General features: G+C 32.0%; 4 protein-coding genes across 6 annotated transcripts; 3 read left to right on the top strand and 1 right to left on the bottom strand.

Moving 5' to 3' along the window:
* The first annotated feature begins 1,449 nt into the window (after positions 1–1,449).
* Positions 1,450–3,043, top strand: LOC109813085 (protein LATERAL BRANCHING OXIDOREDUCTASE 1). The gene is made up of 3 exons (XM_020377205.3): positions 1,450–2,028; positions 2,185–2,515; positions 2,606–3,043. The coding sequence occupies exons 1-3, from the start codon at positions 1,559–1,561 to the stop codon at positions 2,861–2,863; spliced, it is 1,059 nt and encodes a 352-aa protein (XP_020232794.1). The 5' UTR covers positions 1,450–1,558; the 3' UTR covers positions 2,864–3,043.
* A 15,031-nt stretch (positions 3,044–18,074) lies between these two features.
* On the top strand, positions 18,075–19,733 carry LOC109813071 (protein LATERAL BRANCHING OXIDOREDUCTASE 1). Its single transcript, XM_020377189.3, has 3 exons — positions 18,075–18,661; positions 18,781–19,111; positions 19,302–19,733. The coding sequence occupies exons 1-3, from the start codon at positions 18,192–18,194 to the stop codon at positions 19,557–19,559; spliced, it is 1,059 nt and encodes a 352-aa protein (XP_020232778.1). The 5' UTR covers positions 18,075–18,191; the 3' UTR covers positions 19,560–19,733.
* A 1,527-nt stretch (positions 19,734–21,260) lies between these two features.
* On the top strand, positions 21,261–30,827 carry LOC114914878 (protein LATERAL BRANCHING OXIDOREDUCTASE 1). 3 transcript variants are annotated; one of them, XM_083071139.1, is made up of 3 exons: positions 21,261–21,910; positions 22,430–22,757; positions 30,200–30,396. In XM_083071139.1, the coding sequence occupies exons 1-3, from the start codon at positions 21,429–21,431 to the stop codon at positions 30,251–30,253; spliced, it is 864 nt and encodes a 287-aa protein (XP_082927265.1). In that variant the 5' UTR covers positions 21,261–21,428; the 3' UTR covers positions 30,254–30,396. The 3 variants fall into 3 exon arrangements, with proteins under 3 accessions (XP_082927265.1, XP_082927264.1, XP_020232776.1); XM_083071138.1 differs by lacking the exon at positions 30,200–30,396 and adding an exon at positions 26,275–26,933; XM_020377187.3 differs by having other exon boundaries at positions 21,264–21,910; positions 30,223–30,827.
* A 1,362-nt stretch (positions 30,828–32,189) lies between these two features.
* LOC145956425 (uncharacterized) lies at positions 32,190–32,905 on the bottom strand. Its single transcript, XM_083072023.1, has 2 exons — positions 32,720–32,905; positions 32,190–32,579 (listed from the first exon to the last, which is right to left on the bottom strand). The coding sequence occupies exons 1-2, from the start codon at positions 32,903–32,905 to the stop codon at positions 32,190–32,192; spliced, it is 576 nt and encodes a 191-aa protein (XP_082928149.1).
* Positions 32,906–69,025: the final 36,120 nt, after the last annotated feature.

The following is a 69,025-nucleotide window of genomic DNA, read 5'->3' as shown; positions in this document are numbered from 1 at the left end:
GACAAAATTTGATCACCTAACAATTTAGATATGTTTTGAGTTAAAAACAATATCTAAAGCAAGAAAAATTGATATAAGTACTTCAAATTAGAGCATAAACTTAATGAAATTATAGCATTTATCAAAGAGCATATGAAAGTTGATAGTTTTCCTGATTAAACAATAGCAAGCGTCCAAATTAGTTTACAAAGATTTTATTGAAAGGCTCTATGTGGGGATGCTGAGTATGAAACCGATAAATTTGTATTGGCTGCTTTCATCTTTTTGCCAATTTTATATCCCTTTCTAAGCAATTTTCTTTTAAGAAAATAATTAAAGCAAAACAATCAGTTTCTCTCTAACGAAACAATCCTTTTATCACTAATAAAATTTCGTGCTTTTAATTACTTCTTTGAAGTGATGATACTTAATTACACACTAGTTTCCTTTTTGAGGCTATGTTTCAAAATGAATTGAAATATAATAAAATAATATGGATATAATTCTTAATTAAAATTTATTTTATTGTGTGAATATTTTATAGTGAGATGAAATAAATTTTATTCCATTATTTAATAGAATATTTTATAATTCTTAATTCTCATGTTATATTTATTTTAAATATACCTTTATGAGAGATTAATAATTAGGAGAATTGATTTGTAAATATGTTGTATATATTTTCCCTTTTATCAGTGAGAATAAACATATATAATTGTATGTATTATTTTTTTTTTATTATCATATCAAAGTAGGTTACGATATTTAGAGTAGACTCGATATATCGCTAAACATAAAGTAAATCTTATTTGTGAAGAATAGTGACATATATGTTTGATACTTAATCCTCCTATGATGACACTCAATCAAGATAAAAAAGAGCCTCGGGCCCTTTATAAACCTTAACAACAACCTACATCAAATAGAAAAATATGATAATTCCTATTCCTGATATAAAAAAAAAAAAAAAAAATCACATTGCATTGTTACATGAAATGATGACATGAATTTCAGAAGCAAGCAGAGATATCTAGCTTCATTTTAATTTCTTTCAATCAATAACACATACTCCCGAAATATCATATTATAGTAATTTCAATTCCTAAAATTTCATATTCATCGTATGAAAGCTTTTTCTACTTAAAGACTACTTTCGCAATATTTCAAAAATTTTAGAAATTATGACAGTACTATCATTAATTATATAGAAACAATGCCCCTAAACTTAGAAGGCGTGATTGAAAATCCCTTACATGTGTTTGGATGCAAAGTCTCACATAATTAGAATACGAGGAAAAATATAAATTTATAAACATAGACATACTTCGTTAACTTATTGATATGGAATCTTCCTTATATTCTATTGGATGAGAATGACGGTTTAACAGCAATTTATTGGTAATATATTTGTGGTAGAACAATAATATTGTTAAGTTCTGTGTATAGATTTACAAAGAATCATAATTTTTTGGAAAAATAATGGTATTAGGTAGTGAAATTGAAACAAGTGAACCACTCCATATATAATAGTAGACTATGCCCCTCACAAAGTCCTCAATCATCAGCGGTAGCAACAGCCATGGGAGAGGTTGACCCAGCTTTCATCCAAGACCCACAACACAGGCCAAAGCTCTCCATCATCCAAGCCGAAGGAATACCCATAATTGATCTCTCTCCAATAACCAACCACACAGTTTCAGATCCATCTTCCGTTGAAGGGTTGGTTAAGGAGATAGGAAGTGCATGCAAGGAGTGGGGCTTCTTCCAAGTAACCAATCATGGGGTGCCCCTCTCTCTAAGGCAAAGGATTGAGCAAGCTTCAAGGTTGTTCTTTGCACAAAGTCTGGAGGAGAAGAAAAAGCATAGCAGAGATGAGAGCTCTACAACTGGTTACTATGACACAGAACACACCAAGAACGTTAGAGACTGGAAAGAAGTCTTTGATTTTCTAGCGAAAGACCCTACTTTCATCCCTGTCACTTCTGATGAACATGATGATCGAGTCACTAGCTGGACCAATCCATCTCCTCAATACCCTCCAAACTTTAGGTAATTCATCTTCACTTTGTAATAGTTATGAACTTTCAAATTCTGGTTAAAACAAGTGTTATTTCCTCCTTTTTTTTTTCTATCTCTCTTGTGATTTAACTATATAGATGGACAATTATTTAATGGGTTGTGTTTAAACGACGTGAATATGATCAGTGATATAATCCAAGAGTATATTGAAGAGGTGGAAAAGCTGTCCTTTAAGTTGTTGGAGCTTATAGCTCTGAGCTTAGGCCTTGAGCCAAAGAGGTTTGAAGAGTTTTTCATGAAAGATCAAACTAGCTTTATTCGGCTGAACCACTATCCTCCATGTCCTTATCCTCACCTAGCTCTTGGTGTTGGTCGACACAAGGATGGTGGAGCCTTAACCGTTCTTGCCCAAGATGAAGTTGGAGGACTTGAGGTCAAACGCAAAGCAGATCAAGAGTGGGTTCGAGTGAAACCTACACCAGATGCTTATATAATCAATGTTGGGGATATTATTCAGGTACCAGTAACTAATATAAAAAGACTAAAGATGTTAAAATTATACTGACTTTAAAATATTGGGTGATACTTGTTGGTGTTGTTTATGCAGGTTTGGAGCAATGACGCCTATGAGAGTGTGGAACACAGAGTGATGGTTAACTCTGAGACAGAAAGGTTTTCCATTCCGTTTTTCTTCAACCCTGCACACGACGCCGAAGTCAAGCCTTTGGAGGAATTGACAAATGAGCAAAACCCTATGAAATATAGGCCATACAAATGGGGCAAGTTTCTTGTTCACAGAAAGGAAAGCAATTTCAAGAAACAAAATGTGGAGAACATTCAGGCTTATCATTATAAGATAGCTTAAAGGATAATCAATTAACAGGGCCATTTAGCTTATGCATGTAAAGCAGACTGATGGATGAATGTTTCTGATTTGTGGGACTGTGATGTAATTTGATGCAAAAAAATCACTAGTGTGCGCATTATTGAAAGGCTCTTCGTGGGGTTGATGAGTATGAAACTAATAAACTATGTATTGGCTGCATTCATCTTTTTGTCAGCAATGATTTTTTCCAGGAACACTTATTACCATTGGATTGAATGTAAATGAGAAAAGCCTATATCACTAAGGAAACTTAAGTAGATGTGTAACTCATGCAATTCCCGGCCTATCAGTCTACAAATTATTTAACGGAACTAAAGTACTTGTGGTTATTACATCTTTTTTATTGGTTGGATATTTTCTTTTTAATTTTAAGAAATGGTTTATATGTTCTAAGTTCTTTAGCCAGATCAGATTTCAAAGGATATGGAGGATAGAGACCTCCCTGTTTCAATTGATTAAGAAAATTCAAATATAATTAATACTCCATTTAAAAGTCGCTCTTGTCTTGAGGCCTCTGCTGAAGAATTGTTGGTTGTGGTAGAAATTTGCTAACACAAGATAAAGGGTGAAATGAGAATGAAATCAATGACGCCCTTAAACGAGATGTTTCTGGATTCCAAGAAAATCAAGACGCAACGTTATCACATTGCTTGTTTCCGTGAAATTAATCCAAGTGGTCACCATTGCTAGAAGGAAAGTCAAAATCTACTCCCTCTCACCCCTCTACGATATTGATTTCATTTTTAACATTTGAAAATCCTTAACCACAATTAAAAGTAATAAATTTATTGAAAGATTGAACAATTTTAGTAAAATTATATAAAAAAAAAGTCAAATCACAACAGCAAATAATAATAATAATAATAATAATAATAATTTACAATAAATTGGATTCAAGGTAATTGTAATGAATAAGTAATTTAATTTATAAATTATTTAGTTTGTCATGAAGAACCATGTACCAAAAAAGATTATGCATTAAATTAGTAAATACAAATATATACATGTTAATTAGTAATTTAACATGCAAAATTTTTTATTGAAACTTAAAATAAAAATTTCAAGTAGATTATGCTTAAAAATCATTTTATTATTTTATATTAAATAATGTTTTTTCTAATATCATTCATTTAGAAATAATTTGAATTAATTAATTAATTAATAGTCTAAAAATTTTATTTATAATATAAAAGGTAACTTACTTTGTATTACGTTGACACATCAGCTTAAAATATCTATAACATGTTGTCATGTCAATAAAATTGTTTATATGTCATTCTGAATTACCTCTGTATAATAACTACAAATCACTCTCCTTTTACCCAATATGTCATTAATTTTAATAAATAATAATTGAATATTATTTATTATTTTTTACAACTGACATTTTAACAATCAACATTCAATTTCGGTTAATCTACATAATAACATTCAATTTGCTTTTAAATTTTGCAAAGTTAAACATTGTTTCCCCTCAGACAGAAAAAATAATAGTGTACATTTATCTCAATTTAAATTTCAATTGATTATAACATCTATTCTCACATTATTAATATTTTATATAGAATGCTATTTTCATCAATTGAAGTATTGGAATGCAATTATATTTTAATAAAATTGAGCAATAATAAACTAATAATTAGACTATTCTTATTTTCATAAATTTTAATTATATATATATATATATCATTTTAATTTAGAATAAAATGGATTTAAGGTAATGAGAACTAATAAGTAATTTGATTTCTAAATTATTTTTTTTTCTAAATTATTTGATTTCTAAATTATTTAGTTTGTTACGAAGAATCATGTACCAAAAAAAGATGATGCATTAAATTAGTAAATACAAATATATATACATGTTAATTAGTAATTTAACATGCACAATTTTTAATTGAAATTGAAAACAAAAATTTCAAGTAGATTATGCTTAAAAATCATTTTATTATTTTATATTAAATAATTTATTATTTATTAATATCATCCATTTAAAAATAATTTTATTTAATTAATTAATTATAGTCTTAAAAATTAAAATATAGAGGTTGGTTTTGTACTGTAATATTATTCTCCATTATTTGATCTCCTAATATTTATTTTGTTAAATATATGAATATGTCAAGTCCATTTCTTTTAATACTAAAATTTTAAAAAAAAATCTTATATCCTTTAAAATTTATTTTAAAGAATCTCAATATTATTATTCACTAATTATTTTTTTAAAATTCAAACAATGAGCCTAAATCACCACAACCAAATTCTTTCTTGGATAAAGAATCCATTATAAGTACAAACAAACAACTATCCAAGAAGTTAAAAGATGAATCATCATCAAATAAAAAGGCTCATTCAAGGAAAAAGACATGTATACAAATTGTTGACAATTTCCCAGAAGAGTCAATTCGAATTCAAAGTTTAAAGAAAAATAAACCAAAGAAAAAACAATTCAACAACCTCACACCAAAAAAGAAAATCACTAAATATCTATTTGAATAGTGACCTATATTCATTTTAATATCATTTTTGTTTCATTGGTGGTTTGTTATTTTGTAATCAATTTTTTACTTCAATAATAAATTTTTATCTTTGTCTGCATTCACCTCAATTTCACTCTTACAAAACTAATTTTACATAATATTTATTTCTGTACATAATATCAATACTTATTTTTAATGTAGAAGTGTTAACTCAAATTTATAATATAATAAAAAAAATAATATATGATAATTGTCATATATTAATTTATTTCATATCTTTATATTGCAAAATAATAGTTATAATATTACAAAATTTTAATTTACATATATTAAAATATTATATAAAAAAAATAGGAAATTTCAATAAACTGTGTAACGCGCCAATTCATGTCTAGTTTATATATAAAAGCTCAGCTACACTCTATTACATTGACACGTCTTTATAAAATTAATTTTACATATTGTCATGTCAGTATATTTGCCTATGTGGCAAATTCTCTAAACTTCTATCTTCTATTATATTTTTCTTTTACTTTCTATATATTATATCTCTTCCCATTCTATTTAATTTAACTATCATTTGTCTATTGACTAATTTTTATTTCATCATCAAAAAGGTACTACTATTTTATATCTTCCTTTTTTTTCTCCTCCCACTTTACTGTCTAATTTTTATTTCATCATGGTACTACTTTTTTCTCTCTTCCTTTTTTTTTTCTCATATTTTCCCTTTACTTTCTATATATTACATTTCTTCGCATTCTATTTAATTTAACTCTCATTTCTTTATTGTCTAATTTTTATTTCATCATTAAAAAGGTACTATTGTTTTATATCTTCCTTTTTTTTCTCCTATCATTTCTATATTGTCTAATTTTTATTTCATCATGATACTATTTTTTCTCTCTTCCTTTTTATTCCCTATATCCTTTATATTCTATATTTATTTTCTATCTAATATATCTTTTATCCTCTTTGTTTAATTTTCATCTCATATGACAATCTTTGTCAAAAAAATGAAATATACTAGTTTTCTTCTCTCTTTTTTCTCTACCTTTTATATTACATATTTATGTTCTTTTATACTAGTTTTGTTCTTCTTCTTTTTTCCTACCTTATATATCGTACTAATTTTTTCTTCCTTTTTTTTTCTTCTCTCATTTTTGTTAACTTTTCGGTTACAAACAAATTAGTTTTAATTATAAATAAAAATGAATTAATATCAATTAATATTAATTATATATTAAAATAATTCATCATTAATTGAAACGTACTAATTTTATCTTCTTTTTTTTCTTCTGTCATTTTTGTTAAATTTTCAGTTACTAACACATTAATTTTAATTATAAATAAAAATGAAGTAATATTAATTAATATTAATTATAGATTAAAATATTTCATCATTAATTTACTACTTAAGAAATTTAATTTGATTAAACTCTCCATTTCAAAAATTAATAATAAATATTATAGTAATTAATATTGATATTAATATTAATAATAAACCATTATTAAAAAAATTGTTTTTGCGAAAACCTAATAATTATTATTAATTGACATTTATACTCATTAATAAGAAAAATAATAAAATTTTTATTAATATTAATTTTAAATAATAATAATAATAATAATTTTTTGGAAAATCTCCCGACAATTAGATTGTATAAGAGTTACATATTTAAAATAATGAATATATGTATATTCTTTATTATCAATTTATTAATTTGATAAAATATTGAAATGGACTATTTTATAATTTAGTTATAAAAAATATTTATATGGATATATTACCTTTAATTATGAATTTTTTAAAAGATTATTTACTTGAATAGTATATTTTTGAATTTAAATCTAACAAAAAAAAATAAAAGGATAAAATATTATATAAATATAAATATCAAAGATATTTATAATAATATTTTTTTTCTTTACAAACAATAATAAATTTATTTGTTATAAAAAAAATCAATAACAAACTTATATTACATTATTAAAAAATTATATACATAATTTATATATTAACTAATAAAATAATATTTTTTTTAATTTAAATAATTTATTTTTATTCGCGCATCGCGTGGGTTTATGCCTAGTTTAATAAGAATTGAGAGGTAATTATTTAAGAAAAAAATATTTTTTGAGTAACCCTCTTAAAAATTAAAAATATCACAATCCTACATTCATAAGCAAAATCTATATCTAGATTAGGTCCTATTATTTTTCCTTATTTACGTTTGAAAAAAAAGATTTTCACATACAAGTTGATGGAAGCCCTCCTAAGCATTGATGGAAGAAGGAGTATCAATGGGAGGCCTCATGGACTCCTCGGATCACAATTCTTCAAAGGCTTAGTCGTGGATGATGGTTGTGACCGAAAATGGAAGAAGGAGACAAGGTGTTTGATGGATAGTATAAGAGGCACTCTAGGGTTTGGCTCACTTCAAATTGGATGAAGGTCATTCCTAGGATTTATGCACCTAAGAGGAGATAGGTAGGATTCTTAGTCAAAAATGATTAAGAGAGACTAAGGAAATATAAAGGCACAAAAGACTCATTTTATATTAATTTTCAAAGTAATTACATGAAGCAATACCTAGGGTATATATAGATTAGGATGAGGTAAGGAGTACTCATTGAGGGTGACGACTAGGTCATAAAAGTGCGCACATTTCCATGCTAAATGTGATGGAAATGTGACACAAATTCATGCCACATGTAACCCTAAATGTGATGCCTACTTGGTGGCCAATGATGGAATATTTGGCTTGGTTAAGCTACAACTAGGTGCATGATAAGACCGTGCAATTTAGGTGTCATCCTCTTGGGCCTAAGCCTTGCCAAGTCCAAACATAAATCCAATGCTCACCAAAAATACGTCTAGGCTTAGTCTCCAACCCTAATAAAATATCCTAGTTACAAAATAAAATCTTATAATCTAAGACACCTCAAAATACAAGGATAAAATGAAAAATTAAAAATAAAGACAAAATAGGAATAAAAAAATAAATCATATACTAACAAGGTTTAGGAGAGTGATTAATACTTTATAACCATGAAGAGCATATTTCTAGGAGCGTTAACTTCCCTTTCTTCTTCTAATCTCCTAGTCATAGACCTAATAATGAGTCTCACATGTATCTTCAAGGATGGTTATTCCAAATGCTTATATTATCAACATTGGTGATATTGTTCAGGTTCTAGTGGAGTACCACTATAAAGATTGAAAATTTGAAATTTATACCGACTTTCCAACCAGTTTATGAATTATTTTATTATCCCTTTGTGGAGAGAAATTTTCAATTAAGGATTGGGTCTGTTGTGCAGGTTTGGAGCAGTGATGCATATGAGAGTGTGGAACACAGAGTGGTGGTCAACTCTGAGAAAGAAAGGTTTTCCATTCCATTCTTCTTCCCTGCACACGAAACTGAGGTCAACCCTCTGGAGGAGTTGATAAATGAGCAGAACCCTTCAAAATATAGGCCATACAAATGGGACAAGTTTCTCATCCATAGAAAGAATACCGATTTCAAGAAACAAAATGTGGAGAATCTTCAAATTTATCATTATAAGCTTGCTTAAAAATAGTATAATGGAAGTATAATTTAGTTTATGTATATATTGGGTATAATGTGTTGAAGCAGAATGATACAGGACAGTGCTTGTGATATGAGACACCAATTGAATTTGCTGCTAAAAGTTAATGGCGTGTATTATCTATAGAAGTATCACCGAATAAAAGAAAATTAAATACCACTTATCAAGTTCATCACAAAATTTGAAATTACGTTAGTCTTTAAATTTTCCTGTTAGTTTTCTCTTTCCTTGTGAACTGTAAAGTGTAAATTATTTCTTCATTATAAAGTAGTTATCCTTCTTCGTCATCATTTGTTTAAATTAACTTGCATAAATTACATTGAAGAAAGGTTCAAACAAGTTTTACACCACTGTTTATGAGGTTGATGTACTTCGAATCATAGTTTATATTATTACATAATTAAACAATAGCAAGCGTCCAAAAATAGTTTGTGGAACTTTCATTCAGTGGCATTTTGCTTGGATGCTGAGTCTGAAGCCAATAAATTATGTATTGGTTGCAAGAATTTGGATGCATTTATCTATAAGCCAAATTTCAATCACTTTCAGAGCTTTCTTTTTTTAAAATTAAATAATTAAAGCAAACAAATCCATTTTTCTCCTATAATCTTTTTATTACTTCAAAAAATGATGGTACTTCCATAATACTTTTTTGTTTACAGATTTTGACCATCAATTTTCTTTTCTTTTCTTTTTGGAGAGCACATATTATCGTTTATTTTACTGAGAAAAGCCCTTCACTAAAGTGAGAAAAGAAACAAAGATATAGAAAAAGTGATGAACAACTCCCGGCAAATCGATATACAAATTGAGAAAACCAAAGTAACTAGAGTTAATATATACCTTTCTTCATAGTTAGACTATATTTTCTTTTTTAATTATTTGGAGTAGTCATTTACATTTTCTCTCCCTGTCTTTTTTGATTTCAAGACTACTTAGTTGAAGGCAACCTAGCCTATCTGCACATGAATCAGCTAATTGCTAACATCTTTAGAGTTCAACCATTTACTTATAACTTTCTGTGAATGTCAATTTATATGTGATGTCATGAATTCTTATTCTAAAATTTTGAATCAGCATTTCTTACAAACACAGGACACGTGGTAGCATAACAGAAACCGGTCCAGGTTCAATGCACATAGTCTCTGTTATACGTGTACGGTGTACTCAATGTTCATCTTCAAAATTGTATTTGCACCACATATAACAATAGAAGTTTAAGTTTAAGTTAGTTGGGTCACCAGGACTCACCATGTTGTAGTAGTCCTCATGGCTCACTTAATGCTTATAGGTAATTACATATTATCTAGCAAAAAGAGGTTCTCCCACTAGGAGCTAGATTCAAATTTACATCCTTATTATTTGCAGTGAAATTCGTTTGAGTCCTTTTTTTTCAAACTAGCAAAGTTTCCGTTTAAGATACGTGACAACTAGAATTTTATGTGAACCTTAAACGAATAAAAGATCAATGAAACAAATCTATAAAATTAGTAGAGATCCCATTCCATATACTTAGCATGCACAAATTTCCAAATATTTGTCAACAGTTATTGTAAAGTGGGTTTCATGCATGCACACATTTAGATAAATTGAAGGACAACATATATATTGATGATAGAAATCATGACTAGTTTACTTCCAATAATTGTTGGATTACAAACATAATGATCCTGAGAAGCAGTTATGAAAAACAAATGAACTACGAAACTACACTATATTAAACTAAGATAAAACTATTCTAAGAAAAGGTTAGAAAAAGGGTAACCAAGAAATCATACTTAGCAATCTCGTACACGAGAGCCATATGAGGGGACAGTGAGTGTTTATGAGAGTTCTTAAGCATGATTTTCCAACCTCTTAAAATGAGATTGCCTCACCTATTTATAGAATTTTCGTGAGAGTGATTAATCTTGTATGAGTTTGACGTGATATGTGTAACCGTTCCCCACTACGTGACATGAATAACCTCTCTTAACCGCTTTTAACTTCTGGAAACTACCTACTATGTTTCTTGATTCTCGAATGTTTTCTTCGAGAAACAATTAATACGTATTAACTTCCTCGATGTATAATTACCCCGATTTTCACGTATTTGTAACTTCCTTGAACCGTTCCTGACTACTTGTAATCACCTTTCTTCGATTTGTCAAAAAAATCTTCAAAAATCTTTTAATTATTTCGAGACCTTCTAATTTTACACCAACACTTATGTAATATGAATCTTATCCTTATTGGACCAACCTAAATCGACACATAAAACTTTCTGTATCTAACATCTATTGAACAAAAAAATAAAAAGATAACCACCACCACAATGCGAGAGGAAGACCCTGCTTTTCTCCAGGCACCAGAACGAAGGCTATTACAGAGATACAATTAGAGAGAAAGGAACTAGATTGAGCAATTCAACTTTATTGAATGAATTGAAAAATAAATGATACAAGGGTTTTATGGTGAAGTTTTAGAAACTATTGTCGAGCTACTTCTAACTGTATTAACAACCTAAATTATTATCCATAACGCGTAACTGAGGAGGGTGACCATCAGTTATAATATGAGGTTGCTACAATATGAGCATATGATCCTGTTTCGGTAAGCCCCCAGATATGATTATCGCACGCGCAGGGGGGCAAATCGACAAATTTGAACTACAATGGGCTCGCAAGGCTCATTCTCACGTGCGCGAGCCCACTACCCATTGCTTGCCTCTTTGGAAGCTTAAGGAGCACTTTAATATATAAAGGCTCTACATATAGGTGGACCAAACAATGTGGGACTATTTCCTTTTGAAATATCACATATATGTGCAACAGAATTCGTTTATGGATTCTTTTTATTCGAACTAGCACGAGAAGCGTTTCAATTTAGGTATGCCACGTTTTGAATGTTAAGGAATAAGAAAGAGATGGAGTAGAAAGATTAATAATTACTTATTTCTAAATATTCATCAATGATTAACAAGAAATAATGTTCAAGCATATAAATACTCAGATAAATAGAATAAACAATAAATTATTAGTAATACAAATTATGATTCACTTTGCATAATGTTCAAGCATTACAATATTAAAGTCTAGAACTACGTGATTAAAAGAAGAAAACTACACTAATCATAATCCTAGAAAGAGAAAATAAATGTAGCCGAGAAATGATCATACCCAGAAGCAATTCTATGCACGAAAGCCATATGCGCAGGCGGTGAGTGCTTGAGAGTTTCAAGTATGGTGTTTCCGACCTCTTTTGAGGGGGCATGATTCCATATTTATAGATTTTACTTGAGAGCGGTTAATTCTGTATAGATGAGTCATGGGTGTGTAATCGCTGACCACTACGCTTATTTCGTGGAATCCATATAACTTCTCACAACTGTCCCTTCCACGTTCTTTCTTCGACCAAATTTTGATAACTGCCTTAATGTAACTGCTTAACTGCTCAGAGAACCCTCCACCTCTTACGTTTTTCGATCAATTCTCGAGTTCGTATATTTAAGGCTTCTAATACTTTCTTGATAGGTACCAATTTGTTTGTCTTTCTTTCGAGTAGGTGTAACTTTTGAGTGATATAATCTTTCGAGTAACCCCAACAGATCCACAAGCATATATGAACTTTTAACTTTTAAGAATTTTTCTAAAGAAAAATATTATTTATTTTTAGTAAAAAAAATTCTTAAAATTTCTTCTAAATTATATCGTTATTAGTTGCTTGTAACATTTGAACTCCAGATCTTGCAACAAGTAATTTAACCACTCATGTTCACAGGTGTTGAATCTAATGCTCGATATTCCTCCTCTAAGGAAGACATGGCCAAATGATTGCTTCTATGAACGACAACTGATCATATAGAGTCGTCGAGATAGGAGCCATAGCCACGGGGCATGAGCCGTCTGGTATCAGGGAAACCTGCCCATTCTTTTTTTTTTGTTCGTCCCTGGAGTATCCACCGCCGAAAGCAGTGACTAATCTCCTCGCTACGTTGGAGGCACCTCAAAGGGTGGGATAGTTGGCCCCTAAACCTGCCCATTCTGTGTCAATTTGCAAGGTTTGATGATTTTTTATTTATTTTATATTTACTAAAGAAATGTTTGTCAAGAAAAGCTCGTTATATTTTTATTTATGGCATTTATGCGTAGAGATAAAATCTGTAATACAAAAATTTAAATATTCACTAATATTTTAGCATGTATAATATACAGACTAAAAATATTTATTATATAATAAATTTTAGGCTTAAATATATTTTTAGTCCTTTAAATTTAAGACAAATTTGTGTTTGGTCCCTCAAATTTAAAATTGTTGTTTTTAGTCCATGTAATTTTCAAAAATCTTGTTTTAGTCCCTTAGATCACCAATAACATATTTGAAAGTGACTAATTAAGACAGTTATACAATATTAACCAGATTTAATGTGATATTTTCACTAATAGGGACACCAATAGGTAAATTTTATGCAATAATGTTTGATAAATTTCTTAACAAAATTTGAATATAAGAACTAAAATAAGATTTTTTAAAATTACAGGGACTAAAAACAATAATTTTAAATTTGAGGGACCAAAAACAGATTTACCCTAAATTTGAGGGACTAAAAATATATTTAAACCTAAATTTTATATTGTAACATAATATTATTTTTATTTATTGATAATTTATTTTAAAAATATTAAATTTATAAATAATTTTAATAAATAAAAAAATTGAATTAGATACAAAGTTAATAAAATTCCTAAGAAGCCTTTTGTTAAAGAAAATTTTTTAAAAACGTTCTCGCACAAAACAAAAGTTCGTATTTAATATATAAGGGTTGATAACATCATATTCTAAAAAGAAGAAACAAATCTTAAAATAATTAAAAAGAAATTGATAATATCTTTAAATTTAAATATTTGAAACATAAATGACATATTTAAAAAAAAAACTAAATTATTTCCTTATTTTTAATTAAAGAATATTCTCAATGCTCTTTTCTCCCTAAATATCTTTTAACATTCAATTTGAATTTTAAATTTGAAATCTAACTTATTTATTTATTTATTTATTTATTTTTGGTAAATCTTTCTTATTTATTATGATGCTTGTTTTCGTCTTTTTATTTGAGTTTTATCAATATCTTTCTTGTGTGGGACCACCACAATATTTGACCTAAGTTTCGCCTTCTATGCATTTATCTTTTTTTTTTTTTTTATCAATTTTAGTTTCTTTGTTTCTTGTGGGTTCCAAGGTAATAACATTGAACCTTTAATAAATCTTAGAAAGTGATTTTTCATCATCTTTGTTCTCCTCCCGAATATCAAGTTTCTTCAAAATATGTGCAATTTTGTGCTATTTATCAAATTTTGGCCCTTGTTTTTTTCTTCTTCATCTATGATCAACTTCTCTTTCAACAAACCTAAAACAAAGTTCTTGTCTTTCATCTAACATTGTAACAATTGTCAATAAGCCAAGTTGGTTGTAATTAAATTATGACATTGTAAAAAATTATTTTTGTTGGAATAAAAATAAGGTTCCATACAATTATTAGGATACAAAAAATGTATCACATCATTAAAACAATAAGAGAAATAAGAGTTAATTTATAAAGCACCCACATACTTAAATAGTTGAGAGGCCTTTTGAGTAATAATCAAAAGCAAAACTATAAGGACTTAGGCCTAAAACAAACAATATCTTATCATTGAGAAGTTGTGTATGCAAATATCCCCTATAAAAATAAGATATAATATAGCCCTCTCTTCTTGATAAATATATCTTCTCAGAAAAATACTATAACATAATCCTAACAGTTCTCATCCATATTCTTGTTGATTCTCAACAGTGTTGGTCTCTTCTTGTTGTTGATGAGAATTGAGTATTTTTTTTTTCTCATATGTCCTAATTGACCACACTCGTAAATTGTACATTAGGACTCCACTGACATCTTTTTTTGCAATAAGAGCATTGTAGAAAAGATTTTAGTGTTATTATTTTGGTTTTCCTTTTGGAATAATTTCTTCTTATTTTTGTCATCATTATTTTACCATTTGGCAAAATATATACTTTCTATAATTTCTTCTTCTCTCAGTAAGTCTTCTTTGTTCTGGTGCATTCTGCTAGAGTGATCTCACACTGATCCTTTCTGTTCTCCAAGGAGGATATAGAAGTTTCATATCCTTCAAGTATAGTTACTAGAATTTTTTCTACAATTCAAAAATTAGAAAATTGTATGCCTAATAATCTTACCTTATTAGTAGTGTCAAATAATTTATTCAAGTATTATTTTATCGTTTCATACTCTTGTATTCTTTATAACTCGAATCCCTTCATTAAATCAAATACTTGCATGCTTTGAATTCTTTCATTTCTTGCATATTCTTCCTCTACATAATTCCAAATTATTCTCATCATTCTAAGAGTCGTGATTTTAAAGAAAATAGTTTGTGAAACACTGACAAATAGATATGTCTCTTCATTTACCTTCTTTTCTTTTTTGATTTACTTTTTATCTAAACCATGAAGAGATTGTCTAACAACATAAGAATATCATAATCTCCTTTTATGATTTCTCGTAAATCTAAGTCCTCTAAGTATGACTTCATCCTCGTAGTTCAAAGATCATAGTATTTTCCATTAAAGATAAAAGGAACAATTTGTGAAAAACTTCTTTCAACTGTCATTCTATAAAAACCTTGGCTCTTGATATTAATCAAGCTTTTTTTTTTTAACTTTGTAGATAAATTTTTGTTGAAGAGGAGCTTTTTTTTATTATTATTTATGGGTTCATCTATAGAACAAAATTGTAATTAAAAAATTCGAATACGGATAGCATCTTATTATAAAAAGAGGAAGGAAATCTTGAAATAATTAAAATTAAATTGTTAATATTTTTAAATATAAATATTTAAAACATAAATAACATATTTAAAAAAACAAGTTATTCTTTCTTTTGAAATTAAAAATAGTTAGCCATATTTTAAAAAATGATAAATAAATATATAAAAATAAAAATTCTTTATCGGATTTTTTACTATCATTTTTTAATCTTAAATAAGAGAATAGAACCTTCCCTTCATATAAAAAAAATGTTTGATGGATATTAAATTTTATTCAATATCTAGAGTTTTAATATTGTGTAGTTTAATTTAGTCCTACATCTAATATTCTTAAGGGACTTTTCTTTCTATATTACTATATAATTAACACCTTGTAATGCTTTTATTCACACCAAAAGAAATAAAATACTCCCTAGTGTAGCTATAGATGTAGGTCCATACATTGTGTGTCGAACCACATTAAATTCTTGTATTGTTCTCTCTCTCTCTCTTTTTTATTTTCTTTATACGTTTTGCTCCTAAAAATTGGTATTAAGGGCCTATATCTTAGTATGCTCTATAGTTTCAACTTTGTTTGATCTTGCACATTAGAAAAGATCTAGTTTTCTCTACAGGAGACTTAGTTTAGAGAAAGGAGTGGGAGCTTTCTTAGTTTAGAGAAAGCAACAGGAGTGATGGCACCAGAAGAAGGGAAGGTGAAGATTGAGAAGTTTGATGGTAGAGACTTCAGATTCTAGAATATGCAGATAGAGAGTTATCTCTATTAGAAGAAGATGTATCAACCCTTAACAAGAAAGAAGTCAGATGACATGAAGCAGACAAATTGGGAGCTATTAGATTGACAGACTCTTGGTGTGATCCAATTGACATTGGCCAAGAATATTGTGTCCAACATGTACTAGAAGTCATCTGCAACCAACAAAATATATTTAATACGCCGATTAGTCAACCTCGGAATGGGAGAAGGTAATTCTGTGACTAATTATATTAATGAATTCAATACAATTATTGCCCAGTTGGGATCAGTGCAGATCAGCTTTGAAGATGAGGTGAAAGCATTGATTCTGCTATCATCTTTGTCGAATAGTTGGGATGCAACTATTACTACAATTAATAGCTCTGCAAGAAGTAATAAATTGAAACTTGATGATATCGGTGACTTGATTTTAAGAGAAGATGTTCACAAGAGAGATTCAGGGGAGTCTTCTAGTTCTGTTTCCAGTTCAGCATTGAACATCAAAAATAGAGGATGGAGTAGTCAGAAGGGTTAGATTCAAAGTCGAGGCAAATCAAAATCTAAAAGAAGATGGCAAATAAAAACCCAAAAGGATATCCTTTGTTGGAATTGTCACAAAAGAGGTCACTTTACCAATCAATGCAAGGCTCCAAAGAGGAAAAACAAAAACAAGAAGCAAGATGATGATGAATTCGCAAATGCAGCAACTAATAAAAGTGCATATGCATTAATTTGCAGTTTAGATAGTTCTATTAACTCATTGATTATGTACTCGGGTGCATCGTTCCACACTACACCTTCCTCAAAATTATTATCTAACTATGTTTTTGAAAATTTTGGAAAGGTTTACCTTGCATATGGCAAATCTCTTAATATTATATTGTGGGAAGATGTGATATTGACATCAAAACCTCTAATGCGACCTTGTGAACATTGCACAATGTAAGACATATTCCTACCTTAAAGAGAAACCTAATATCCATAGGACAGTTGGATGATGAAGGAGCTACACTAGGTGAAAAGCAGATGAATTTATTGTTTACAAGTGATGTATATTAAACTCTAAGTAGGGGAATTGTTAGTATTATGTAGTTTGATTTAGTCTCACATCTAATATTTTTAAGAGACTTTTCTTTCTATATTATTATATAAACAACACCTTATAATACTTTTATTCACACCAAAAGAAATAAAGCACTTCCTAATGTAGTCGTGAACGTAAATACACATATTGTGTGTCGAACTACATTAAATTCTTTTATCATTTTTTATCTCTTTTATTTTTTTTATACGTTTTTCTCCTAATATAGAGATGAAAAATTTTAAAATATAATTATAATAAATAATATTTTAATTTATACGAGTATAGTAAATAATAATATAGTACGATAAAAAGATAAATAAAAAAATTATTAAGTCTCAATAAAATATTTGATATATAAAAGAAAAAACGCTTAAAGTATATCTAAATTTTCTTCCATCTCATTTGCATCCAATATTTTTTTCTCCCTTCAATTTCTATTACATCATTTGCCATATATTTTGTTTTCTTTGTATTCTTTTATTTCATTTTATTTTTTCTCTCGATCTTTCCCTGCTTTCTATCCATACACCTACTATTTTGTGACTCATAAAAGTGCTTCTTTACAAATCCTTCCAAATCGTGTGGCAAAGTGTTCACTCAATCACCAGCCATGGGAGAGGTTGAGCCAGCTTTCATTCAAGACCCACAGCAGAGGCCAAAACTCTCCATCATCCAAGCCGAAGGAATACCCATTATTGATCTCTCTCCAATAACCAACCACACACTTTTAAATCCATCTTCCGTTGAAGGCTTAGTGAAGGAGATAGGAAGTGCATGCAAGGAGTGGGGCTTCTTCCAAGTAACCAACCATGGGGTGCCCCTCTCTCTAAGGCAAAGGATTGAGGAAGCTTCTAGATTGTTCTTTGCGCAGAGTCTGGAGGAGAAGAGGAAGTACAGAAGAGATGAGATATCTCCAACTGGTTACTATGAAACAGAACACACCAAAAACGTTAGGGACTGGAAAGAAGTCTTTGATTTTCAAGCCAAAGACCCCACTTTCATTCCTCTCACTTCTGATGAACATGATGATCGACTCACTCACTGGACTAATCTATCACCTCAATACCCTCCACACTTCAGGTAATTCATCTGAACTTCATGATAATTACAAAGGAAGTGTTCTTTTTTCTGTTTTGATTTAAACTGTAGATTGACACTTACACTAGTTGTTGTGTTCAAAACGATGTGAACAAGAGCAGGGATATAATACAAGAGTATATTCAAGAGATGGAAAAGCTGTGCTTTAAGTTGTTGGAGCTTATAGCTTTGAGCTTAGGCCTCGAAGCAAAGAGGTTTGAAGAATTTTTCATGAAAGATCAAACTAGCTTTATTAGACTCAACCACTACCCTCCATGCCCTTACCCTCACCTAGCTCTAGGTGTTGGTAGACACAAGGACCCTGGTGCCTTGACCATTCTTGCACAAGATGAGGTTGAAGGACTTGAAGTGAAACGCAAAGCAGATCAAGAGTGGATAAGAGTGAAACCCACCCCACATGCTTATATTATCAACATTGGTGATATTGTTCAGGTGAAAGTTCATTACCACAGTTAGTTGGCTGATGCCACAGACACTTGATCTTATACTACTTAATAAGTTTTCTCATATAAAGACTAAAAATTTGAAATTTTACTGATTTTTAGCCAGTTTATGAATTATTTTACCCCTTAATTAGTGGGGAGGAAACTTCACATGAGGAGGATTGGTGTTGTTTGTGCAGGTTTGGAGCAATGATGCATATGAGAGTGTGGAACACAGAGTGGTGGTCAACTCTGAGAAAGAAAGGTTTTCCATTCCATTCTTCTTCTTCCCTGCACATGACACCGAGGTCAGGCCTGTGGAGGAGCTGATAAATGAGCAAAACCCTTCGAAATTTAGGCCATACAAATGGGGCAAGTTTCTTGTCCACAGAATGAACAGCAATTTCAAGAAGCAAAATGAGGAGAACATTCAAATCTATGATTATAAGATAGCTTAAAGCGTACAATAGCATTACGCCAGCACCATTTAACTTATGCAAATAAATTGGGTATGATATGCAGCACCGTTGATCCAAGACCACGTTTCTGATATGAATGAGATTTACTACTAAATCTCCTAGTGTGCTTTATGTATGCAAGTATCACTGAATAAAATAACTAAATTAATACCACTTATCACGGTTATCTCAAAAATTTAAATTGCATCATTTTACCCCTTACACAGTAGCCTTCTTATGAGTTTTGGTGGATCAATAATGATGAATACCATTTATCATGTTTATCTTCTTAAGAACTCATCCCTAAGCATAATCGTTTTTTCACATCTTTTCGTGCCCAGGTATATTAGAAGACTCTTAACACATTATTCATGGTGTGGTCAGACTTTAACTCTGGTTCAATCTTTACGTATCACATGTATCAATCCTTTGGATGAGCTGATAAATGAGAAAAACTCTCAAAATATAGGCCATACAAATGGGGCAAGTTTATCATCCATAGAAAGAATTGCAATTTCAAGAAACAAATATGTTGAGAACCTTCAAATTTATCATTATAAACTAGCTTAACTTTAAAGTTAGTATAATTGGGATGTAATGTGTTGAAGCATATTGAATCAACACGCTTCTGATATGTGACAGCAATGAATTAGCAGATAAAAGTTACTAGTGAGCATTATGTACATAAGTTTAGCGTAATACATCATTATGGATTTATAATTAAATTTCCGGAGTTAATTTATGATGTCTTGAAACTAACACAAATATAACAATTCATGAAAATTTTACTAATTTCTGGACTAAATATAAAAATTATTAATAAAAATCAAATATTTAATTACAACTTCTTTTAGTTCGGTGACTAATTAAAAATTTTCAAAAATTCATGGACCTACTAATATATTAAACCTTAATGTATCAGCAAATGAGCAAATAAAAGAAAACTGAGTACCATTTACAATGTTCATCATAAAACTTGAAATTACATTGCTCTTTAAATTTCCTCTTTTTAATATTTGCTCCTCGAGTATCTTTTAGTTGGATTCTTAGGGATTTTAAACTATTTCTTTATTATAAAGTAGTTGGCCTTCTCCATCATCATTTGTTTAAATTAACTTGCATAAAACTACATTGCAAAAAGGAACGAACAAGTTTTACATCCTTCTGTTTATGGAGTTGATGTACATCAAATCATAATTGATATTATCACATGATTAAACAATAGCAAGCGTTAAAAAATATTTGTGGAACTTTCATTGGCTGTTTTTGTTGGGTTGCTGAGTCTGAAGTTAATAAATTATGCATTGGCTGCACGAATTTGGATGCCTTTATCTATCAGCCAAATTTAACTAGAGTTAATACATATCCTTTTTTATAGTTGGACTTCTTTCCTTTTTTAAATTAGTTGGAGGAATCATTTTTTTATATTTTTTATACTTGATTTCAAGACTATTTGCTTTGAAGGTTACGTATCATATGTGCACATGAATCAGCAAACTGCTAACATCTTCAAAGTTCAAACATTTACTAATAACTTTCTGTGAATGTCAATTTATGTGATGTCATGGATCCATATTCTAAAATTTTGAATTACCATTTCTTACAAACACAGGACACGTGGTAGCATAACAGAAACCAGTCCAGGTTCAATGCACATAATCTCCCTTTACCGTATTTGCTATACATAAAACTTTCTACCATGTTTGACAAATAACTATGTTTCTTAAGCATGTAGTCAAGATACATATCTTAAGTTCATAAAGATATTAGAGTTTCACTCTCGGCCAAAGATTATCCTGAGTTCATAAAACTTTCTGTATCTTACATCTTCTGACCGATCAAACAAATAAAAGTTCAACAAGCACTACCATGGGAGAGGTAGACCCTGCTTTTGTTCAGGCACCAGAACACAGGCCAAAATCTTCTGTGATCGTGGCTGAAGGAATCCCTCTGATTGATCTCTCTCCCATTAACTACCAAAACCAAGGCACCACCCCAGTTTCTTCTATCCAAGGCTTAGTTAAAGAAATAGGCAGAGCATGTACGGAGTGGGGTTTCTTTCAGGTGATCAATCACAAGGTGCCTTTGGATAAACGGAAGAGAATTGAAGAAGCTTCAAGAAAGTTTTTTGCACTTAGTTTGGAGGAAAAGCTGAAGGTGAGAAGGGATGCTGTTAACGTGCTGGGGTACTTTGAAGCAGAACACACCAAGAATGTTAGGGACTGGAAAGAGATCTATGATTTCAATGTGCAGGAACCCACTTTTATACCACCTTTAGTTGAACCAGATGATGACCAAAACGTTCAGTTCCAATGGGATAACCGGTGGCCTCAGAATCCTCCAGATTTCAAGTAATTCAATTCCCACAATTTCATTAGTTAATATTTTCTGTTATTAAATTTTTTAGTGGAGGTATTATAATCTGATCAAGACTCTAGATTCAGTGGTTGTAAAGGCTTGTTTTGGAACAGAGAATTTATCTAGTGCTTCCAAAATCAATTAGTGTTGATGTTATATAATGTTTGATTAGGAGAAATTAGTGATTGGATGTCATAATATTGTGAGTTATATCTATAGATCAAATAAATAAAAAACATTAGAATTGGTCTCATAATAGAGAATTAGAGAAGTATACACAAGATCCTAATGTTACTATTATTATAATTGCTACAGATTAAAAAAAGAATTAATCTCAACTAAACTACTTGAAACTTTTACCACCTGTTCAACAATATTTAATTGTTGATAGAGTATGTAGTGGGATAAAGCTAGGATATTAATCCTAGTTTGACAAATACGAGCTCAATGAAACGGGGCTTTTAATAATTTTGTATACTAATTATGCAAAATATATACTGATCCGTTACCAGAGAAGCATGCCAAGAATATGCAGAAGAAGTGGAGAAAGTTGCTTACAAGTTGATGGAACTTATTGCACTGAGCTTAGGCTTAGAGGCAAATAGGTTCCGCGGCTTCTTCACACATAACACTAGCAATATCAGACTCAACCATTATCCACCTTGCCCTTACCCTCAGCTGGCTCTTGGTCTTGGACGCCACAAGGACACAGGTGTCTTGACTGTGCTTGCTCAAGATGATGTTGGTGGTCTAGAAGTTAGGAGAAAATCGGATGGAGAGTGGATTCGAGTCAAGCCTATTTTCAATTCCTTCATCATTAATGTTGGTGACATGATCCAGGTATCAAATCTTTGCTAGCTAATTTTTATCTTCATCAAATTTATTTCACTAGGTGTTACAAATTACAAACAACATTTTTTCTTTTCATCCTTTATTCATTAGTGAAATAATCAGCCACTCATTTATAACATTTTTTAACTTAATAAAAAAATAACACTTTTTAAACCATAGAAGCAATCTGTTCACATACCTCCTTACATAAATATGATGTGCATATAATTTTATCACTTAATGTGATTTTATTTCTTTAAGTATGTTCTCAAAATATATATACACACAACAGATTCTTAGAATAGTGGATTTAAGTCTAACTCAACCCTATAAAATCGGCTTGTAAGGTGAGGGTTGTTTCCCACTTATATACTATTTAATTGCCTAATATCTAGTTGATGTGGAACTTGGGTTTTTCTCAATACACCCCCTCACGTCCAGCATTATTGGGCTTGGTACGTGCATAAATGGTAGGTGACCCTTTTTTAATGATCTAGGATTGGCGAGACTTGAATACACCCCCTCATGCCCATGGTGCATGTATCAATGATTGGTGGGTAGCCCATTTTTAAGAATCTAGGATAGCTCTGATACCATAAAATGGAAAGAGAGTAGAGAAGAAAAGAGAATGACTGAATAATACACTTCTATTAGTCTCAATGTTGTTACATTCTACAAGCCTCTACACACTTATATACAATAAGGGTCAGTCAAAATAAATCCCAAAACAGAATTAACAGAAACTAACAAAACTTAACTAACAACTGATGTTATTTTATTCTTCAATACCCCCCCACAAGCTGGAGAGTAGATATTTAAAACTCCTAGCTTGGAAAGAAGAAAAGAAAAAGGAGTAGGATCAAGAGGCTTGGTAAATAGGTCAGGATGTTGCTCTTTGCTATTAATAGGAAGAAGGTGGAAAAGTTTGGCAAGAAGTTTCTCCCTAACCAAATGGCAGTCAATGTCCAAATGCTTGGTTCTTTCATGAAATACTGCGTTAGCTGCAATATGTCTAGCTGATGCACTATTACAATAGAGAAGTGTTGGTTGAATATGGGAAACTCCAATATCATCCAATAGGTAAGTCAGCCATTGTAATTCACATACAGTAGCACCTAAAGCCCGATATTCAGCCTCAGAAGAGGATCTTGAAATTGTAGGTTGCTTCTTGGATTTCCATGAAACTAAAGAATTCCCTAGGTAGATGCAATAACTTGTGATAGATTTTCAAGAATCTGGGCATGTGCCCCAATCTGAGTCACTAAATCCCTTTAGTTGTAAAGTAGAATTGTTGGGATAAAGTATGCCTTGTCCTAGAGAACCCTTTAAGTATCTGAGGACACGAATACAAACCTTGTAGTGCAACTCAGTTGGATTGCTCATGAATTGACTGAGTTGTTGGACAGTAAAGCTGATATCTGGTCTGGTATTGGTAAGATAGAGTAATCTCCTGACTAGCTTTCTGTATCCAGTAGCATCTGCATAAGATGGGCTGTCATCATGAGCTAGTCTAGTAGTCTTGACCATAGGTGTAAGGGTTGGTTTAGCTGCAAGCATACCAAAGTCAGAAATTAGATCTAAAGTGTATTTTCTTTGAGATATGGTAAGACCCAAATTTGATCTTGCCACTTCAAGACCAAGGAAGTATTTGAGACTCCCAAGATCCTTAATCTTAAAATCGTTGTCAAGACTTTGTTTGACAAAAGCAATTTCTTTTGCATCATTTCCCGCCAATATTAGATCATCAACATAAACTAAAATGATGATACACTTAGAATTGAATTTCTTAATAAAAAGGGAATGATCATAACAAGATTGTCTATATCCAAGATTAAAAAGAAAAGTAGAGAGTTTAGCAAACCATTGTCTATTGGCTTGTTTCAAGCCATAGATAGATTTGTGTAATTTACAAACCATTGTAGAATCTGAAACAGCAAGTCCCTGTGCAATTTCCATGTAAACTTCTTCAGTTAAATCACCATGTAAAAAGGCATTATTGATGTCAAGTTGGTGAAGAAATCAATTCTTAGTAGAGGCAAGAGCAAGGAGTAGCCTCACAGTAGTCAATTTAGCTACCGGAGCAAAAGTGTTGAAATAATCCAATCCTTCAGTTTGATTGTACCCTTTGGCCACTAATCTGGCCTTATACCTTTGCAAGGTTCCATCCGAATTATATTTGATTTTGTAAACCCATTTGGATCCAATAACAGACTTTCCTATGGGTAAAGGGGTTAAAGACCAAGTTTTATTCATTTTTAGTGCAGCAAGTTCATCTTGTATTGCCTTAATCCAATAGAGAGATTGAGCAGCTTGTTGATAGTTTTTGGGCTCAACTTCAGTATTGATGGAAAGACTGAAATTTAAAAACTCAGGATTTAGAGAGTGATAAGATAAAACAGAGGACAAGGGGTACCTTATATTGTTAGAATCATGAATTTCAATGTTTTGTAAAAGATTGTAGTGATAATCAGTCAGGTAAGTTGGTGCTTGCTTATGCCTAGTTGATCTTCGAAGGTCAACGTTTGGAGGTGTAGGGGAACCAAGCTCACCTTGAGTGACTTGAGGCATAACAGAACCAAGCTGAGTATTCACGTTGTAAAAAACTTCATCCTCCATAGGATAATTGTTGGGTAGATTAATATCAATTAATAGGAAATTAATATTCTCACTTACCTGAGGATCAACCTATTTATTAATGTCAAGAACCTTGTGAAAAGGAAATATATTTTCATAAAAAATCACATTCCTAGAAAGAAGAATTTCTCTAGTGATTAAGTCTAGAGCAATGTAACCTTTTGTACCGACTTTTATTCCTAGATAGACACATTTCTTAGCTCTAGGATCTAATTTATTTCTATGTTGAGTAAGTGTAGAAACAAAACACAAGCTGCCAAAGACTTTTAGATCAAGATAAGTCGGGGTTTTTTATTAAGAATTTCAAATGGTGATTTGCCTTTCAGCACAACAGTGGGTAATTTGTTTATTAGATGTATAGCATGAAGAACAACATATGACCAGTAAACATTAGGCAGATTGGAGTGAAATAATAAAGACTTGGCCACATTCAGAATGTGTCTATGTTTCCTTTCAGCCACAGCATTTTGTTGTGGTGTTTCCACACAAGATGTTTGATGTATAATACCTTGACTATTGTAAAAATCTGGCATGCGAAATTCTATGCCATTATCAGACCTTATAGTTTTAACTTTCTTTTTGTATTGAGTAGATATTAGAGAGATAAAGTTCTGGATAAGGGTCCTGGTTTCAAATTTAGCTTTCATAAGAAAAACCCAAGTGTTTCTACTGAAATCATCCATTATAGTTAAAAAATATTTATGACCATGGATGGAACAAACAGAAAGGGGACCCCAAATATCCATATGTATCAAATCAAAACAAGAAGCAATAGAGTTAATACTAATAGGAAAAGATAACTTGCATTGCTTTGCTAAATGGCAATAGTCACAGACAAGTTTGTGATCATGCTTAACATATGGAAATTGTCCTTTTATTTGTTGTAAAACAGAATCAAATGGATGACCTAGTCTATAATGCCACAAATCAAAATTGCAATTATTCACATTGTTGTTAGTGGAGGTTCGAGCAAAATTAATGATCATAGTCTCTGAAAATTTTTGCCTTTAAAGGATATACAAATTGTATTGAAGATTAGCATGACAATCATCAATTTGTTGTTGTGATCCTGGATATAACAACATAGCTTGTCAAAGACAATTTTACAATTGAAAGTTTTGTGATCTTGGATATAACATTGTAGTGAATTCAGGGATGTATAAAATGTAACATAGCTTGTAAGGTGAGAGTTGCTTTTCACTTATATACTATTTAATTGTCTAATCTCTAGTCGATGTGGGACTTGGGTTTTTTCCAATACACCCCCTCACGTCCAGCACTATTGGGCTTGGTACGTGGATAAATGGTAGGTGACCCTTTTTTAATGATGGCGGGACTTAAATACACTCACTCATGCCCATGGTGCATATATCAATGAATAGTGGGTAGCCCATTTTTAAGAATCTAGGATAGCTCTGATACTATCTTAGAATAGTGGATTTAAGTCTGACTCAACCCTACAAAACCAGCTTGTAAGTGTTATTTTCTACTTATATACTATTTAATTACCTAATCTCTAGTTAACGTGGGACTTGAGTTTTTCTCAATACAGATTAATGTTAATTTCTTAAGTATATAATATTTTGAGGGATTAATTTTTTTACTCTTTTGGGGATATATCTTGGACTCATCGAAAAAAGAGCATCTATATATATAGTAGGTTGCTATTGGAAGATCATAAATTAAATGAACAGAAAAATAGCTACTCGGCTAAGTTATAAATTGAGCAAACTCTGTATCAGACTATGCATATCAAACTGAACATACTATACAATGCACTGAGCAAAAGAAGCTATAAGACGATGCGAAAACAATAAAGGTGGTAAATTATAATCAGGAATCACACACAAAACGAAATAGGTATCGATATGATATAATTTGGTTAAGAACTATGACAGTTTTCCATAGTTTTGAATGCTTTGGAAGTATGGCAGCAAATGTTTAAATATTAAAGTTGGCAAACTTCTAATTAGGTAAATCAAAAAAACAAATTATAACCGAACTAAAAAGCCAAAATCATTTACTTGTAACTGCAATATGTTTTTTCCAGAAATAAACTTATAAGCAAAACAATAATTATATAAAATATAAAAATGATTTACTATAATAGTTGAAAAAAAATCTTAAATTTTAACACTACTCCTTAAGATTTTTCTTCAATACTTCAAGTTTTGATTTCAACTATCATTTACACTTTTTTATTTGAACATCTTCAAGTTCATAAGCATTTGCATGCAAAATACGAGTTTAACACCAATTATATCACTTGAAACAAAAACAATTGTAACTATCATAATTCATTTTCTATTTCTAAAGACTTTTTCATGAGAGTTATGACTGTTTTACCAATATTGTTGTTCTTTACAAAATTTATCGTTGAATTGATGAAAAGGAATGTAATAATTTCAACTAAGTCCTAGAAACCAAAAATCTTATATCCTTCATTGGTCATAGCAATGATCATGATTATTGAAGCTTTCATAATCAATAAAAAAAAGGATTAAACATAAATCCCCAAAAACTTTGAAGCTTTTCTCTTTCTCTTCAAGTTTGTTTTATCCAAGGATGGACACCCTCTCTTGAGAAGTTTTTGTTGTGAGTCCATTTGAATCATAATTTTGAGTCTCAAATGGCTTTAAAGCAATATGTGTAGCTTCTTTTTTTCTTCCATTTTATTGAGAAAAAAAAATTATCTTTCATTTTAATGGACATAAGTTCGTAAAAAGGGTCACATAAGGTGCATCTCATTTTTTTTAAATACAAAGATTTTTTTTTTCTAACATTTATCCCACACTCAATTTACTTCGATCTATCTCAAGTAAAAATAAAACATTTGAAATATATTTGATATCTTAAGGAGTTTCAACAATAACAAATTTCTTTACCTTTGACATCTATGTTTTCTCCATTACTTTTGATGTCTTTAGCATCATAAGTCATATAATTTATACACACACTATCTATAAATCACACCTCGTTGTTATTGCTTGTTAAATAGCAATTAGTAGCAAATAAATGTTTTTTCATATTGTTCTTCAAGCTCAACAATTTGGGTTTCTTATTCCAGTTAGTTTGCTTTATTTATGTAAACCTTCACATCCAAATATTGACCATAGACCCTACATTTAATCTTTGGCTTGAACCAACAAAAGTTTTATATGATTATTCTTCATACAGTGAGGATAAGGTGGAAACACATTTTTACAATATACTTTTTTATTGTCTTCTTCCTACTTTTTGTTTTTGTGTCATAAGAGCACCTTTAATTTTCTTCCATCCTCAAAAATTTTATATGTTTAACAATATTTTTAAAATCAGATCGATTATTAAATCGATTTAAATATTAATTTAATATTTAATAATTTAACTGTGATCAAATCAATATTAATAAAATATTATTATTAATGCAAAATAATATTAAATTATATACTTTCGTAATTTTATAAATACCAAAAATTGAATAAAAAAAATTATTTATAGGTTCATAACATCCAATGTATACATAAAAGTGAAATTAAATATAATATAATATTTAAGTTCAAAATTTAATAAAATATAACAACATTCACTAACAATAACAAGTTTACATCTCAAGTTAAAAGTGTCAAATTAATATAATTTAAATTATAAAAATTCAAGATATAAAAAATTATAAATTACATAAATAATTTATTCTTATTTAATTTTTTTACCAAATATGTATTTACATTTTTATTATAAAATATAAATTAAATTTTAAAAATTAAAATAAAAAAAGTTTTTTTATTAAGCATCTTCAAAAATCTGTCAATAAAATCTTTGACAGGTTAACTTTCTTTCATTTTAAATGTTTCAAACATTGTCCTTAAGCTCAAGACATGCATTTTCTTTTTCTTTTTCACTCCCTTAAAACTCCTTTCAACTTGTCACATGCTTGTTTACAATCTCAAGAGTCAAAATCTTGATAAATAAATTATCATATAGTGCTCCTTATATAATAGAAAATATTTTTCTTTCTTTTGTAACTTCATCATATTATAACTTTTTATTTGAGTTACTATTGGATTTTTTGGTGATGAAGGTGAATTACTTTCATTTACCACTATATCTCACAAATTCTGAGCTTTAAGATAAGTTTTTATTTTTACAACTATTGTTTACACCCGGAAGTAGAAGGTAAATAACTATCAAGTTGAAAGTTATTTTTGTATTTAAAGGTATTTTGTATTAATTTTTTTACTCATTTTTTTCACCTTATTTATTGTGTTTTCTCTCCCTCAAAACCTCTAGTTTTTCCTCCCACACATATCTTAAATATCAACAAAGCTCTTGATATCATGTTAAGATCATAATTGAAAAAAGGGTATAAGATTGGACAAAAAATAGTTATCAAACCCAGCAATAAATTGAGTAAACCATTTATCGAATTGAGCAAACTATGCATCGATTTAACAGACTACACAATAGACCATATACATTATACGATAACAGAAAAGTTGTGAATCATAAACTAAGAACCTCATACAAAAGAGAGCAAAATCTAATATAATATAAAAATGTAAACCATGACTAAACTAAAAAGTAAGCATCGCAACTATAACCTTTTTTTTTACATGACTAAACTAATGCAAGCAAAACACAAAATAGGATACACTTAAAAATGTTTTATTATGACAACTTCTAAAACAGTTCCGATTTATGAATTGGACTAATATCTAATAGAGAAAAGTGGTAAGTAAATATAGTGATCTTTATATTGTTATTATTATTACATGAACCAAAGTAATGAAGTTAATTTTGTTTTAATTAATGTTTTGCCCTATAGTTATTAATTACAGAATGGCTTTGTTTGTGAAAACAGGTTTGGAGCAATGATGCTTATGAGAGTGTAGAGCACAGGGTTATGGTGAACTCTGAAAAAGATAGGTTTTCTATTCCATTTTTTCTGAAACCAGCACTCTACACTGATGTGAAGCCCTTGGAAGAGCTGACAGACGATAGAAACCCTCCAAAATATACAACAGTCAACTGGGGCAAGTTCCGTACTGCAAGAATGCGAAGTAATTTTGCCAAATCCAATATTGAAAACCTCCAAATTTTTCATTTCAAGCTTCCCAGTAATTGAATCATAATCCATAAATTAAAGATCGTGTAAAATGTGAACTTGAGTTTGGAAGCTGAGTGTCGTAACCGGGATCACGACGGGATGACGCTAACATTTCTTTTCAATGGAGCTGTCACCAATATTCTATTTCAAGGGAAAAACATTGGAAAACCCTTTAAAAGATAATCTTTAAAATTAAAATTGGGTTCGGGAGTCGATTACGTGTAGGGAAGGTATTAGCATCCTACAACGCCTGTAAAAACAGTACCTTTAATTAATTGCGCAAAATTATATAAATTTATAAACATTTATTTTATTCCTCAAAAAGGTGTATACATATATATATCTCTTTTTTTTTAATATGAGAGATGTTTCTTTTGTATATTTTTTTTTTATTAAAAAAAAACATCATAAGGATTTAGGTTAGCAAATGGCTAATCAATAAACTCTCCCAATAACATGAAAGATAGAATTGTTATTCAATCAAATGTTATTGATCTTTATTTGTTGATAATAAAATATTTACATGATATTAAAGGGTAGAAATGTTACTCAATTAATATCATTAACCATAAAAATAATGTACATGTAAAGCAAAATTATATTTATGTTTTTATATTTTTATCTAAAGAAATAGGTTTTGCATAAAGATTCAAGTTAACAAATGGCTAATCAATAAATCTCTCCAATAACGTTAAAAATAGAAGTGCTACTTAATTAACGTTATTGGTTGCAACATATCTTTATTTTTTTAAAAAAAGAAATTTTGTACAGGAGAGTTTAAGTTAGCAAATGACTATCATTAAACCCCTATAACCAAATAATGCTAGAGATAAAAATGTTATTCAATTAACATTATTATTTGTGATATAATAAATATTTTTTAAACAATTATTTTAAAGACAACAAATCATATTCACTATGTACAAACAACAAACAAAAATAAATAAATAAATAAACAAAAAATAAACAAATAAAATAAACAAATAAATAAAAGAAAGAAGAAAAAAAAAGTTAAGAAAAGAACGATACCAAATGAGATCAATCTTCGAATATGATGATCAAGGTGTTTTTTGGCTACTCCATCAACAATAGGAGCTATGTCTTGGGTAGTTGGATAAAATTAATTCACATCTTTATTTATTTCTTATCACAAATGATCTAAATTACCTTATTTAGATTATTTAATAAGAAATAAATAAAGAGGGGCAACCATTTCAGCACAAGCATTCGGTCGATACAGCACAAGCATTTTGACCACTCCATCAAGCACAAATACTCAGTTGATCAAGCACAAGCATTCAACTACTTCAGCATAAGCATTCGGTCGATCCAGCACAAGCATTCGATCACTCCATCAAACATTGGCATTCGGTTGATCAAACACAAGCATTCAACCATTTCAGCATAAGCATTCTGCTAGATTGCTTTTTTGGGTTTTCAACCTAGCATGTCGCTCTGAATTTGCTTAGATCGCTTTTTCAGGTTTTCAATCTAACCATCTTTTTGTTTGTTTTGTTTTTTTTTTACCCTAATTTTTGCCTAGATTGCTCTTTTGAGTTTTCAACCTAGCGGGCCGCTCTAACTTTTGCCTAAATCGCCCTTTCGGGTTTTCAATCTAGCGAGCCTTCTTTTTTTTTGTTGTTGACCCTAATTTTTGCCTAGATTGTTCTTTCAAGTTTTCAATCTAGCGGGTCACTCTAACTTTTGCCTAGATTTCCCTTTTAGGTTTTCAATCTAGTGAGTGTTTCTTTTTTGTATATTTGGCCATGACAAACTGCATTCAACCTTTTCTCCTCAATGAGATTTAATTGACCCAAACGGGTTTGGACCCGTTCTGCTTCTCCTAATTTGGCTTCTGTTAATACTCTCAAAGATGGAATTTTAACATCAATTGGAAGGACCGCTTCCATTCCATAAACTAAGGAAAATGGGGTTGCCCCAGTTGATGATCCTCTTGATATTCTTGTTTGCTGCTCATGTAAAGAAAATGGAAGCATCTCATCCCAATCTTTGTATGTCACCACCATTTTCTGGATGATCCTCTTGATGTTCTTGTTTTCTACTTCAACTGCCCCGTTCATCTTTGGGCGATATGGGGAAGAGTTATGATGCTGAATTTTGAAGTCAACACATAAATCTGTCATCATCTTGTTGTTCAAGTTGGTTCCATTGTCAGTAATGATTCTGTTTGGCACACCATAACGACAAATTAATTTCTTTTTGATAAGTTTGCAACCACATTTTGAGTCACATGGGCATATGAAGCGGCTTCAACCCATTTGGTGAAATAGTCAATAGCAACCAGAATGAAGCGATGTCCATTTGACACTTTCAGCTCAATAGGGCCAATAAAATCCATTCCCCACATTGAAAATGGCCAAGGTGGTGAGAAAACATTAAGAAAAGTTGGCAAAGCATTGATGTTATCAGCATACATCTAGTATTTAGAGCAATCATTTTCCATTTCCTCACAAGTCTGATTAACTGCACAATCAAAATTATTTGATGCAACACTAGCATTATCACTTTCAAGCACATTTTTTCGCATTCTTTAAAGTTAGAAAAAGATTGGTAAAGAGATTAGGGAGAAAGGAAAAGGCAAGAGATGAAGGAAGAATGAATGCATTTTATTTAATATTTAAAAGGAAAAACATGAGCCCTTATTTAAAGAAATAAATCTTAAAGCCTTGGGCAGAGAAATAAGACTGACATTACAAGAAAATTACTTAAAATTTGAATTAAAAACCAACAGGCAGCTTGACAATCTCCTAATTGTTAAGTTCCACGTTCAGTGGACAAGCGTGAACCAGACTAGCATGTTCATTCTCGCAAGAGTCTTGCTCAACAATAGCTATTGAGTTTGGAAACTCAAACCCATCACACCAAAAGCTTTCTCACAGATCACTGAGAGGGACCCCATCTACTCTCCTCAATAGAATTAACTGTCGGCCCTCCATGACCTGGTAGAGGGTTATTCCCAATGTTAGGATTGTCCTCTTTAAAGTTTAACCACCCAGCCTTAGTCAAACTTTGTACCTTGGTTTTTAGTGCCCTGCAATTTTCAATGGAGTGACCAATAGCTCCCGCATGATAATCACATTTGGCATTAACGTCGTATCCCCTAGGATATGGTGGTTCTATGGGCTTCATCGGGCAACGTACTACTAGTGAATTTTGTAGTAGGAGAGGGAACAACTCAGTATAGGACATAGGGATAGGGTCAAACTCAATTGGTTTCCGATCTTGGGTATTTTGTGACCTCACATGGTTAGAGTTTTGGTTCCATGGCTGGGTAGATTGAGGTGGTCGTGCGGTAGGTATTGTGGGTGAAGCTTGCAGAGCTTGATGGATAGGTTGTTGAGGATGTGGTGAGACGACAGTGATATTTGGGTAGACCATGTGAGGGGTATAGAAATAAGGAGGTTGGTTGTTAGGTGACCTAGGGGAGTTGAATGTCACTGCATTTGTATCTCCTTCTTTTTTCTTTCCTACACCATTTGAAAATTTTCTTGAACCAGCTATTTCAATAGAGTTAACCGCAATCTTCCCACTCCTCATGCAATTCTCAATCCTTTCCCCGATGATGACTATATCAGAGAAATTTGATAAAATATTCCCAATCATTTTATCATAGAACGGTGCTTGTAAAGTATCAATGAACAGGGCTACTGCTTCTCTATCAGACAAAGGAGGTTCCACTTGTGCTGCCACTTCTCTCCATCTCTGAGCATATTCCTTAAACGTTTCACCATCTTTTTAGACATGTTACGTAGTTCAAACCTATCTGGAACCATGTCAAGATTATACTTATATTGTTTAAGGAAAGCATCAGCTAAATCCTTCCAGGAGCGGATATAGGCCCGTTCAAGATGCATATACCAATTTAAAGCTGCCCCAGTTAAAGAATCCTGAAAACAATGAATAAGCAACTTATCATTGCGAGCATACGCTGCCATCTTTTTGCAGTACATGGTCATGTGATTCTTTGGACAACTTGTTCCTTTATATTTATCAAATTCAGGAACTTTGAACTTTGGGGGGAACTCTATGTCTGGAACCAAACAAAGATCAACAGCTTCACCGATATCATAGCTACCTCCTTCCACAACCTTTAGCCTCTCTTCTAGCATTTGTAACTTTTCGCTAGACTGAACATGCTCAATTCCTGAGGTTGGTTAATATCCTCCGGAAGTTTGGTGAGGATTCCCTTGGTCGGTGAAATTAGAATTTTGGGCTTGGTAGGGAACTTGATGTTTGTAAGAGGTGGCATTCATGGGTGGAACCTCATGTTGGGTTGGTGGCATTTGTTTAGGCGGCTGGTTCACCAATGGTTGGTGCTTATCCGGAGGATCCATGATTGTTGGAGGTGTGTAGTTGGGCGGAAGGCCATATTGTGGCCATTGGACCTCTGGAGGGTCAACATGTTGGTCGGGATTGTTAAGATGTAGAGTTAATGGTTGTGCTGGGGCTGGGGTAAAGCCAGGTGGATACGCAGGAGAGGTTGATGATTCTCCTCTAGCTACTGGAGGGGTCCCTTCCATGTTTTTCACTTGTATAGATTGCAACATCTCTATAATTTGGGTCATTTGTTCCTTCAGTTGATTGATATCATTTCTCATTTCTTCGTTGCGTTCCTCCATCTCATCCATGATCTTGGCCTGAGAGCGTGTTCTATAACGATGTCGAGGAAACACTTTGTTTTTTTTGCTTTATTGCTTTCAAAATACAAAGTAAATTTTTATGAGTATAAAAGAAAAAAGAAGACACAAATTATTATTATTATTATTATTATTATTATTATTTATTTAATTTTTTTTGAAAATATTGGTTTTGTATTCAAATTAAAGAGTGATTCCCCATATCTTAACGCTAGAGGCAAAATCTCTTAGGTTATACAACGGTTGACACTTATTTCAAGGGAGCATTCACTCCTCAATGGATAAGGTCATCTTACTAGCAATATAGCAGTACGAACCACATTTTCAAACAAGGATCAATCATTTCAAGATCAAAATGTGATTAACAATCACTCAAGGGAGAATTCTCTCCTCAATAAATGATGTCTAAAACAAGTTATCAAGTCAAATGTGCTATTATTTTAGCAAATCTTACCTACCCTTTGGAGATCATTTTTTTAGCACATTTATCCTAATACTCTTGCTTAACACTGATGCATTGCTCGTATGATTTTGAATCCCCTCCATATTGAATACTATCAATTATTTTAAGGTTTAAAAGAAAAGAAAAAAAATGAGATGAAGACTTAATTAAATGAAAAGAAGAAAAAAAATGAGACAAAGACTTAATTAAAATGTGACTTACTATGCCCCTAATATGCATGTATGCATGACTTTTTATCATCTATCCTTTATTTATTAAAAAATTTATTTTAGGCAAGAAAAACAACCTAAAAAATTGATATTGGATATAAATTTATGATGCATGAATGTATAACATAATTTTTTTTTGTTAGTATGAACATATATCAAAAGAGGGATAGAGAGTAGTGCGATGTGACCTATTACGGTAAACCTAGGGAAGGAAAATTTCTAAGGTTAACACCCTACTTTGGAAGGTCATGAAGTCCACCTATTAGTGCATGGTTTTGTGGGTGGATCTAAAAACTTCTCAAGATTTATTGGTCCCCAGGTGTTAAGTCTCAATTTTACCTCTTTTTGGATGAGACTTATTGAACAAATTCCACTCATTCTTTAAACCATTGCAATATAATTGTTCTCTTTTTGGTTCATTTTGCGTGCAGATATAACTAACCCAAATTTAGCTAACAATACCTTAATACACCTCATTTTTTGTGCAGGTATTGAGCTAGGGACTTGAGGATTGAAGATCCATAGGATTGGAAACTAAAGAGGCTAAGGAGCAGAGAAGAAATTGCGCCAGGCGCAAGATGACTCGCGCCGGGCTTGGTAAGAACAGAGCCTGGAAGCCATGGCACCGGGCGAGAGAATACACGCGCCGGGCGTGGTCGAGACAGAGAGTGCTTGAAACTCTCTGGAAGACATCGCGCCGGGCGTAAAAGGAAATTGCGCCGGGCTTACAATGAGGCAGAAAGTGCACAGAAGGGTACGCGCCGGGCGCGAAAACCTAATCTGATCTCCCTGACCCGTATTTGAAGCCATTTTCGGGGGAGAAACCCCCATTCTCACATTAGGCGCCTCTAGGAGCTGCGGAAGGGATTCCCAGGGCTTAGGATCGTCCGTGTGCGGATCTTTCCTTCGGTTCTTCACTTCCTCTTCCATCTCTATTTTGTATTTGCCCTCATTGTTGTGAGTGGTTTCACCCAATTTTTGTGGGGTTAGATGTAACCAACGTATTCTATTGTAATCTTTACGGTTTTAATGATATATATACATGTTGTTTTATTCTTTGTTGTGTTTGTTTCTATTCTTAATGCTTGCTTTGGATTGATCACCCTTTGCATGATTTAAGGTTCCATGGGTATTGGAAAATAACCTTTGAAACTAGTTCTGAAACATATGCCTAGTGGTGATTGTATCTAGGGATAGAGCTTGACCCATTAGTAGTCTTAAACCCTAGCCCGTAATGCGGGTGTAGATATTGGGTACTCAAGGGATTGATATTCAATATCCGCACCTAGGCTCTTTCTCTAAGGGATTAGGTTTGAGTAAACTCTTGGGTTGACTAAGCAATGAATTCAACAAGAGATTAAGGATACATTAGTGTTACGTTTGGTGAAATCTGACCCCCACAACCTCACAATACCACAATACCATTCCTTACCTTTTCCACTCACAAAACTATTTATTTACAGCTTTCATTCCAATAGTCACAACTTTGAATTCACTGCACAAACTATGAAATTGGAATTATTCTTTAGTCACGAATAGTCAATAAATGCTTATATTACCTTCTAATCCCTGTGGATACGATATTTTTACTACTTGAACGGCCGGTATACTTGTCGTGTTTGAGACCGTTGATAGAATTAAACGAATTTACAAATATTAACAAAAGTGTTTCAACGGAAATCTCAACACCAGGTTGCCCTTATCATATAAATAAGGACCTAGCGCATGAACCAATCACAAGTAGGGAACATACCCTCTCAATATGATTAACCCATGCTACTAGTAACAACCTGAGTAGTGACTCAACAACAGTCATCAAGCCACTTTCTCTTCTATGCTCGCACAGGCTCAGGTATAGAGCCCAAAGTGTGTGAGGTACAAGTGTTAGTAGGTGTGTGGAGTAACAAAATAGAGATGCAAATAAAATAAATAAAACTCTAATTTAAACTTAAATTCAAACAACACATGCGTAGCAAACAAAAATAACAAAACAAATAAATAAAAAATAAAATAAAAGGAAAGGGAAAAATAAAATTAATATTTATAAAGTCATAATTTTGCGCAATTAATTTAATAAGGCCTGACTCTCAAATATCCCCAGCGGAGTCGCCATCTGTCGTAACCGGGATCACGACGGGATGACGCTAACATTTCTTTTCAATGGAGTCGCCACCAATATTTTATTTCAAGGGAAAAACATTGGAAAACCCTTTAAAAGATAATCTTTAAAATTAAAATTGGGTTCGGGAGTCGATTACGTGTAGGGAAAGTATTAGCACCCTACAACGCCTGTAAAAACAGTACCTTTAATTAATTGCGCAAAATTATATAAATTTATAAACATTTATTTTATTCCTCAAAAAGGTGTATACATATATATATCTCTTTTTTTTAATATGAGAGATGTTTCTTTTGTATATTTTTTTTTATTAAAAAAAAACATCATAAGGATTTAGGTTAGCAAATGGCTAATCAATAAACTCTCCCAATAACATGAAAGATAGAATTGTTATTCAATCAAATGTTATTGATCTTTATTTGTTAATAATAAAATATTTACATGATATTAAAGGGTAGAAATGCTACTCAATTAATATCATTAACCATAAAAATAATGTATACGTAAAGCAAAATTATATTTATGTTTTTATATTTTTATCTAAAGAAATAGGTTTTGCATAAAGATTCAAGTTAACAAATGGCTAATCAATAAATCCCTCCAATAACGTTAAAAATAGAAGTGCTACTTAATTAACGTTATTGGTTGCAACATATCTTTATTTTTTTAAAAAAAGAAATTTTGTATAGGAGAGTTTAAGTTAGCAAATGACTATCATTAAACCCCTATAACCAAATAATGCTAGAGATAAAAATGTTATTCAATTAACATTATTATTTGTGATATAATAAATATTTTTTAAACAATTATTTTAAAGACAACAAATCATATTCACTATGTACAAACAACAAACAAAAATAAATAAATAAATAAACAAAAAATAAAAAAATAAAATAAACAAATAAATAAAAGAAAGAAAAAAAAAAGTTAAGAAAAGAACGATACCAAATGAGATGAATCTTCGAATATGATGATCAAGAAGGTGTTTTTTGGCTACCTTTCATACTACAGAGATGTCTCACAGATCTCAAGAAATACAAAAGAGAGGGAGGAGAGAGAGAAAAAAATTCGAGCTCTAAAGAGTATTGGACGAAATTTTTCTGGGGTCCTGAAAAATGTGCCCAACGCGTCTATAAAGACGTCAGACCTGACCAGAACGGCCCGTTCCAAAATCGGAACGGCCCGTTCCGAAATCGGAACGGCCCGTTCTGGATCATACCGTTACAAGCAAAATGTGACTCTGGAACGGCCCGTTCTAAACGTGCAACGGGCCGTTTTGAAAGTTGGAACGGCCCGTTCCACGTAAGGAATTTTAGATCCTTTCAGTCACTTAGAACGGCCCATTCCCATCTTAGAACGGCCCGTTCTAAATTAGGGTTGTTGTGTTTTTTTCTAGCGTGGAACGGCCCGTTCCGAATTTGGAACGGCCCGTTCTGGGTTACAAACTTTTTTTTTTCACTCTTTTTTTTTTTTTCAAACTTTCTTGTTGTCATAAGGTGTAGCCTACATACTTTGGGACTTCCTCCTTTTCATAATAGATGTGCATTTCATTATTTTTGTGAGGCTGGATAAAATTTATTATTCACACTGAGTCTATAGAAGGGTTGGTGCACTATATGTGAGGAATTGAGTGTTGTAATTGAAATGACAAATTAAATGTAGGGGATTGAACAATTTTGTGATTGTAATGACACAAAGCCATAACATCAGTGAGTTTCCAGAATTTTTTTTAAAAAGATAAAGTAATTATGTCATAGCAGATATGCTGTTACAATCAGTTCCAGTGGAATAATCAGTGTCCAGTCCATAGAAACCTTCAGAGTTTAGGTATATATCTTAATTTAATTAGCTTTTACCCTTCTGATAATTCTTCTTCCCAAAGACTTCGATTAATTTACTATGGTCACTAACTAGTAACTAATGCACTGTATGGAAATAACGGATTCCATTTAGTCTTTCATTATAGATTCTTAACAAGTTAAAGCTGATAGAATAATTAGAAACTTGACAAATTATATTTATACACTTTTTTTACAAAAATTGTACAATAGAATGAGAAGTGTATCATAAGACGATTGATTTGATACAAAGAGATTAAAAAAAGAGTGATGCTATAAACGTGTTGTAGAAAATTAATGTATAAGTAATATAATTTTAGAAACAAAACTGAAAGAAGGATAAAAAAAGTTTGATTGATGCAAGATTAAATGAAGTTTCAAAGTATCATGTCATGATTGCTAATATATTTTCAATAATATTTTATAAAAAATTATCGATTAAGACAACATTGTTACTGATGTGAATCTGATGGGAGCACTCAAAGGACTTGGAGGACCAATGACTAGGGTTTTCTTAGTGGGTGTTTTTAGTACTTGTAATTAGTAAATAAAGGCCTAAAACTCTTGTTAAAGTGGCTGCCAACTCTTGTTTGGGCTGCACCACTTATTGGGCTAATTATTAGGCAAGTTGTTTTTAGTTAAATAAGGTCCAAAACCTTTGGGATGAATCAGCCATGAGGCATACCAAAGGGTGTACGAATTTAGCATGTGTTTTTAATGTTTTGTCATTAGTGGTCATAATTGTTAGGCTTAGTGGAGTTCAACAATTGCCCACTAAAGTGATTTTTTTTAATGTTTTGTCATTAGTGGTCATAATTGATAGGCTTAGTGGAGTCCATTAATTGCCCACTAATGTAAGTGAAAGGTCTTGGTTGTAAGCTATATAAGCTGCCCATTGGGATGAATAAGCACAGATCAGAATTTGAGTTTTATTAACTGAGAGTGATTCTCCAATTGTTCTTGAGTGATTCAAGAATTTGGGCATATCAAAGGATCATCCACAATTCTTTGTGTGAAGCCTTCCTTGGAAGAGTGATTCTTCCTCCATTCCTTTACCGTTTCCTTCCCTCCATTTCTAGCATCTAATTTCAATCCATATTTTTTATTTTAATTTATTAATTATGAGGTTTCAAACCTAGATAGATCCGTAAAACGAATCCATCCCTCTGGATTCATATCATTTGGTATCAAAGCTTCGGCTCTGGGTTTGAATGGAAATGGAAATTTACTATACAAGATGTTTGGTTGACGACTCTCTGTTTTTGGTCGCAGTAGATGAATTCAATTTCAAAAATGTTGTGAGCAGCAGGGCGGTTGAGAAATTATGTCTGCCCACTACAAATGGACAAGCAATGATTAAATTCTCTATTGGAAAATATGAAGATGAAGTTCTTTGTGATATTGCCCCCATGGAGACATGCCATATGTTATTAGGGAGGCCATGGTTGTACAATAAAATTATAAATCCTGAACGACCTTCTATTTCTTTTGTGCATGGTGGACGAAGGATTAAGTTGATATGTCTATCATCCGACGCTGTACATGAGGATCAACTGAAATTGAAAATAAAGATAGCAAAAGAAAGAGAAGAGAAAATGAGAGAAGAAGATGAGATACATAGAGAGGAATATGACAACTCTAACGTTACATTTTCTTCTTTTGATGTGTCAAATATACAGGAACAGGAACACAAGTTTTCTTGTTTGAAGAAGCATGTCAACATCATTCCTAATGCACCTTTATACATTCTGCCCACCTCTCAAAATAAAATTCAAGAGACCTTGGACCTGGAAGATGAAGTTGATTTATTGTTTGAAGTTACTATTTTCCAAAGCTGCCACTTGAATGGGATTCAATTCCTATTCATTGAGTATGTTTGTGGTTATGAGTTTGAAGAGGTTTTATTTGTTTCGTTGATGATTAATAACTTACCAACAGGTGAAGCTAGAGATGGATACAAGCGAGATGTCTTCGACCCAGGAGGAAGCATTTGTGTTTCGGCAGTAGTTACTGAATTAAATAAATTAGGAAATAAATAAAGTTTTAAGATTCGGGACGAATCTCCTCAAAGAATGAGGGTATGATGTGAATCTGATGGGAGCACTCAAAGGACTTGGAGGACCAATGACTAGGGTTTTCTTAGTGGGTGTTTTTAGTACTTGTAATTAGTAAATAAAGGCCTAAAACTCTTGTTAAAGTGGCTGCCAACTCTTGTTTGGGCTGCACCACTTATTGGGCTAGTTATTAGGCAAGTTGTTTTTAGTTAAATAAGGTCCAAAACCTTTGGGATGAATCAGCCATGAGGCATACCAAAGGGTGCACGAATTTAGCATGTGTTTTTAATGTTTTGTCATTAGTGGTCATAATTGTTAGACTTAGTGGAGTTCAACAATTGCCCACTAAAGTGATTTTTTTTAATGTTTTGTCATTAGTGGTCATAATTGATAGGCTTAGTGGAGTCCATTAATTGCCCACTAATGTAAGTGAAAGGTCTTGGTTGTAAGCTATATAAGCTGCCCATTGGGATGAATAAGCACAGATCAGAATTTGAGTTTTATTAACTGAGAGTGATTCTCCAATTGTTCTTGAGTGATTCAAGAATTTGGGCATATCAAAGGATCATCCACAATTCTTTGTGTGAAGCCTTCCTTGGAAGAGTGATTCTTCCTCCATTCCTTTACCGTTTCCTTCCCTCCATTTCTAGCATCTAATTTCAATCCATATTTTTTATTTTAATTTATTAATTATGAGGTTTCAAACCTAGATAGATCCGTAAAACGAATCCATCCCTCTGGATTCATATCAGTTACTTTTAATAAACTTAGTCAATGAAAAATTAATAAGACTTAAATATATTTTAATCCCTTATATTTAGAATATATATATATATATATATATATATATATATATATATATTTCAAATTGTGTTTTTAATTTTTATAATTTTCAAAAAAATATATTATTTTAATCTTTTGAATTTAAAATTTATGTCTTCAGTTCTTAAAATATAAAAAAAAATGTTTCAGTCTCTCAATTTATCAATTATGATATTAATGACTAAACAATATTTCTTAAAATTACATATACTAAAAATATAATTTTAAATTTGAAAAATTAAAATAATAGTTTTTAATATTTTAAGAACTTAAAATACACACGTTTTAAATTTGAAAAATAAAAAATATATACCCTAAATTCAGACAGCTGCAAACCTAATTCAGCCAATTAATAATGAAATCGAGCTCGGAGAAGTTTGTAGGTGCCACATTCTGTGCCCAATTATTGACCAAATTAAATAAGTAAATTGCAACTACAAATAGATAAAATGCCACTTATTGATAGATAAAATATCATAAATGTTAGGAATGTCTTGTTGGTACTTTGTAGTCGATCATTACTCAGTAGAAATTAAATTATTAGTATAGATATTAATTGTAAGTTTACACCTAACCGCATAATGTAATATACTTGCATTTGATATACTAATAATAAATATTAACATAATCATTTGATAATATTATATATTACTAATATAAAAGTTCAATAAATATATGGATAATTTAATTTTTATTAGACAAACGTGATATAAGAGGAAACTAATTTAACCGAAGCCATGCTTGTTACGACTATATGACATATAGAAGTTCAATTCACTTTGAGATTGAACCGAATAAATTGAGATGGGACAAGTGTGGGCCTACCATAAATGATTTCACTTTTTTTTTTATTTTTAAAGAACCTAATCCTTATTAGAATATTTGATTTTAAAAATAATTGTGTGAAAAAAACAGTCATGACCATTGTTGGATAGAAAGCCCACAACTATCGTGTTTGGACCCCGGTACCTGGCATCCTATGTATTTGGTTCTTATTAATTTTATACAAACTGATGTCGATATGTTCATCATTCAACAATAATCATTATGGTGCATATCTGTATTCAAAATATTATATAGATAGGCAAGACAAGAAGGGTATTATTATCTATATTAAATTTTAATAATTCAAGCATTAAATTTAAAATTTATAATATATATATTAAGTCTACAAATTTTTATAAAGTTTGAAATTATATGGTACTTCATTATAGATACAGATTAATTTTTAAAATAATTTTATGATTATATATCAATTTGAATAAATAAAATAAAATATCAAATAGTTTTTAAAATTTTTAAAAATTTGTAAAATTAATCTATATATTAAAAAAATTTAATTTAATGATTGGATTGTTAAAATTTAATATATAAAATAAGTTATTGAGTGAAATAAGTCTACCAAAATTTACTCTTAAAATAAGTGGATTTCTCCTTATTAGAAAATATGTTTATATATATATATATATATATATATATATATATATATATATATATTCAATAATTCACGTTTTACATCAAATTTCTATGATCCAATCATTAAATTTAAAATTCTTAATACATAGATTAAATTTGCGAGTTTTTAAAAAGTTTAAAAATCATTTAATACTTCGTTTCATTAATTTAAATTAATGAATAATATTCATAAAATTATTGTATTTTAATATATATATATATATATATATATATATATATATATATATATATATATATATAACCATTTACAACTTTGTCTTTCATCTCACATTACCTTCATTTTTTAAAAAATTTTCTATTTCTTTTTATCACATCACTTATCATATTTGTCACTTTTTCTTTTTAGCTTTTTTCTTTTTCTTTTTCCTATTAATTTATCTTCTTTATTTATCCACCCGAAATCCCGAATCCACCCCATAATCCGAACTCTTTTTTAAATTACAAATTTATAAACTAAAAAAATAAGAAACTAGAGAATTATAAAATTCCTGCTTTTTACGACCTATTTGGTAACTTACAAAAGGAATATGATGGGGAAGAAGTTCTGAAATAATTAATCTCTTACAAGTAAGATAATCAATGTTGTTATATATATATATTTAGTGTACTTAGTTGTCAATAGGCAACGTAAAAGTGGATGGTGATGTTACTTTGATTTGCACTTGCATAATTTCTCTTTGAGGAAAGGGATGGCAACAACGTTGATGAGACCATTGAAGCTGTTCGGAGAAGAGGACATGGCAAAGGTGCTTGCCCTATCGCACTCAACATACAGTTCCATGAGTGTCTTTCTCGTCTCTCATGAAGATCGTGTTATGGACCCACATTTGCAAAGGTCACGTGATCACATGGTGTTGATGTCCTAGCTCATTGATATTTGCAATCATGCATCTACGAACCATTGCCACCCACCATAAATAATTAAACATTCCTGGTTCACATAACTAAAATAGCCTATTTTTGCTAGTAATTGTCGTGTCATTATATTTATAATTATCTCCTTTTGTATCTAAAGTAAGTAATAATAAAAAGGTGGTGTGGACAGATGATGTTAATTATGTTTGGGAGAATATGCATCCTTGTTCGACAATAATTTATCAGTGTTGTTGTTAATATATAGTTTAGGGTTTATACAGTTTCTTACATAAATGTATTAATTTTGAGTTTTCAAACATGCATTAATTGCCTTTTTGGTTTGGTTATTCTTGTATTTCCATTTGTGTCCACTTGAGTTCCCACCACTTTTCAACCTCGTGATTTTATTCATTTTGTTGCTTAATTTCATGGATATCAATATCATATAGCCATACACTCTCCACCGATTGAACTACATTTAAAAATATCGGTTGATATTTTAAGTTTGATGACAAAAGCATAATAAATTGATTTTGTCTCATTAATTGAGAGCTTCGAGCGACACTAACATGAGGGCTGATGAGCTGATGGTATTATTTATTTGTTTGAGATTTTATTTATTTATTTATTTTGACAAAAGATTTTATTCTTTTAAGAAATGGTATTTTCTCCAAAAGTTGGATGCGGGATATTCTTCCATTCAAAAGTTAACACCTGGTGATTGTGGAGATTCGTATATAGAATTGAAATTTTCAATAAAGATAATTTCAACAATGAATTTAACTAATAAATGTATTTTATTTATGAAACTTAAACACAAAATTTAGTAGAGCATTCTTTTTAATAGAATCAACAATGCTAGGTTTTCAACTTTAGGATATATGATGCAAGTTAAAACTTCGATTTCATGTTTATCAAGTCCGCAAGTATCGATCACATATCAATAGAGAAGTTCAAATTCAAACCGGCCTATAAAAAAAATAAATAAAATAAGTCCAAATTGATATTTTATTTATTTATTTTATGTTCCTTTAAATATTTACAACGTTAGATTATACACTAGCATAAAATGATGTGATGAACTTTTAAATAATTTTTAAATTGAATGAGTTTTATATATTTAATCTTATTAAAAAAAAAGTCAAATATAAATGTTATATTAATTAAATTTGCATTCTACAATCATCATTGTATTTATTACTAGGTGACATTGTCATCATCATTGTTACCACTATCACCGCTCCAACCTGAGGATGATGACGATGGGTGATGGTTGTAATACCAATAATAAATATCATTATTGTTATCGTTATTATCATCATTATAATTATCAATATCACAATTATTGTCATTATTACTATTATTACCAGCACAATCACTATCACCATTTCTACCACCATATGGCAACAACAATGGTGAGACAGTGATTGTAGTAATGGTAATAGTATAAGGATGGCAAAACAACTTATGGCCCACCAATTGACTTATTAGCCTACCAAAAATTGGTTGGTTGGATTGGGTATCCTAACCTGCTAACTCACAAGTCCGTTAAACAAAATGACAGGTCAAAGCGAGTTGCCTCGCCCAAGTTTTTATTATTATTATTATTATTATTATTATTATTATTATTATTATTATTATCATTAATGTTAGATTTAAATAAGTCAAATATGATTTATTATATGAGTAATTTGTAATATGTTGTACAACAAATTTGTTGGAAGAGATATTATTATTATAATTATATCTATTTTATTATGTAACAAATTTAAGATTTGTTGTGTAGCAAATCAAAATAAATCTGATGTAATTTGAAATTTATTTTACTATTTAGGTATACTAATTTATGTGAGTGTAACCACCCGACAAGTCATTACACTTTATAGTTCAGCAACTAAGTAGCGGAAATAAATAATTAATCAACTATACTAGGGTTATCATGCAATAGTGTCTAAATATTCATACAACATATATATATATATATATATATATATAGGGTGTGAAACATAAAATAGTTTCTATTAATATGACTTGAAAACATAAAGCTCCTTTATGGGGTTACAATAAAATCATGTGCATATATATAATACACATCTAGAATAAATATCGAAAACATAAAGACCTTAATGTCGATTAAGCATTTACTAATACAACTACCTTAAAACAACATTAACATAGAAAACAATGTCATCTCCAAGATGACACCCCAAAAACCAGTTCACCCTTCAGTCTAGTTGTAACGACCCGCCGTGGTCCCTACACTTAGTGGAATCGCACTAAAAATAGTGAACTAAGATAAATAATAAAATTGGATAACTTATAAATACAAAACATAAACAAAGATATATATATCATTAAGTTTTTTAAGTATTAGGTATTTATACAGTTATCCAAAACTACTATCTCCTAGTGCCGGTCAAGCACAAAACTGCTACCCAAGGTGGCAACTCTAACACGAGGATCAAAACTCTCCATCTCGCAGCGGTCACCTCAACTCCAAGCTAGCCCTGTCCTGCTCCCATACCAAGTATGATCATCGCAGTTCCACCACATGGAAACAGAAGGGTAAGCTAGAGTTCAAAATCAAACATGAAGCAAGACACCACACACTTCAACATATTAACAATCATGCAATAAATGCATAACAATCATCATCACAAACGATCATACAATTCAACATAAAAACACAACTCATTCATACAACTTAGAAGCAACTTTAATACAACAACAACAACAACCATATACAACTTAATATTTAATGCGTCGTCACGCATATACAACTGGGAGATCTCCAACAACTGAGGTTGAGCAGTCTAGGTGGCATAAACCCTACCGAATCCAGCGTTTGACCTATCTCCACCAAGTCAGGTATAGAACAGCTTTAGGAACTCCGAAGAGAACTAGGTATAGACAATATTAGTTGATTTCTCAGGTGTGCCACTTAGACTCGGAGGTCCAGTACTACTGTCAGGACAGAAGAGTTTGGGTATGAGCCTACCACGGCCTTGGCTAGCTTCACCAATCCACATGTGGAGTTATCCCACCCACTGTCCTCCAAGTACCACGCACCCTCCAGTATCTAGTCAAAAACTGCATCTCTAACTAGATACCTTACTCAAATTGGTCATTCAACCATGACATGGAACGACTATTTCCATGTCGCCCACACAATACTAAGGGATTCAACTTTAAAACAACTTTCAACTTTAAAACAACTTTCAACTTTAAAAAAACTTTCAACTTATCACCTTAGTACTATGTATCTCAACTTCTGGCCGCTTGTAATCAGTATAGCTCGGCCTGGCCCCTATACTGTGGTCGCTTTATACACGTGTGCCTCGACCTTGCCCACACACGGGATCAACTAAGTCCTAGAGGAGAACGATACAACGTCCACTCCGAGGGACAACTTCCCAAGGAGGGTTTTTCAACAAATTGGGCTCTCAGAGCACCACAACTATCTCAATCCGCACAATGGGATGAGCAACTTCGAAAACATATCCTCTAGTCCTAGTGATCAACAACTTATCATCATAACTTAATCAACTTATAAATCAACAACATATATCAGCTCAACAACTTTCAACTTGAACAACATAATCAACTTTTCAGCAATAGACATCACATCAACTTTACAGCAATAGACATCACATCAACTTTACAGCAATAGACGACTTACAACTTTATAGCAACTCTCAACAATACAACTATAAACATCTTACAACAAGAGGCAACTTACAACAATAAGCATCTTTCAACAATAGGCAACCTATACAACTTTAAACAACTTTTACATCAATAAATTACTTCAACTTATACATCTCAACTTATTAATAATTCAACAATAAACAACATAAAAACAACTTAATTTTACCACGTATAGCAACTTTAACAACGTATCACATATTATTAACACACAACATATGAACAACTTAAGTTAACAACTTTATAAACAACTTCAGCAATATACAACATATTTAAAATTCATCTATAAGGTCAACTTATATAAACAACATAAAAACAACTTAGTCAATCTACACTCTAGCTTCCCTTACATGAAGATTGGCTCAGAATAGCCAACAACTGTGACGAAATAGAATTCCCTTCCAAAGCTCAACCCGGAACTTCAATCCTCCCAAAGCAAGCTTTCTAATCTGAATTTCAAGAAAAGCCAGAAGGCATTAGTGGTCTAGAGGAGAAAAGGAGTCAAACAGAGAAATTGGGAGAGAAAGGAGCTCACTGACCCAGAGACCTTCTCTCTAAAACTTCTCTCTAAAAACTCACATTTTCCTGAAGGCCCCTAACCCCTATTTATAGACTTTCGAATTGCCCCAGAATGGCCCGTACCGAGTTCGGAACGGCCCGTTCCGAACTCCCAAATCACGCACAAAATCCACGCCCAGAACGGCCCGTTCTGAAATCAGAACGGCCCGTTCCAGGATTCATCCGGAACGGCCCGTTCTCCCTTCGGAACGACTTGTTCTCCTTCCCAGAATGGCCCGTTCTCCTTCATTTTTTTAAGGTCAAATCAGTAGTTTGGAACGGCCCGTTCCAAATTGGGAACGGCCCGTTCTGGCTACTGATTTTTATTTTTATTTTTATTTTTTTTTTCTACGTTACAATACTCCCCAACAACAGGAATTTTCGTTCCCGAAAATAGGTCAAGTTTTCTCTAACTTGCACCTCATCCAACTCTACCACATGACTCGGGTCTCTGATGTAGTTCCTCAATTGTGAAACGTGAAACACATGTTCTCCCTCTTCAAATTCTAGAGATCTCCTCCTCCTATCAGCATAGGACTTTCATCCACTTTGGGTAGCCCTCAACCTTTCCTGAATCTATCTCACCATCTCAGTAGTCTAAAGAACTAACTCTGGATCAACCACTACTGACTCACCTTCCTGATACCAACATAATGGAGTCATACACCTCCTACCATACAAAGCCTCAAAAGGAGCCATGCCAATACTCAAATGATAACTGTTATTATAAGTAAACTTTACCAATGGTAACACCTCCCAGCTACCCAGATGATCCAACACACAAGCTCTCAAGAGATCCTGATCCAATGAATGAATTGTCCTTTCCGACTGACCATCTGTCTGTGGATGATAAGCGAAACTCAACCTCAACTTCGACCCCAAAGCCTGATGCAGAGTTTGCCAACCTGGAAGTAAACCTTGGATCTCTGTCAAAGATAATACTGGAAGGCACTCCATGTAACCATACTATCTCTCTAATATACAACTGTGCAAGCCTCTCCAAGGACCACCTCTTGACAGGAAGAAAGTGCACACACTTTGTTAACCTATCAACAATCATCCAGATAGAGTCACTATTCCTAGCTGTCCAAGACAACCCAACCACAAAGTCCTTAGTGACACTATCACACTTCCACTCGGGAAAGTCCATCAGCACTAAGCTCAAAACTAGCTGCCCTCTCAGTACCAAGCAATCCCAAAATTCTCAACAACTTTAGATCCTGTAATTGCTTAGTTCCTACCTGTCTTAAGAACTTATTAGTTATGGTGATCATACCACAACTAATATGATCATGAACAAATCTCAAATCTCCGAACTACTCAATCAGCTCTGACTCCCTGATCAACATAACCGACACATGTGAATGGATTTCTTAATCAACACATCTACTACCACACTCGCCTTCCCAGGATGATACATCAACTGGAAATCAAAGTCCTTTAGAAATTCCATCCACCTCCTTTGCCTCATATTCAACTCCTTCTAATCACTAAATACACTGAATCTCGCACCATACAGATAGTGCCTCCACGACTTCAAGGCAAACACCACAGCTGCAAGCTCCAAATCATGAGTAGGATAATTCCTCTCATGAATCCTAAGTTGCCTCGAAGCATACGCTACTACTCTCCCTTCCTGCATCAACACACAGCCCAACCCCTGGTGAGAAGCATCACAGAACACATCAAAATACTCACCAGTGTCAGGTAACACCAAGATTGGAGAAGTAGTCAATCACCCTTTCAATTCCTGAAAACTCTGCTCACAAGCGTCCATCCAAACAAAAACCTGATCCTTCCGAGTCAGTTAAGTCAAAGGCATTACTATTCTAGAGAAACTCTATGAATCTCTGATAGTAACCCGTTAACCCAACAAAAATCATAATCTTCGTAATAGTCCTCGGACGCTCCCACTGAATCACAGCCTCCACCTTGACTGGATCCACTACAATTCCCTCTGTCAATATCACATACCCCAAAAACCTCACCTCAGACAACTGAAACTCACACTTGGACAGCTTAGCATACAACTACATCTCCCTTAGCACCTCTGAACGAACCTCTGATGCTCACGTTGATCTTCCAAAGATTTAGAATACACCAATATATCATCAATGAAGACCACCACAAACCTGTCCAAGAATGACCTGAAAATCCTGTTCATGTAATCCATGAACACTACTGGAGCATTAGTGACACTAAAGGCATCACCACATATTCATAGTGACCATACCTAGTCCTGAAAATAGTCTTCGGTATGTCACTCTCCTTTACCCTAATCTAATAGTATCCAGATCTCAAATCAATCATCAAAACACCGAAGCTCCCCTCAGCTGATCCATCAAATCATCAATCCTCAAAAGTGGATACTTATTCTTTAGCATCAACTCATTCAGTTGCCAATAATCAACACACAAACGGCCCCACCATCCTTCTTCTTCACTAACAATACCGGGCACCCCAAGAAGAAACACTAGGCCTCACCACCTGTTTCTCCAACAGATTCTCAATCTGTCTCTTCAGCTTTACAACTCAGCTGGAGCCATCCTATAAGGAACCACTAATATCGGTCTTACACCTAGTACCAGATCAATGCTAAACACAACATCACGCATAGGTGACAATCCCGGCACATCATCTGGGAACACCTCAGGAAACTCACTGACAATCTCAATCCCAGTGATGGCCCTCTCTGTCTCAACAATCAGGGCGACAAACAACATGAAGCACTCAACTCCATCTCTCATCAACTACTCAGTCTGGCCCGCTGACAACAACACCTCACAACTGAAGAAATACCAACTCTCTTCGAGCACAATCTATAAAGATGTGATGGGCAGATAACCAATTCATCCCTAAGATTATGTCAATATCTACCATGAGCAACACAATCAAGTTCACTCAGAACCTCCTACCAAACACTTCTATCGGGAATCTCACACACATCTCCGATGTCACCAAAGAAATTGAAGTCAGAATAGATACATAGAAATCAACGTGCCATGCAGACACCGACAACCCAATCTCCCCACACAATTCAACAGAAAAATAAATGAATGTGTGGCACCAGAATCAAACAGGAACAAAACATCCTCACCTGCTGCTTTCCCCTTCCTCTTCACCAAATCTGATGAAATGGAAATCTCTATACTTGACAATGCAAACACTATCCCCACAACTGTAGGCCTCGGTGGCCTCGGGGCACTCCTAGATGAAGTCGGCGGTGTCTGACAATCTCTAGAGATGTGGCCTGGCCTACCACATCTGAACAAACATTCCCCGGATAGGAACAATCTCTGACCACATGTGCTCCTCCACATCTGTAGCATCGCACCGACTGTGCTCCACTCTGAGGAGTAGCAGGACGAGGTCCCCTACTAACAGCTACTCTGTAAGACTGTGCAGGTCTATCATAGGGCCCTCTCTGCTGGCCTCCCCTCCTGAACTCTAGCAGCCTTACCGCTGCTACCACCACCCTTCAATCTCTCAACAGTCTTTGCCTTCTCAACCAAGGCAGGAAACTCCACTATAGACATAAGGACTATGACCCTCTTCAGCTCATGCCTCAACCCCTCCGCAACTTCCTACATCTCCAAACCTCAGATACGACCTGAGAGTAGAAACAAGTCAGATGCTCAAACCTCGTAGCATAATCTGGAACAGACATGCTCCCCTACTGCAGTCCCATGAACTCAGCCTCCTTAGCATGTCTAACGCTGTCCGAGAAATACTACTCCAATAAAACTCTCTTGAAACAATCCCAATCTACAACCACACCTCTGCTCTCTATCATCTGCTTGGTACCTCTCCACCAGTACACAATCTCGCCCGCCAGCATGTATACTACATAGGCTAACTTCCTCTCCTCAGAAAATCCCAAAACACTGAAGATCTTCTCATCTCACACAACCACAAATCTGTCACATCGGGATCTAAATCCCCCTTGAACTGAGGAAGCTAATATCTCCTGAACTCTGCTAAATCTCTCTCATCCTAAGAGACCACCAGTCTAACTTCCTCAATCGCAGTCATACCCGCCTCCATCTTAGCAAAGTGAGCACTTTGTTGCTACATCACCATGGCCATCATCTCCATAGCCTTAGCGATCTGATCAAACTGAGGCTTCACCATACTAAAAGAATTCAAACATTCTTTTACTAACACTTCACCACTACAACTCACCAACACTAACACACAACAGAGATATGACACAACAGAAACCTAGAAGGATCACTCCCTACAGAGTAACCCAAAAGACTCGACCGGCTCTGATACCATAAAAGTGTAACGACCCGCCGTGGTCCCTGCACTTAGCGGAATCGCACTAAAAATAGTGAACTAAGATAAATAATAAAATTGGATAACTTATAAATACAAAACATAAACAAAGATATATATATCATTAAGTTTTTTAAGTATTAGGTATTTATACAGTTATCCAAAACTACTATCTCCTAGTGCCGGTCAAGCACAAAACTGCTACCCAAGGTGGCAACTCTAACCCGAGGATCAAAACTCCCCGTCTCGCAGCGGTCACCTCAACTCCAAGCTAGCCCTGACCTGCTCTCATACCAAGTATGATCATCGCAGTTCCACCACATGGAAACAGAAGGGTAAGCTAGAGTTCAAAATCAAACATGAAGCAAGACACCACACACTTCAACATATTAACAATCATGCAATAAATGCATAACAATCATCATCACAAACGATCATACAATTCAACATAAAAACACAACTCATTCATACAACTTAGAAGCAACTTTAATACAACAACAACAACAACAACCATATACAACTTAATATTTAATGCGTTGTCACGCATATACAACTGGGAGATCTCCAACAACTGAGGTTAAGCAATCTAGGTGGCATAAACCCTACCGAATCCAGCATTTGACCTATCTCCACCAAGTCAGGTATAGAATAGCTTTAGGAACTCCGAAGAGAACCAGGTATAGACAACAATAGTTGATTTCTCAGGTGTGCCACTTAGACTCGGAGGTCCAGTACTACTGTCAGGACAGAAGGGTTTGGGTATGAGCCTACCACGGCCTTGGCTAGCTTCACCAATCCACATGTGGAGTTAGCCCACCCACTGTCCTCCAAGTACCATGCACCCTCCAGTATCTAGTTAAAAACTGCATCTCTAACTAGATACCTTACTCAAATTGGTCATTCAACCATGACATGGATCGACTATTTCCATGTCGCCCACACAATACTAAGGGATTCAACTTTAAAACAACTTTCAACTTTAAAAAAACTTTCAACTTATCACCTTAGTACTATGTATCTCAACTTCTGGCCGCTTGTAATCAGTATAGCTCGGCCTGGCCCCTATACTGTGGTCGCTTTATACACGTGTGCCTCGACCTTGCCCACACACGGGATCAACTAAGTCCTAGAGGAGAACGATACAACGTCCACTCCGAGGGACAACTTCCCAAGGAGGGTTTTTCAACAAATTGGGCTCTCAGAGCACCACAACTATCTCAATCCGCACAATGGGATGAGCAACTTCGAAAACATATCCTCTAGTCCTAGTGATCAACAACTTATCATCATAACTTAATCAACTTATAAATCAACAACATATATCAGCTCAACAACTTTCAACTTGAACAACATAATCAACTTTTCAGCAATAGACATCACATCAACTTTACAGCAATAGACATCACATCAACTTTACAGCAATAGACGACTTACAACTTTATAGCAACTCTCAACAATACAACTATAAACATCTTACAACAAGAGGCAACTTACAACAATAAGCATCTTTCAACAATAGGCAACCTATACAACTTTAAACAACTTTTACATCAATAAATTACTTCAACTTATACATCTCAACTTATTAATAATTCAACAATAAACAACATAAAAACAACTTAATTTTACCACGTATAGCAACTTTAACAACGTATCACATATTATTAACACACAACATATGAACAACTTAAGTTAACAACTTTATAAACAACTTCAGCAATATACAACATATTTAAAATTCATCTATAAGGTCAACTTATATAAACAACATAAAAACAACTTAGTCAATCTACACTCTAGCTTCCCTTACATGAAGATTGGCTCAGAATAGCCAACAACTGTGACGAAATAGAATTCCCTTCCAAAGCTCAACCCGGAACTTCAATCCTCCCAAAGCAAGCTTTCTAATCTGAATTTCAAGAAAAGCCAGAAGGCATTAGTGGTCTAGAGGAGAAAAGGAGTCAAACAGAGAAATTGGGAGAGAAAGGAGCTCACTGACCCAGAGACCTTCTCTCTAAAACTTCTCTCTAAAAACTCACATTTTCCTGAAGGCCCCTAACCCCTATTTATAGACTTTCGAATTGCCCCAGAATGGCCCGTACCGAGTTCGGAACGGCCCGTTCCGAACTCCCAAATCACGCACAAAATCCACGCCCAGAACGGCCCGTTCTGAAATCAGAACGGCCCGTTCCGGGATTCATCCGGAACGGCCCGTTCTCCCTCCGGAACGACCCGTTCTCCTTCCCAGAACGGCCCATTCTGGCTACTGAATTTTTTTTTTCTACATTACACTAGTCCTATCTTGCTTCTGTAATAATATGATCGTTACAATCCAACAATAAGGAAAATGCAAAGGTAAACTCAAAAGCAAAAAAAAAATCATAATATAGAGGCAGATAATGCTAACTATAAAATAATTTCATCAATACACCTCAATTACAGCCCATTGCCCAATTTAGCAACACAAAAGCATACAACCTAGATTTACTACTTAACACTTTTCAACATACAACATATTATACAACTCATCATTATTTCCAATTGAACAACAATTCAACTTAGCAACTTTTCAACATATCAACATAATATAATAACAACATATCGTAACTTACAACATAACACATTTTACTATCATATCAACTTAAACAACACTACAACATGACAACACGACAATACAATGTGTCATTACTTCAACTAAAAGATCTCTTACAACACAGAAGATCAGTCTAAGTGACTTAATCCTATCGAACCATCTTAACAACGCAATCTTTTTAGGTTTGTTAGATCAACAACAAATTTGGATATTAATCCACAACACAACATGATTTATCAAATTTCACCACTTGAAGTAGGAAAGTTCAGTATCCCTATCAAGAGTATAATAACTTGGGTGTTAGTCTACTATACTCTTAGCATGCATAACTAAGCCTATATAGATATAGTCTGTTGACTACCCTCCAAATAATGGGCATTTTTCTTATACTTAGGGATTTTGGCTCTCGACCTTATACCTTACTCAAATGGTCATTTTTAAACTAGTATGGCTTCACTTGGCCCCTAAGCGATATCAACATACAACAATATACAACTTATACATATTCGACTCATTCACGCCTGACGTGATCTACCTATGCTCACATCCAACGTCATTCAACTAGCTCCCAACATTTGTAAGGTAGAAAGCCTCTATCTCATTCATGTCCAACACCAATCCTTTTGTGCTTGATGAAAATGAGACAAGGAGTCTTTATGTAAACCACACTCGATACTATCAAATTCACCTGATGTCATCCATGCAGAGAGCTTCTACTTAACCCACAATCAATGCTACATAACTTGCATCCAACGTCATCAAAGCAAAGAGACATTAACTTGATCACACCTAGCACCACTTAACCGATGCTCGATGTTACCAAATCAGAGAGTTCCAAAGGCAATCACATTTGGTGCCCACAACCCACATTTAGTGTAACCATGTTAGAGAGCTCTCACTGTCTCATGCTCAGAGCTACCAATCTTGTGCTTGATGATAATAAGGCACAAAGCCTTTGACTTGCATAACGCCCAACGCAAAGACGATTTTCGCACTTGGCAAAAACATGATTTGGCTCCAAATCACCTGAAAACTCAACCTCAAACTAGCATGCAACCCACAAGACCATATATATACACTATAACTACCTCAGATACATCAATAATCTCAACATGCAACCAACCTATAGTTCAAATCATCACTTTCTCCTCAACACATTCAAAAATAACCAAAACCCGAAACATAAGAATTTCACTTCTCAATTCAACATATATTCACAAAATTGATGAATTCATGCAATGATCAACATATACAATACAACAATATCAACTCTACAAGTTTCTCTTACCTAAGATTTTCCAAAGAAGAATAAGAAAATGAAGAAACTCAAGAACCACAAACTTCTTGTATGACGACTTCTCCTTCTAATTCTCAATTCTTGAAGCTTCGAATCACAACATAACTACTCAATCTAACTCTGGGGGAAGGATCCAAGTAATTTGTGAAGTAAAAAAGGAATAATGGTTTCCTTTGAATTTAGAGTCGTTCTCTCTAACTTATCTCTATGTTTCTTAAAAAAATAAACTTATGAAGTTCAAGTCTTAAAAAAATCTTAAATATTTTCTCCTAAACTTGATCAACTTTGATCTCAACTCAAAACAACATCTATACAACTAAATTCATAAGAATTTCTCAATCCTAAAAATTTTAAAGCATTAAAACAACAAATCACATAATCATTTAATTAATAAAATTAAATAAATAATAATACAATTTCACAGTCTTATATCAGCACTACAAGAATTTCGCAGATTAGCGAGGGAATTTAGCGAGGGATATAAATTCAAGCTATTTCCTCGCTAATTAGCGAGGGACTGGCGAGGAATACAGTCCCTCTCTAATCCCTCGCTAATTAGTGAGGAAATAGCTTGGATTTATATCCCTCGCTAAATTCCCTCGCTAAATAGGATCATTTTGCGACCAACCTTCATCTCCTCGCAAATCTGTCGCTAAAGCTAGTGCTTATTTAGCGAGGAACTTAGGCCCTCGCAAATCCATCGCCAAATTATGAGCCAAAATATAAAAACGAATTTTTCATCTAGCGAGGGAGTTTTCTTGTCGCAAATCCCTCGCTAATGTATAGCCCTCGCAAATCCCTCGCAAATCTCTCGCAAATTAGTGAGGGAAAAGGTTTTTCGCTAATCCCTCGCAAATAAGAGATTTTGTTGCTAGTAAGAATTTGAAATTCTTCATATTTTTTTCTTTTTATTTTACTTATATATATTTTTATCTTATTTGTTATTTCTTCATTTTTTTAATTATTCAATATTTAAAAATAATTTTAAAATTATTAAATATTATCTAATATTAATTTTAAAAATTATTAAATATTATCTAAAATTATCTATTAAATAAAACTATTGATTAAAAGATAAAGTATACAAATTTTTAGACTTAATTTATTGAATAATAAATTCAATATATAACGTAATTACATTCATTAAATAACTCTTTTAAGAGTTACTTTTGAAGTAACTGAATTTTCACTCATATATATTTTTTAAAACACACACACACACACACATATATATATATATATCATAAATTTTAAATATAATTTATATGTTTACAATATGAATTTAGTCCGTGTATGTCTTGTTTTCTTAATTATGATAATTTAAAATATTTTTGTATATGTTAGAAACTAAAATAAAATAAAAGTGTTTAATTAGAAAATATATGTATAAGAAAAAATGATTCAATTCAAATAAATAATACTTAATATACCACTTTTAAATTTAATTAGAAAATATATATATAAGAAAAAATGATTGAAAGATCAAATTAATTATATATGATATGTCCAAATTATTTGATATATCAATATGTTTTATAACATCTTAAAAAATGATTTTAAAAGAACATTTAGTACACAAAAAATTGTTTTATACTTAAGAATTATAATTCATAAAATTTATAAATTTCAAAAATCATAATTTTTTTAGGAATAATTAAAGTCTGTTTAGTTATCATCAATAACAGATTCATGAAATTTTTTTAGTAAGGACAAAAAAAATAGGCTATACTATGTTTGCAAATTAAAAATATAATAAGTTTTCTTTTTATAGAAATATATGCTTTTATGAAAAAATTAAAATACCTATTTTTTTAAAAAAAAATTACAACTGTCATGAATAGAGTGACAATTTTTATTTTTATTTTTATTTCATTTGAGATTCTATGAATGTATATTTGTGATTTATGCGATTTATTTAACATTAAAAAATGCTAAAAATTAAAAGATAAAGTGATAAAATTAGTACCAATTTATTCTCTTTCTTATTTCTTGTAATTTTCAACATTCATTTTTTATAAAATATTTATGGAAATAATATTTTTTATGGATAAAGTTGTTTTTATTAACTATTTAAGTAAAAAAAAACTGTTTGGGCAATTACCCATACCCCTCAACATGCACCTGCCCCGTTGAAAAAACTAATTTTAAAAATATTTATAATTGTTATTAAAAATTAATTTTCTTTTATTGCATTAAATAAATAAAGATAATGAGATTTTTTTATTGCATCGAAATTTTTCTTTTAACATGATAAGATTAAGATTAAGATTTACCATAATTAGAAGATTAAGATTTCAAAATTAAAATTAGATGAGAAGATTTCAAATTAAACATTATAATGAGACAAAATGCAATTTAAATTAAAATTTTAAATTAATAATTTCTGACGGAAATTTTCATCAGAAACGGTTTTCAAAATTTCTGACAGAAATTTCTGTCGGAAATGTTCGTCATAAATTTCTGACGAAAATTTTCGTCGAAAATTTTCGTCGAATATGGAGAAGACACTTTATCTCATCCTGTAATTGATTCTGATCTTTGGTTAAAAGCTGCAGGTGAAAACAAGAAGAAAAGAGTGCATGGCATGGGAAATAGCTTGGATCTTGGAACTAGTAGCTCTACCCAAACTTCATCTCCAGAGGTTGCATGTGCCTCTACAAATCTTACGCCTATGATAGAAGAACGGGTCACTACAGTTATAAATCTTACTATTTACGATGACTAGTTATTTGGCTTTTCTTTTTGTAAGACCTTAATTAGTTTGGGTTTCTTTAAGATAGTATGCACAAGTTGGATTTTGTAAGACATTTAACAATTTGGTTTTGTAAAAGATATTGTTACATGCAACTTTTATTTTAAATCATGTCGAATTGAAAAAAAATTATGTAGTTGATTTAGATTTATTTAAAATATCAAATTAAGAATAATGTATATATAGATAAATTAGGAAGGTTTCGCGATATATTAGCGAGGGATTCGCGAGGGAACTCAAAAGATATGTTGCGAAGGTTTCGCGAGGGATTAGCATGGTATTCGCGAGGGAACTCAATCCATATGCTTTGATGGATTTGCGTGGGATTAGCGAGGGATTAGCGAGGGACATATTTGCGAGGGATTCGCGTGGGATTTGCGAGGGACATATTTGCGAGGGATTAGCGAGGGATTTGCGAGGGACATATTTGCGAGGGATTAGCGAGGGATTTGCGAAGGACATATTTGCGGGAGTTTCGCGAGGGATTTGCGAAGGACCTCAATTGATATATTGCTACAGCGTTGCGAGGAATTAGCGACAATATTGCGAGGGATAATTGCGACGGAGTGGCGAACGATTAGTGAGGAAATATTAAATACAATTAGCGAGGGAATTTAGGTTCTACGTTTGCGAGGCGGTAGCGAAGAATTAGCGGCACAAATTTGCGACGGACTAGCGAAGCTGCTTGCGAGGGAAAAGCGAAGGAATTTTGCGAGGGAATTGCGAGGGATATGCATCCGTCGCTAATTAGCGACTTGAATTTAGCGAGGGAATGATCCCTCGCAAATCCCTCGCTACTCCCTCGCTATTCCGTTTAGCGAGGGATTTGCGAGGGATTTGCGAGGGATCTTTCCCTCTCTAATTCGCAATTTTCTTGTAGTGCAGGTTATTAGATATTGAGAAATAAATATTAAAAAAGGTATCCAAAATAAATATTCAAACTTTTTTATTTTTTTTTTATTTTTTTGGTAGGGTGGGTCAGAATGTCCAACCCATTTTAACTTGATGAGTCAATCTAGCCCAACCCATTTTTGGTGGGCCAATGACAAGGCGAGCCTAAATGGGTTGGGTCAGCCCATTTTTCCACCCTTAGGTAATAATAATAGTGGCAATAATTATAGTAAAGGTAATGAACGACAACATTAGCAGCCTTATAAGATGAATTTAGTGGCAATGGGTGGCGATGGCAATGGTGGCGATGGCAATGATGGTGGTTGTCACTATTGTCACAATAATCACCTCCACCTTTTTGTCACCACATATGGGAGTAATGGTAGTGGTGGCTAACAGCAACAATGATGATGGTAGTTGTCATTGTCAAGGGATAAGAGTTGTGATGGTGGTGGGATAGTGACAATGATGATAAACATTAATGGTCTCATAAGATGTGTTTGTAATAAGATTTTAATTACGATCATTTATTATTTTAAATTTTAAGCTAAAGATTGTCTTTAATTGTTTTCATGTTCTTATATAAGCATATATTCTCACTAAAGTCACTCGTTATGTATATTTATAGCTAAATTAAAATTTTAGTCTCTCATTTTAATTTTTATTTTTAGTTAGATTTTCTTAGTTCAAATTCATTTTTAGTCCATAAATGTCTTTGCTTATACCAAATTGATCCCCTTCTAGAAGGACCAATTTAATCTAACAAAGATACTTTACGAGATTAAAGTGACATTTTTTAAGTTTTAAGGACGAAAATGGCATTTCTAAACTTAAACCCAAAAAAAAATAATGAACTAAAATTTTAATATATATTATTTTCATTTTAAACAAAGTTAATAATTCATTTTTCAAATAAATAATTTTGATAAATAATTTTTTTATAAAAATGTATTGTTTTGATAATGTTAATGTAGGTCTTCAATTGGACAAAAAGAAAATGACATTTGAACAAGCCCATCCGTCTCAATTATAAGCATGGTACAAGCATGTTATCACGTAGTTTGTGGTCAACAACAAAAAAAATAGTTTTTGACCTTAAAAGTTGTACCAAAACCAGGAAGTCATTGTCCAACTACTATTGAAATTAATTAGATGTACTTAAAATTAATTAGATGTGCTGAGATATTTCTTTTACAAAGACTTTTTTTTCTTAGACCATTTGTATTTCAAATTTAAACTATTCTTATTTGAGTTGAAAAAATCTCTAGTGTTGTAAAATTGTCTCTTTTAACGATGTTTTTCTCATTTATGAAACCTAAAATCCAAATTTTACTTAAAAATAATGAAAGATGTTGACTACAGATGCAAAAAATGATTTAATTCAAACATGATCAAAATTTTCTGCACACAAAACTAATTAATATTTTATGTAAAGAGTGCATATTTTCTATAACTTTTTTTTTTAAGAAAATGCTTATTATTTTTAACTGAATCTTTTCCATTTGATTTTGACATAAATAGCTTGATTAAAAATTAGTTTAAATTCATAAATTTATATATATATATATATGTATATATATATATATATTAACATTTTGGTGCATTTTTTTTTTAAATTAAACTTGTGTTTTGATAGACTAATTTATATTTGTATTAAATCATTGTTATAAAATTAATTTATCATTTAAATAATTAAAATTTATGATTTAATTTAAATTAATTTATATTAAAATAGATTAGATTAAATTTATAATTTAAATCAAAAATTGATATATTTTAAATAAGAGTCAGGATTTGTTGACAATAGGTGTAATTAAAAACTTACATCAATTTAACTATTGAAGTATGTGGCATTATACTTGTAATTATGTATATCAAATTTTATGTAATTTGAATTTTTTTAAATATGTTATCCAATAATAGATATTTACACATATTTCAAATATTTTATGATGCGTTAAAATAAAGTATTGTAATAAATTACTAAATAATTTTGAAGTCTTGTGAAATTTGATATATATAACTCAATGGTTGGATCTGTTAAATTTATCTTACACAAAAAATTATTAAGATTATAATAGTTAGTGTTAAACTTATACTTAAAATAAACGGATTTCGACTCTCTCTCTATATATTATTTACTTATTATAAATTTTAATTATAATATGATTTATTATAATTTAAATTACATATTAAAAGCATGAAATAAAATTCTACAATTATTTATATTTTACGATAAGTAAGTTAATATACTAATTATATTAAAAGCTACACAGAATTTAATGGAGAAACACTTTGCATGGTTCTATTGGTGATTTAAAATTTGCTGATTTAGTAGTGTGCCGTTTTTTTTTCTTCATCTGTATAGTTTTTTTCCTTAAGAAGTTTTTTTTTTTTTAGTAAAGATAGGAAAAATTACAAAGATGGTCGCAATGAGGATTGAACCTAGGTCTTCATGCTTCTAACTACCCCAATCTCTCCCCACTCAACCATTAGGTTAATCCTAATGGTCTTTTCCTAAGAAGTTTGCTTGTGGTTAAAATTAAAAATTAACTTTTGTAAATAATATAATTTTAAGAAAGTCACGGTTAACACACATTATTACTTAAGGTATTTTTAAGCGTGACCATTCCCAAAAAAAAAAAAAAAAAAAGCGTGACCATAAATAACAAATTATTATTTTTTTTTAAGTTAAAATTTATGCCATGATTGATTTTTTTTTTCATATAAAGTCAAGAATGGAAAACATATGTTATTAATAAAAGTCTCTTGAGTTTTTTGTTATTATTAAATATATCTTTAGTCTTTGAACTTTCATCAATTTTTGTTTTTAAGTCTCTAAGAAATTTCTTTTTATTACAAATTTTAGTCTATAAGCTTTTGTTAATTTTCATTTTTAATTTTTAAACTTTTTTTCCATTAACATTTTGATCTCTGACATCTGTAATGATCTGTTATAATTTATATACTTAACGGCTCAGTAACAAACAACAAAAAATAAAATAACTAACTCAACCTAAAGAAATCACCATATATCAAATGAATCCTCAACAATTGCTATAAACGTACAAATTTATAACTAATAACAACATAATATGTATGCATGTATGTATATATAACTGTATAGTACTCCAAATGATGAATATATAATTCTAAGTATCGATCAAGCACAACTATATAATAACTACCTAAGAGTAGTCTCCCAAAATGTATCAACTCCACCACCTAACAAATGGCCTCCACAATACACCTCTTTGACCTATCCATGCTCTATTCGCATACCATATGTAACAGCCCAAGCAACCCGCATGTGGATATTGTCCGCTTTGGCCCACGGCCTCACGGCTTTGTTCTCGGGAATGGCCAACACCACCCCAAAACGCGTCCTCAAGAGTAAGGTATCCACACCCATATATATGGCATGCTTCGTTCACCTTACTAGCCGATGTGGGACTTCACAATCCACCCCCCCTCGGGGAGCCCAGCGCCCTCGCTGGCACACCTGCCCGGGTCCCGGCTCTGATACCAAATGTAACAGCCCAAGCAACCCGCATGTGGATATTGTCCGCTTTGGCCCACGGCCTCACGGCTTTGTTCTCGGGAATGGCCAACACCACCCCAAAACGCGTCCTCAAGAGTAAGGTATCCACACCCATATATATGGCATGCTTCGTTCACCTTACTAGCCGATGTGGGACTTCACACCATATATGATCATTATAATCTAGACCACATGAAAAACACATAAGGGTAAGCTAAAGTTCAAAGAAAATAATATATGCAACATGCAGTAAAAGCAACATAGTACATTATCACATCTTATAGTTAACAACATCAACATCACCACACAATATTCCACACTATCGACATATAACATCACAACACAACTAACACTATCATCATGAACAACTTAGTCTACTACAACACAAGATCAACTTGAACATCATTGCATCAACATGTTTGATTTTTTAACCCAACAACACAATATATACAACACAAAAATTACATGTGTTGTCATGCATTTCAACTAGGAGATCTCCTACAACACATATGAGCAGTTTAAGTGGTTTGACCTTATCAAACCATCAACACATGGTGATATTTTTGGGTTTGCTAGATCAACAATAATGGATATCAATCCATAACATAACATGGTTTCTCAAATGTCACCATTTAAATTAGGAAGTGTAGTACTATTGTTAAGGTAGAACAACTTGGGTATGGGCCTATCATAGCATTAACTAGTTTAACTAAGTCTCCTGTAGGATTAGCCCACCAACTACTTTTCAAATATTACACCTTTTCGATACTCAGTTAGGAACTAAGTCCTTGACTTCGTACTTTACTCGATTGGTCACTTGTAATCGGTATAGTTCAATCTTGCTTCTATAATGTGGTGACTTTATACATGTATGTTTCGACCTTGCCCATATGCGGTACCAACTAAAGTCTTAGAAGAAACTCAACTATCCTCTTCAAGGGTTAGCTTCCCAAAAAGGATTTTCAACAAATTGAGCTATTAGAGCACCACAACACAATATATGTGCAATGTGATACACAACTTTTAGAAATAACTTCTCTTCTAATTTTAGGTTGATCAACACAATTTTCAAAACCATGCCTACTTGTTTAAAGCATTCTCAACATTCATCATCTCAACAACACCACAATAACTTGTCTAAAGCATATTCAACACAACATACACTCAATTCAACTTCCAACTCTCAATCATTAATCATCTCTAGCTATCATCTTATATCATTGTATATAGAATAAACAACACATAACAACTTAAAACATGCAATAGATTAATCTATTCTACTCATGTTTAAATATTTTGAAATTTAACAACTAGTTTTTATCAAGCAACCAGTGCTCGGTGTCATCGAGGCAAGGACTTGCACCCAACATGGATAAGGTAGAGGCCCTTGAGATCTCATGCCTAACATGGCAAAGTCTCACGCCTAGCGAGGGAAAATCCTACACCTGACCTTATTTTGGACAAAGAGTCTTTACTTGACTCACGTCTATCAACACCATATTGGTTCCCAACATCGTCTAAGTAGAGAGATCTATTTGGCCATGTTGGGTGCCATTCAACCAAGCGCCCAATATCACTAAGTTAGAGACCTTTTGGTGCTTGCTCATCCAATGCCATTCAAATCACATCTAGTGTCATTCTAACTCAAGATGAGTCTCTCTCCTCACGCCAAACACCACCAATCTTATGCTCGAGGTAAATCAAGACATAGGTCTTTGGTTGGAACTTTGGCGCGACATGAGTTTTACACTAATGCAAAACACAAATTAACCTCTCTTTCACTTGAAATTTAGTAAAACCAACATGCAATTCAATATTCCACATATATTCATGATGAACAACACATTTACAACAAAAATTTCAACATGCAACTCCAATTAATCAAAATCATCAAATTCTCACACTATACATGCTTCACAAACAACCAATTGATTTCACCCATTCAATCTTAACCCAAGCAATATATTGCAATCAAATGAAGAATAAATCAACAAGCAACTCATTTTAATTCAACAAAAGACATTTCCTAGTTCCCTTTACCTTGTAACTAAAGTGAAATGGAGAAAAAAGGAAGAACTCCGAAACACTCGCACAAATCCACAACGTGATTCAAGTTCCTACTAACCTGAATCCACAACAAAACAACTATAATCAAGTTCCGATGAAGGATATCTCTCTCACAAAATGAGTTGGGAACAAAGAGAACTTACGATTCCAGAGTTTATTCCTCTAATTCATTTCTCTAGGTTTACAAAGACTTGAACTTATGATACTCAATTATAAATAGAAACCTTATATGTTAACGCCCCTCAAGGTGAAACTAGACCACTATCCAGAGAAACCCCTAAATCACTTAAAGTCATAAGAAATCTTTAGATTCTAGAGTTTCTCAATACAACACAATAACTCAACGCAGCAACATAATTAGTTAAAAACAACAACAAGCTTCTAAGATTCACAATGTTACAACATTAAAAAAAAATTATTCATAGAGAAAATTTTGATAGATTAAAGCCAAATAGAATTTGTTCAGAGACTAAAAATAATGCAAAAGTTTAGGGACGGGGATAATTTTCCTTGGTAGTGTGATAGACACTAAGTATCCCCTCCCAACTTGAATTTTTTACATTTACAAGAGTCAGGATTCGATCTCCAATTACTTGGTTAAACGACGTGAGTCTCTCGTCACTTACATCAATTCAAATTATCTTTTTTTAATATATACTTTATAGTATTTTTTATTTTCTCACAAGTATCTCCTATAGAGAATTTTCAATTTTATTTAAGACATTATTACATATTATCAACTTTTTAAACAAATTTAAATAAATTATCGTTTATAATTTTACGAGAGCCTAATCTTTCTATGAAACTAAACTCCGTTGACAATGTAACCAGAAGAAAATTCTCCGTTGACAACTTAATTAAATATTTGAATTTTGTGATATATAGTTATATAGACTTCTTTCTATATTTTTTTTTTAAAAAAGAAGAATGTCAAAGCGTAATAATAATTTATAAAAATATGACGTCAATGTAATTTATTAATCTAAAATGATGTAAATTATTCATTGACTTTTTATTATAATTAATGTATAAGTTTATTCTATAAATAATTTTTTATTTGAAAATCTTAATCTACCCACCAATCTATCATCTAATTACTACATAAATTAATAACGTCGGCAACAATATATACTACTATAACTCTTTAGACTAATGTCATGACTAACACTTGTCCACTTTATCATTGGTCTTGAGGTACCTATCAGTTGAACCAATTCCGTGACACTAGGGAGCAATGATTGAGGTATCTAACTTTCAAACTGGATGCCTACTACATACATTTTATATTTGAAATTAATTTAAATTTCTCTCACATGTTAATGTAAATTTATAACTAAATTATTTTTAATTATATATTTAATTTTACTAACTTATATCTATTTAAAATTTATTTTATATATTAAAATTATAACAATAGTGTTAGAATTCGAACTTAAAAAAAACTTATATATATATATATATGAAGAATGAAATTTTATGCTATATTTAAAAATAATAGCAATAAAGTTATCTATCCGATATATTACAACAAAGAAAATGAAATGGTGAGAATCTTGACTCTATTCAACACGCAACCAACCATATGGAAGGTTAGTTGAACACAGAAGTTGATGTTAGCATGCGTGCAGCTAAACAACCGACTAAATTTGGATCCTTGAAACACATGAAGCCAAGTGGTCCTTTGTGACGTGTTGGCCGCAAACATTGGCACACCTTAGGCCAATGCAAAGAAGTAGTAGTACGACTTAAGTAAGTAAGACTTTTATAAGTCCACTTTCATATAAATTAAATCTTAATTTCTATGTTCAACTTCTATATGCTAAGCAAATATCCAACTTTCTCCCTTTATATTATACTAGTTAAAAAGTGGCACTTCATACTTTTACTATATAAAAAAAATTGTTCAATTAATTTTAAAAGAGTAAGATATTTGAATAAATTAGTTAAGAAGGTAAAAAAAGTTTAAAAGAATATGGACACCAAATTAGAGTATCCATTTATTAATGTTATAGATATACGTGTTTGAAAGTATTTATAAAAATAATTTTTAATAAAAAATTTAAAATATTAGAATGTTTTCATTTTAAAATTAAATTAGTAGTGAATGTAAGTATAATTATTTTATTTTATACAAAAATTGCTTAAAATTATTTATATTTAAAATTAATTTTAGACTCTGTTAATTTTTTAAATAGAAATATGATAAATGGTTTTAATATTTTCTTTGACATTTTTATATTATTATAAGTGATTTATTGAAAATTAATTATTATTGTAACATTGTTCATTTTATGACGTTTGAATTCAATTATATGATTATTGTTGTCTACTTGTTAGTTATTGCTAATAGTGTTGCTTAAGAACACTAAAATTAAGGGACT

The sequence above is a fragment of the Cajanus cajan genome, chromosome 3 (genome assembly GCF_000230855.2).
Source record: "Cajanus cajan strain Asha chromosome 3, NIPB_CcT2T_4, whole genome shotgun sequence".
NCBI classification, from domain to species: domain Eukaryota; kingdom Viridiplantae; phylum Streptophyta; class Magnoliopsida; order Fabales; family Fabaceae; genus Cajanus; species Cajanus cajan.
Note: the sequence above shows the minus strand (reverse complement) of the source record. Positions and strands in the feature narration are given on the sequence as shown.

Bases quoted from the DNA above. Each gene is read 5' to 3' on its own strand.
- LOC109813085 (XM_020377205.3), top strand. From the start codon at position 1,559: ATGGGAGAGGTTGACCCAGCTTTCATCCAAGACCCACAACACAGGCCA. The intron at 2,029-2,184 runs GTAATTCATCTT...GAATATGATCAG, and splicing joins CAATACCCTCCAAACTTTAG to TGATATAATCCAAGAGTATA. The intron at 2,516-2,605 runs GTACCAGTAACT...TTGTTTATGCAG, and splicing joins ATGTTGGGGATATTATTCAG to GTTTGGAGCAATGACGCCTA.
- LOC109813071 (XM_020377189.3), top strand. From the start codon at position 18,192: ATGGGAGAGGTTGAGCCAGCTTTCATTCAAGACCCACAGCAGAGGCCA. The intron at 18,662-18,780 runs GTAATTCATCTG...GAACAAGAGCAG, and splicing joins CAATACCCTCCACACTTCAG to GGATATAATACAAGAGTATA. The intron at 19,112-19,301 runs GTGAAAGTTCAT...TTGTTTGTGCAG, and splicing joins ACATTGGTGATATTGTTCAG to GTTTGGAGCAATGATGCATA.
- LOC114914878 (XM_020377187.3), top strand. From the start codon at position 21,429: ATGGGAGAGGTAGACCCTGCTTTTGTTCAGGCACCAGAACACAGGCCA. The intron at 21,911-22,429 runs GTAATTCAATTC...ATCCGTTACCAG, and splicing joins CAGAATCCTCCAGATTTCAA to AGAAGCATGCCAAGAATATG. The intron at 22,758-30,222 runs GTATCAAATCTT...TTGTGAAAACAG, and splicing joins ATGTTGGTGACATGATCCAG to GTTTGGAGCAATGATGCTTA.
- LOC145956425 (XM_083072023.1), bottom strand. From the start codon at position 32,905: ATGTATGCTGATAACATCAATGCTTTGCCAACTTTTCTTAATGTTTTC. The intron at 32,580-32,719 runs GTGACTCAAAAT...TTCAAAATTCAG, and splicing joins AAGCCGCTTCATATGCCCAT to CATCATAACTCTTCCCCATA.